This window comes from Diceros bicornis, chromosome 15, assembly GCF_020826845.1.
Source record: "Diceros bicornis minor isolate mBicDic1 chromosome 15, mDicBic1.mat.cur, whole genome shotgun sequence".
Classification (NCBI taxonomy): domain Eukaryota; kingdom Metazoa; phylum Chordata; class Mammalia; order Perissodactyla; family Rhinocerotidae; genus Diceros; species Diceros bicornis.
In genome coordinates, this window is record NC_080754.1 from 7,598,306 (window position 1) to 7,670,394 (window position 72,089).

Sequence of the window (72,089 nt, forward strand, 5' to 3'; positions counted from 1 at the left end):
CAGTGATTCAAATCATTCAATAATAAGTTATTCTCCAAATAGCCAGATGACTCCCAGAATAACATCTGTGTTGGTAGTGATGGCTGGCTAGCCTGTTACCATTATGACCCCCGATGAACCACACCTCTTGGTTAGTTCCCACTCACATTACCTCTGGGTTGGTCATGTGACTTGCTTTGGTCTTCTGGACGTGACAGTAGCAATCCATATGTAAACAATGGCCTATTACAAGGTTACAGGTTAGGCTTGATTTCTTGCAACACCTGCTTTTGAAGCCAGCGGCCATAAAGTAAGGAAATGTAAAGTAGCCTCTCAGAGAGTCCACACAAGAAGGAAGTAGGTTCCAGCCTTTGAGCATTCTTTACCACCATGCCAGACTGGAAGTAAAGCCATTTTGGTCCTCCCGGCCTTGACCCTTTCTGAGTGCAGCTGCATGAGAAATTCTGAGTCTAGGAGAACCTTTCAACGGAGCTCCTGTCAGATCATGACCTCATGAGAAATAATAAAACTGCCGCTGTTTTAGTGAGTCAATTTTGGGGTGTTTGTTACACAGTCATAGATAACCAAAAAAATGGCAGAAGACAGAAAAAGATCACTTCTGAATATGCAGGAATTAATGAGGGCAGTGCATCACCTGTTTAAAGTCTCAGAAGATTCCAGTCAACAACATGAGAGGGGCCCAAGAAATAAACCCATCCTGGTACCAAACAAAAGATTTGCATGAAACTCGAAAAAGTAAATCAACAAAGTAAATAAAATATAATAGTTAGGGAATATCTCTTTAATAAGTGAATGGAAATGTTGCACTTAAGACATTTTTAAATGGCACATTGAGGGAAAAATTTTTATGACTACATTTTAAAATGTCTAGTGGGCTTCCCATTGAAGTAATCTGAGAAAAATGCTTTGTCTTCTCTTTTTCTGAGAACTGCATTAAAATAATAATAGAAGACTAAAAATATATATCCATAAAAAAGAAATAGTACCAGTAAAAGTTATTTCATCCATTTCTGGCAGATGGAAGTTGGGAAGGAAAAGTGACAGATGAAGGAGAGTGGAGCAAGCAGCTTCTTAGAGGGCACTCCAAAATGGAATGGAGTGGATCTGCCTAGCAGACCCCTGATGAGCTGCCAGAGGCCACACACGTCATGCATGGCAGATATAAAGAAACGGTTGAAAACGAAAGGACGAATTTTGCTTCATGAATTATTAGAGTTCCCCACCTCCATTTACTCTTGAGTACAGAATGTTGTTGTTAGTGCTGTGGAGCAGATTCCGACTCCTAGCACCCCTGTGCACAGCAGAGGGAACCCTGCCCTGTCTTTTTGTGCCATCCTCTCCCCTTCCAGCACTCCATCAGACAGTGCTCCCCCGCTATTCACAGGGTTTTCCTGGCCAATGTTTTCCGAAATGGGTGGCCAGGTTCTTCTTCCTAGCCTGCCTTAGTCTGGAAGCTCCTCTGAAACCTGTCCACCACGGGTGACCCTGCTGGTATTTGAAATTCTGGTGGCACAGGTTTCAGCATCACAGCAACATGCAATGGCCACAGTATGACAAGTGACAGACAGGTGGTGTGGTTCCCTGACTGGGAACAAACCCGGGCCACAGTGGTGAGAGCACCCGATCTTAACCACTAGACCACCATGGCTGGCTAAGCACAGAATGACTTGTACTCAAGTCCTCAACATAGAAAGGAATTCCAAGGCTTCTTGAGTAAAGATATATAGTTAGATTTTGGAGGAGGCTCCCACAGCCTCAGGACCACCACATTCACTGTGCAGGCTGTGCCCTGCAGAAGATGCTTGGACAGTAAGGCAAAGGGAGCCTAAAGCATTGCTCGGACTGTACTTTCCAAGCCATGTGCCAGGGCTGCATCCACCCAGAGGAAGGGTTGTCTTTTTCTAATTTGCCCAAAGGCAACTTAGGGCCTATTTGCATCTTTGTTCTCAGTAACAACTGATTTATCTACTGTCCCTAAATGAATTGAATAGAGAGTCCAATGTCATTTCATTATCTTTTTCTTAAATATAAGATTATAGACAGAGGTAATTAGACACTTTAAGGAAAGTATAGAACGTAAAAGAGATAGAAAAATATAAAATAGAAAAAAATACATTCAAACACATTATTCAATTATTATATTTAGAAAGATTTGAAAAGATACTACACCCAAAAAGCAAGAAAATGCCATGATTAAGGAAAGAAAGACCAAGAAAGAGCTATTTGAAATTGAATGTACCAAAGAAAATCCTTGAAAATGCTCTGTTATGTTGTTGGATAACAGGCGAAATTATTGGTTTTATACTTTTCTACATTTTGCAATTTTTTTACAGCAATCATGTATTTATTTTATAATTATCAATTTTTAATGGCCATCGTAGTTACTGACATAAGGAACATTGTATAAGCTGATGATTTGTTGCATGTGTGTATGTTTGTATGCAGTGGGTACATTTCCTTGTGTACATCTGGGAGTAGTTACCAGGACTTCATGTTTTGATAAATGAAGCTTTTGTGTGTCTCCTAGACATACAAGTAAAGATGTGAAGTAGACAGTTAACTATATCGCACTGAATTTTTTAATACAGTTCTGTATTAGAGATAAAAACTTGGAAGTCATCTATTTATAGCTGGCAAGTGAAGTCATGGACTTGGATGACTTCAGGGAGAACAGGAAGTGAGGAGACATCTCTAGATTCTAAGATACATTCTGCAAAGTTTAAACATACACCACAGATTGGGCACCAAATACTCAAAGTTTCATATAAAATCAGAGTTTCATGTAAAAAAATACATAATCTTCAGATAAAGAATAAAACTTTTCTTTTGAAACACCAAGTAGAATGCTTGGAATAAAATTAAAAAAAAAAAGCTCGAATACTTAGAATGTGCACCAGATTTGAATTTGTTGGATTGATACATATGAAGATAGAGTGTCTTTATAAAAATTATAATTTTTTCTAGGACTACTGCATAATAAACTTTGGCTTTCATCTGCATGCTTAACATCTAAGTGTTCCTTAAAAATAATATGATGTTTACTTGTTGCCATTGTCTTGTATTTTGTATTTATATTAGCCACTTTTTTGAAGAACTCAGAATGCTGTTTAAGATGTACTCCAGACAATATAACGTTATGTGGTTGGGACAATTAATGAATACTAACTGGATTCCAGAACACGTATGCTTGCAGAAATTTCAGGACTCTGTCAGAATTGATATACACTGGAGCTTTTGTTTTGAGGAGCTAGAGAAGAAAATGGCTAAGACTTTGTACAAAGAAACATTGTAAGAGCGAAAAAGAAAAAAAACAGTTAATGGAAGCATTTGGGCTGCCCCCTCACACCATACTCCATATTTTTCTCAAAATATTCCAACTCTCCTCTAAAGAAGAAATTATCTGAAATTACTTTTCAAAAGCTTAAAAGAAAGTACTTGAAATCTAATTATAATAATTTTAAAACATTCATTTTTCTTTGTGATTATATTCTGCCGCAAATATTTTTGAAATAGAAAGGACAAAAACAAAGCTTTGCATCTCTATTGTGGATAATCCATAAGAACTGCAGGTTAAATTGATGCCATGCTGGGAACTCAACCTGGGAATCTCATGTTCCCCCTGAGAGAAATGCCAATAGGACCCAGGCAAGAATTATGCTCCAGAAAGCTGGACACTACTCCTCACCCAATATTCCCAAAACGTCTCCTCCATAATTCAGCAGCTCTTCCCCTGTGCTATTTATGAACAGAGCGCAAGCTTCTGTTCCTGCAAATTACAATACAGTGCCAGGTGCTGTGTATGTTTATAGTCGCCTCCCCTCTTTGATTATAAGCACCTTAAGAACAAATTTTGTCTTGTTCCTGGAATCTAGCAGATGAAATGATAATTAGAAGAATTATCAAAGAAACCAAAGAAACATTTGCTATATGAATGAATGAATCTGAATGGATGAGACATGGACATCATTGATAATTGTTCTGCTGCACTATGTGAAAGAGCAGAGATGTTTCAGATGATCTCCTCCTCTCTCCTTTACTTAGGGTCAGGGAAAGGAACTGGAATGTAAAAGGAATTATTAAGGGAATTGAAAAATGCCAGAACGTTAGAATTAAAAGAGATTTTTCAAGTTGACTTACCCTATTATGTAATTTTATGGAGGATCAGACATTTTAGGTGACCTTCCAAATCACTGTTATTTAGTAGCAGAAATAGAGTTATAACTTTAGTTTTTAGACTCCTATTTTTATATCAACAATTTTCAACTTGTTAAAGTGGCTTTTATTATTTTGCCCGCAGGTCTTAAGTTTTAAAATATCGTTTCTATCAAACAAGTGATTTTTAACTAACAAAAGGCTTTTCTTGCCTTTTAGTTAATAATTATAATAACAACCCAACAGTATTGCTTAATCAGACATTTTATCAGCAGAGAAAATTAGATAATAAAATCAATGATTTTCTGATTTAAAAAGAAAGTGTACCTCTAGAGCCAAAATACTTAAAAAAATGCAATTTATTTTAGTTGTACAAAAATATTAAGAATAGTTAAGGCTTTTATGACTAAATTTGCAAGGCTTAGAGGTTCAAGGACTCTGGGCTGGAACATTTTTACTACATTCTAATGCTTTGCAAATGTGTTTTCCATCACTCGCTTCCATCACTGCCAATATGCTGGTAAGCAAATTGCTTCCTCAGTGACCTTATGGTTCTGAAGAAGGATTTCTATGCCATTTGGTTTTTGAATAATCTGAAGTTTTAAAGTAATGATATTCGGTGAGAATGTCACTGAAGAATGCTCAGTGAGCATACCCAGTAAACATTCAAAGAAATTATTATAATGGTAACTATAATAATTTCCCATCACAGAACCTGCAGTTGATGCAAAACGTAAAAAATCATTGTCCTCCTATTCTATTTTTCCTAATAAATAAATACAAAATGTTGAGAATCTCCGAGAAGAAATCACATTTTAATTAAATCAAACACTCTGCATGTCACACGGCTGGACTGGTTAATGAAGTGAGTACAGAGGATGTTGTTGTGAGACATATGGAGAACATTGAACTTCCGTTCTGGCCCTGCCTCTCTTCACATATACCCTGCGATGAATGCCATTGCAATCAAACAAGCAGCGATAAATGTCTACACATTATGAAATCTTTCTGATTTAAAATTATAAGTCTCTACATCTCTTAGGGAATTACATTATCCTAGGTTCAGATGATATCAATTAATTAGACATTAGTATGCCAAATATTTGCCAATCCACAGACTCTCACTCTCTCTACCTATCTCATGCCTGGTTATCAAAGGAAAAGTGAAAGTATCCACTAGAGAGAATGATTTTTTTGTGTGTGTGAGGAAGATAGGAAGATCAACCCTGAGCTAACATCCGATGCCAATCCTCTTTTTTTTTTTTTTCGCTGACAAAGATTGGCCCTGAGCTAACATCTGTGCCCATCTTCCTCTACTTTATATGGGACGCCGCCACAGCATGGCTTGACAAGCGTTGCATCAGTGCGCACCCAGGATCTGAACCTGCGAATCCCGTGCTGCCACAGTGGAGCTCGTGCATTTAACCACTTGCACCACCAGGCTGGCCCCAGAGAATGATTTTTTTTTTTTAATTTGCTTGATTCTTTCTTGTCCACCCCTCCTCCCTTTACATTTTACTATACTGGGCTAAGAGTCATACAGGGCAAATGTATTGCTAATTAACATTATCTTAAAATCATTAGCTAAATAGAAATTAAATAAGAACTAGAAATATCACTATATCTGAGATAGCAGATGCTGCGGTATGCTGCCCCAAACTCCCTGCTTCAGGACCTAGACACTAATTTCCCCATCAGCTTGCTAATGTTGCCTACTAACAGCTCATAGCTGAATCCTTTTTTAGGAGTTGCCCTCAACCAAAAGTCACTGCCCACATTCAATGACTGGCTGACCTGGGGTAAACCCTGACTATTCTTTACCACAATTGGAGCCATCTTTGAAGGTAATCCAGCTTGATAGTTTCCCATGGGGTTGGCAGAGATCTATACTGCAACTGCAATGCAGTTCAACCTTTCTCCCAGCATTCTTTCCTCTCCCACTTACAAGTGTTGTTCCTGAGAATAATTCCCAATAAACAACTGCACACAAATCTGTAATTCAGAGGCTGTTTCCTGGGAAAGTGACCTATCACACCCAGATGTACCTTAGTAGTTACAATGATTTTCGTTACTAACTTAGGCTTTTCTTATCTGACTAAGGATGTCTTTACTCCAATGAGAAGACACGGTTTTAAACGTTTAACTGGAATTGCTAAATTATCTTCTAAGAGCTTATTCTTGAATAAACAATTCTGCATATATCTAACGTATGGGTAAGGATTCTTTTGCTTGCAAATAACAGAGACATGACTTGAAATAACTTAAAGAAATAGAAAAATGTATTGAAAAGAGAATTGGGATGGAGTTAAAGTCAGGAACAATGGCTATGAGGAGTTAAAAATCACCATGCCTTTCTCTCCCTCTTTACCAGTTCACTAAGTGAGATTCCTTCAATTTCCAATCACTGAGTTTTCGCTCAAACTATCTGGAAGCCATGGCTGTCGACCGCTCCCACGTGGAAATTTTACAGTCAATTCACTCAGAGAGAAAGATGGAATTATTTTTTTTTCAGATTCCGTTGACAAATATCACAGAAAAGGACTCTCATTTCCGTGCATGAGTTAGATTCTCTCCCCTGGAGAGCAGTCAGCTGTGGCCAGGTTTAGCAGACGTATTTGATTCACATGGTAACTCTCACAATTATGTGGATGGTGTGCGGGGCTAGAGATTTCAGATTAAGGCAGAGGCAGATAGGGCGATACACGAACTGAATAACAGATACTAAAGCACGGTGTGTGCCTTAAAGTGAAAAGAAAGAAAGACAGGGAGAGAGAATTTCCTTAGCTGATAGAATTCTTCAGGAAGAATCCATACCAACAGGCAGAAGATGGTAACTGATCACTTTGTCCTAATGAGCCAGATTCGGGCAAAGGGCAATCAGAGCCACTGCTGAATTTCTCAGTGACCTCGTCCACCATCCCCAAGAGAAGCTCTTAACATCACCACCATACTGCAAAAACTGTATCTCACTCTGCTAAGAATTCTAGGAGAACGATCTTACTAGTTGTCCTTTCCCCAAGTTGTGAAATAATGAGATAAAGCATCTTACCAGTTACCCTGAAGCCAGAAGGCCATGGACGTTTACGTCATTCTTAGCTGTGACAGATGGATGAAACAGCATCAGAGCAGTGGTTAGTGGAAAAATATTACGTTACAATAATAACTAGTGTTGGACAATCACAACCCTGTGACTGTCCCCATACTGCAGTCATGGGCAGAGATGGCTCTTCTCGCCCCTCTGCCACTCCTGAATGTTGTGGTTTGGTAGTCTCACTTCTAGAAGATGACTTTTTCTCTCTGTCTAAAAATTTGGGCCCTGTGAAGATCATCCTGCATTTTAAACTTCTCTTTGAAAACCATCTAAGTCATATTCAGCAAAAAACTAGTATAAAGGAATTATCAATCAGTTAAAGTACAAATAGTGATATGCACTGTAGGAATTTGATGTTATTAAATATATGGTATGTAAACTCATTAAACATATATCTGAATACTAACAAAATGAATGCTAATTTTAATATTGGCATAACTTCACATATGCTCCTAAAAGTCATATGAATGTATATATGAATTATATATACTCTACTAGAAAATACTATAATAAAAAGTGCATATACTCTACTATATATAGTGCATATAAAGTATATGCACTATATGCACATATATATATATATATATATGGGGATATATAGACATGAATAATGCTCAACACCAAGTCTTCTTAGACTAGGGAAACACTGTAATTTTTTTCTCTCAGAATTAGAAGAAGTTTGGTAGACTATTGGCATTTATCTCCCTTTTGTACAGCTTCACCAAGTGAAGCTTTCTCCACATGTATTTACTGGGATAGGCTGGAAGATTATATATTCAATTTCTTAGTAGAAAGAAGTATTTACAAAGAAATCAATAAGTTGCACATGGGGGAAAAATCAAATATTATGGCTGTAATTATAAAGAATAATAATAACACATTATCCCACCCTTGTCATCAATATGCATCTTCCTTTAAGAGGTACCCTGGTGGTAATTTTCACATTTCTAAATAGTATTTAAAACCTTTATACAGGTTCTATTAACCACGATGAAAGATGAGGATTTAACTCATGTGACTCTCTTCCACTCTTTTCTATTTCGTTCCAATTAAAAAAAATCTCTGCACCGTTGTTGTAAACAGGAAACATGCTCATTATAAGGAATTTAAGCAGAAAACAAACAACAACAAAAAAAGATTTCTAATTCACTCCAAACCTGATAATACATCCATCTGTATATCATTTTGAAAGAGGTGGATTGTGAGGGAGAGAAAGACACATAGACGTGCTGATAGAAAAATGATATCATAATACCATGCTACTTAAAACTTTTAAAAATTTTAAATTAAAAAAAGAAAAAAGAAACTGATGATCTTAAAGGAATTGCTCAACTAAAGTTAACTGTAACTTCATTTCAAAGGATAGATGTTACTTCCCAAAACATCTTAAGTTAAAACAAATTAATGATAGTAATTTAAAAAATAATGTGGAGTCAGTATTTTTCTAAATGACACATTCTAAAATTAGAAACAACCGATACTTAGAAATGATAAATAATTTACTTATAACTCTCCCATTTCCTCCCACTTCCTTTTAACTATTTCTCAATTTTGCCAATTTCTATCGTTTTTACATTTTAAATACTTATAACTCTTTACGTCGTGTCCTGTAATCATAAGTACAAAAGTTTAGTGTTGACTTTACATTAAAGAGAGTGGACGCCATTTATTCATAAGTCATTTTGTCAGAGACCTTTGCTCATATCTTTTTTCATTTAAACTTATGTCTAAATTGCTTTGATTTCAGTGTCTAGTCTTTTGATTTTGGAAGAGCTCATGGATGCCTTATTTCTTGTGTTCTTCTATGTTTTGGAAATCCTATGCATGAATGGGATTTTGGTTGGGTACTGTTGAATTACGCCTTCTTCAATCTCAGAACTTAGAAGAAGCTGATCGTAGGCTTTTTTTTTTGTTTCTGTGGTGAAGTCTGAGGGCAACTCAATGTTTTCTCATCTTTTAGACATTCTGCCTAGTTGTCTAAGCAATTCTTTACATTTGAAGTTTAGTAAGTGAGCTTGATGTTAACGCTTCTGTATAATATTTTCATAGAATGCAATATAAACTTTTTTATATTAACTATTTAATCCACTCATTCATATAACAAATATTTATTAGAGTCATCCATTCAGTAAATGTCTCTGTTACATGCTAGGAATGTACGGGTTAATGCACACACCAAGACAAGAGTTCTGCCTTTATTTAGCTTGCATTATATTGAGAGAGATAAATAATTTTAATAGTAAATGCTATGAAGGAAAATAAAACGAAATTTATTATCTTACAAAAGAGGTAAAAAAGGTCTTTTTGGAGAGTTGACATTTGAACAGAAATAAAATTAAGTGAGGAAGTAAACCCCACGAAGGAGAAGATGGTTTTGTGCTAGGAGAAGATGATTCTGGGCAGATGCAACAGCAAGTACAGTGCCTTATGACAGAAATAAGTTTGGTGTGTTTATCAATCATTATATACAGTTTACGCAGTGGCTCTATGAATAGGGGTTTATTTCTCATTCATATGCTATACATGCATCGCGAGTTAGGTGTATCTCTGCTCAATGCTCTTAGAACTTAGGCTAAGTTAGTAGCCTCTATGTGGAATGTCGTTGGTTAACACAGAAGGAAAAAAAGACAGGATTGAGGATGAAGCACATGTAGGCTCTTAAATCTCATAATCACATACGTTGGTTCCGATGACATGTCACGTGGCCACTCGATGTGTTGTAAGTTATTTTACAAGAAGGGACACAAAGTAATATAATTTATTCAGATGACACTGAGGAACAAACCATAAGGTCAGAGTGTACCAGGAGAAGAGTGGTATTTATAGGTGTTGTAGCTCATGGTAAGAGGTTTGGATATTATTCCAGAGTGTCATGGAGATCTGGAGGGTTTTGAGTAGAAGGTTAAAAAGGTTACTTAGTTACTGAGTTGACATGTACTCCAGGAAGGACTAATATGAAAGAAGGACAACTAGTCAGGGTGCTATTGTGATGGCCGGGGAAGGAGATGAGGGGGATTGGTCTAGGGTGATAGCAGCGCAGGGAGAGGAAAATGGAATTCAGAATCTATTTTAGAGATGGAGACTCTGGACTTGCTCTGAAATCTATCTGGGTGATCAGGACATAAGAAGGATAAATCTTAGATTTTTTAAAATCTAAGCTACTGGATTGTGTCATTTACTCAGATAGCGGAGACTGGAAGTAAGTGGGTTGGGAGGAGTTAAATGAGGTATCAATAATTTCTGTAAAAATCATATGTTAAGTGATTTTCAGTAGAGGGTATATCAGGACAGAAAGCAGAGCCCTGAGTTCTCCAATTTTTAAATGTCAAGAAGAGAAGGAGCCAGCAAAGGAGACTCGAAACAGCTCCAATGGGGCAGGAAGTAATTGAGAAGAACTTGGTTTCCTGGAATTAAGATGAAAAATGTGCACCTAGAAGAGATGATTGTTTCATATCACCTTGCGTCAGTCAGGGTTTTTTTTTGAAGTAAACAGAAAACACTTAGGCCAGTTTAAGCAATAGATTTAACATCGAAATAGGTGCATACAAATGATAGGAAAGAAAAATAAAATAATGATAACACTGAAAGCTAATTAGGAGGAGTCAGGATAGAGAAGGGAGAACAGGCTGCTGAAAACAAATGAAGAGATGGGAGCATATGCTCTCAGGCCCTCGGCCCTCACAAGGGCCATCTGTAGTTGGGGACAGGTCCCGGACGGGCTGATGGCTCCTGGCCTCAAGCCCTTGTGTCTCTGCCTGCCTGGGGCTTTCCTCAGCCGCGGAACATGTTCTGCCTGGGTTATGGCAGACCAGCGCCAGAGTGTTCACTCCTCGGGAGGTATCTTCAACCAAGGAGAGAGAAGGAAAGGTGGAAAAATACCTCAGGGTTTTCAACCCGCACTGGCTTGAATTGAGGTATATTCTACAGTCTCTCAGAAGATTCCTCGAAAGAGCAAGCCCCAGTTGCCTCAGGTTGAAACCCTCTCATTAGCGCCCTCTCTGTCTTTCCTTTCTTCCCTCTCTCACTTCCCTACTCACTCACTGTATTTCTGAGATCACTTCCCAAATGTACTACTTGCCCCTCAGTTTTTATCTCAAAGTTTCCTTTTGTGGAAATACAAACTAAAACAAGATGGAGATGATAAATAAGGCATTATAAATAAAAAGTAAAAATGTAGAAAGAAATTTTTTGTGCACAGAACATGGTCAGAGGAGATCTAATACATTCATAATTGGAGTCCCAAAAGGAAAAGTAATTCTAAGTACCTAAACTTTTCCAGATCATAGAATGATTTTAAACATTTCCAGATTCCAATATGGAGGACAAGCCATCAATATCCAAACCTCGGGAATATAACGCCCCCTTCCCCAACTCTACAGATGTCTCACTTATGGGTAATGAAGCTAAATCATGAATGGAATATTATTACACAGAAAAAATATATAGCAGAAAGTGGAAGGTAAGAATGGTTCAATAGAAGGAAATCTACAAACATAATTAATCGCGTTAATAGATATAAGAACTTATATGACTATTTGGTTCATATATTTTGAAAAAAATCAATAAAATTAAGGATCCATTCTTGATAAAAACTCTGAAAGAAACAGGAATTGGCTCCTTCTTTATTCATCAGCAAACTCTAGAGTCAACATGGATGTTCCCCTTTTCCATCACTGTTACCCTAGTCCACACAGCATAGGATTATTCCTTGATGAAATTTAATATAAGCTATAGCTTCAAACAGCATGCCTATCCTTATTCCAAAATTTGTGGTCAATTTAGGGACATACAGATTCCTGCTTTGGATTTGAATACCACATCTGGAAAATCATATCAACTTGGTTGGAATGCAATATTGATTTAGTATGTCTTATTTTCATGAAAATATTTAATAATAAATTTTACCAAAGCATGACAACATTTATTCTTCTAATTTTTTCATGACCATTTAAAAAATCCTCATGGATTATCATGTCACCAACCTTCAGTGTCAGTTTCCTTACTCAAAAGATCTAGAACAAATTTGATCTTTAATTCTTTAAATTCTTTAAATTACTGCACAAATATACAATATTTTCTTTCCACTTGCTATTTAATTTTTTAAAAAATTATCACTTATTTTTTGTAACTGCAAATTTATAAAAAAATAGTTGGAGATAAATAAAATTGCTTTCATGACCATTTGATAGAACTGATAGCAAGTTAAAATTCCACACTTTTATTTTACCTCTTTTCTTTTCATCTTAGGGATCTGGCACCTTTTATATAAAAATATTTGTTCAAATTGCTTTAAAAGTCCCCATTTGTTTTGGGTTTTTTTTTTTTTTTTTTAAGGGAAATTGGCCCTGAGCTAATATCTGTTGCCAGTCTTCCTCTTTTTTCTTTTTTCTCCCCAGAGCCCCAGTACATAGTTGTGTGTCATAGTTGTAGAGTTGCAGCTCTTCTATATGGGACGCTGCCTCAGCGTGGCTTGCTGAGCAGCGAGTAGGTCCTCGCCCAGGATCCGAACTGGAGAACCTTGGGCCACTGAAGCGGACCGCAAGAACTTAACCTCTATGCCACTGGGCCAGCCCCCCCATTTGTGTTTTAAGATTCTAAAACAAATGCCTTTGTTCTCTGTTTGCTAAACAGTCTCATTGGCATTTGCTTGTATTACTCATTTACCATTAGCATTTAAAGGAATTTAAAATCTTTCTAAACCAGTTTACATGATTATTTCTCCAATGTGTAAGTATATGACACAACAGCCAAGAATGGAATTTTCACAGGATAGAGAGAGGAAAACATTTTGCTCTGGGGAAACATGTGTGTGCGTATACCAGAGGGAAACTGAGAGGGGGAAAGATGAGATAATGGAAGGAAAAACGAGTCATAAAATTTATATTAACTGTTATTCCCACATGATAAAAAAAACATAGAAAACAGTTTGACAGCATGATACTTTCTAAACATCTTTAGACTTTACATGTTTACAAGTAAACACATAACTGTATTGTTAAAATTTCTTCATTATTTTACAGAACATTTACTCATAAATACATTCATGTTTCTTAATGACCTAACTATGCAGTGTCTACTTAATATTCTACGGTGATCTTTTCTAAAAGAGTTCATTCACTGGTTACAGTTTCACCTGGATGAGAACGATATTTCATCTATTTAATTATGAAAGTTAACTACTAAATTTCCTACATACAAACCATGCATCTCCATCAATGTTTCCACCGTCCATCCTTTATCATTTGCTTGTTGTTCCTAAGTTTCTAACCTTATCAACAACGCTCTGTTATTACAATACCCAAAAACTTTCTTCAGTCTATTATGTTTTCTCACCTCCATCTTTCCTTCTCTACCGATTTCTTTCCCCTCATTGTTTTTAGGTTTTTTTTTGAGATGAACTTTTTAATTTATTTTTTAGGAAGATTGGCGCTAACATCTGTTGCCAATCTTCCTCTTTCTCGTTTTTCTCCCCAAAGCCCCAGTACATAGTCATATATTCTAGTTGTAGGTCCTTCTGGTTCTTCTTTGTGAGCCGCCACCAGCATGGCAACTGACAGACAAGTAGTGTGGTTCCATGCCTGGGAACCAAGCCCAGGCCACTGAAGTGGAGTGCCCCAAACTTGAACCACTAGGCCATCAGGGCTGGCTCTATAATTTGTCTTTAATGCAAGTTTGCCATATCATTTCTTTACTTAAAACCAAGAAATGGTATCACAGTGATCATATAAAAATATATCAAATCATTAACACAATCGTAAGGATTTTCATCACAAGTATCCCCCCATTATCTCAGGCTATGCCATCCACCACTTCATATCGGCACACAGACCGCAGAGTTCTTTCCTGGAACTGGTGCTACTTCTTCTTGACTTAAGACCTTTGAAACTGTTCTTTTTTGATTGAAACATTCCCTTCTCTCAACCTGCTTTACCTAGCTAACTCTAACTCACACTTTGGGTTATTGTTTAAATATTATTCCCTAAGAGAAGCTCCCCTGACCCCCACTAAATTTAGAGCTCCCTGTTATACATTCTCAGATTCACTTTTGCTTCAAAACAATTGTCAAATTTTAAATAAATACTTAATCTATTTTTATGTTTAATGTTTGCATTCCTCCTCAGACTATTAGTGACTGTGTCTATCTTAGTGACAGATGGAGGCCTAGTGCTAGCACGTGGTAGACACTCAATTAATACTTGTTCAGGGGCCGGCCTGGTGGCGTAGTGGTTAAGTTCGCACGCTCTGCTTTGGCAGCCCGGGGTTCACCAGTTCGGATCCTGGGCGCAGACCTACTCACCACTCATCAAGCCATGCTGAGGCAGTGTCCCACATAGAAGAACTAGAAGGATCTACAACTAGGATATACAGCTATGTACTGGGGCTTTGGGGAGAAGAAAGAAAAAGAGGAAGATGGGCAACAAATGGTAGCTCAAGGCCAATCTTCCTCAAAAAAAACTTGTTCAGTGAAAGAGGAATGGGAGGACTTAATTGGTATAGAAAGTGAGTGACAGAGTAGAGAGGGAGTGTAGTAGTAAATAGCGGGAGAATGAGAAAGCACGTAAATGTTACATGAAAGGAACACAGAAGACATAATGTGAGAATCATAGGACAGTGTGGAAGCAGGAATGGTTTTATTATTTGAGATTTTTACAGGTTGTATGTACCGGAATATTATGATTACTAAAATGTCCATTTTCAAAGTAAATCATATAATTGTAATCATACAATTGCTAGCAGTGGACTAGACCAAAGAAATTTAGTATAAATCCATAACTTGATAAATAAGAATACTCAGTCCAGAGAAAGTAAATAATTCTCAATTTCTCAATGAATTTACCAATAAAATAAATATGCATGGATAATGCATCGCTTACATGACCCATTTTCTAAGCTGAAAATTTTACTTAGAATATATAATACTGAAATTGTGTTGAAATTTTCATAAAATGAACTAGTGATAACAGTGCTATCAATTTATTACAGTTTGGATTTCCAAAATAGGCATACTCTTAAGTGGGTCTGCTAAAAATAATCTGAGTATATTCTTGGTTCTTGAGAAGAATTAATATTTTAATATTCAGTGTTATTGGTTAACAATGAGTTTAATGTAACTAAATTCTTAATGTCTTTCACCGAGTTGATATACATATACACTTGTATTAATATATTTTTTGCTATTTTTCAGTTTGATAAATTTAATAAAAAATAATTCTATTTGTTTCTAATTCATGAATCTCTTATATGAACACACATGTGACTCATTTACCCTTACCATTTTGTTAATAACGAGGGTTAATTCAGATGTAATCTGAGGGGACTACAGAAATACTGTGTATAAGGCATCTTTACATCTTTGAAGAAAACCATCTGCGTAAAAGTAAAGTCCTTGTTACTTGGACACTTGTATATTGAAATGCATTGTTTAAACGTGGGCCTCAAGACTGTACTACGTCTACTGTTCTATTTTTCAGGGGCAGTAACTTTTTGTTTTTCATTATTGTTGCAATAATAGTAGGACTTTTTTGGTGTTTACAGACGGTAGACTTGTTTGTTTGTTTTTTTTGCAGTAATAAAACCTTATTTTATTGCCTATTCTGTTTCACAATAATAATTATTATGACTTTGAAACCCTCCTGGCATTTTATGAGTAACAGAACAAATAAAACCATGTCAACTTTTCTGTTTCTTGTAAAATTCTGGTACTTGAAAGTAGTTGATGAGAGACTGTAAAGCTCAGGGGCTTTATAATGGGGAAAATATAATCTAGGTCTTCAGCAGTGTTTCCAATATAACTCAGGACAGGATGATAAAAATTGCTCACTACCTCAATGATAGTTACCCATAAGAAAAACACATATGTAACTATGACTAAAGCTATATAAAGCCAATTTGTGTCTAATATTCCAGGGAATGTAACTAATTTCCTTCAGTGATGCTGCATTGGAAATATGTTCATAGATTGTAAGTAAAAATATTATCACAGTTATTTCTAAGTGAATTTGAATTGATAGTTATCATAAATGTAGTTTTTTAGTATAAGCCAACCATTTTCAAACTCACTATAGCTGAGTCCAAGCATATTCTAAAAGCTCTCCTGGTGGTCCTAATAGGCAGAGAGATGAGAGCCTCTGATTTAAATGCATATAATTTGTTTACATCATTATCTAGCATGTTGCCTCATGCATAGTAAGCAGATAGTAACTATCATTATTAATGGTGATGATTATAATTTTGGTTCTGTCACATCCTGGGCCACATTGCCTGGTGTGAGGATGTGCTCAGATTGGTCCTGTTTATCAACATGGTTTCAAAGTGTGAATTTGGTCCTCAAATCTTATTAGCCCCTCCTGAATGTGGCTATTGGAACAATAGGCAGTAGTCAAAATGGAATGACATATTCGTTATTAATTAACATCTGTGCAAGCCCTCCCTTGTGCCCTATACTGGGAGTTCTCTCATAAGTCTTGCCAGGCTCTTGATATAGGGTACTTCTCCTTCAACATGAGGTGACTGAGTGTATAGAGCAGACTCCGAGCTTCTTACTTAACTAGCTGCATGGATATGGATCCCTGAATGAACTGTCCCAAGAGAAAAATCCTGCTCTTAGAAACCAGGACCAATACATGAGAGAGAAAGGATGGAGTGTTTGCTCCTTTCTTTTAAGAGCAGTATTATGATTCACTCTTAAACCTGGCTCAGAGAGTGTGTTGGGCTTTGACTAATTAATTTATCAAGTCTTCCTCCCTAGAAAAGAAGTGAGAGTGAGATGTGGGCCCTGCATAGGAAGAAGAGATCGATGAATATTTGAGGCCAAAAGTGAGTTTATGTAGAATCTAATAGAAAAAGAAGAAATTATCTTACATTTTAATTCCACTTAAATGTTGTAGCTTTTGGTTTCTTTGGAGACAATGTAAGAAACAAAAATCACACATACAAGGCTTCAAATCCTACCTCTTCCACTTAGTAGAATTCACCTTGAATAGAGTGTAGAAATATCTATTACTCCCAGTTTCCATCCATAAATTGTTTGCAGTTTTAGTGATATTTCAGGAATTTGGTAAGAATCAAATATGATAAGTTGATTTCAAGAAGTAATCCATAAATTATTTACGTGCACTAACAATAAAAAGGTTCCATGGTCAAATATGTTTAAGATAAACTATGTTTATTTCAGTATTTATCAGATGCTTTAATATGCATTGTAAATCTCCAGAAGAGGATATGGCAGGATTTTTTTTCCCCAAATTATTTATCCATAGAATTTCTTTTCCAAAAAGCATCTCAGAGAACTAATAATTTAATAATTTGTTGAAAACCTTTGGGAAACACTGAGTTAGGCATCATAAGTAAAGTGACTAAGAGAGCACTTAGTGTAATGAAATTCTTGTAGTATGTATTTGTGAACAGTGCATGTTTTGTGTTAACTATATCCTTTCTATTATGTTATGTGGTTGAAGTGGGCACATTTGTGTGGGATATATAAATTACGTGAATTCTGGTGGGTACCAGAATTCCACCAGAAAAAAGCACTGGGTGTGAGACACAGGGATAAAAGGACTTTTAATTTGAAAGTTTCTTAATCTGAGCTTTGCTAAAACTTGTAGGGGGAAAAAAGGGCATGGCTCTTCATCAATCAAGAGTTTAGAAATAGAGTTTTAAGAAAGGGCTGGGTTAAAATTAGACTAAAAGCAGGCAAAAAGGAAAGAAGGGAGAAAGAGAAAGGAAAGGAGAGAAAGAGGGAAGGAGGGAGGGAGAGGGAGGGAGGGAGGGAGACAAGAAAGTAAGAAGGAAGGAAGGAAGGAAGAAAAAGAGGAAGGAGGGGGGAGGTAAGGAGGGAGGGAGGGAGAGAAGGAAGGAAGAAAGGATCATCCCTGAGATACAGGCAGAGAGATATTAGGTCAGTAATTATGCAACTGAGGAGAATCAACAAAATATTCCAGAGCCAATGAATCTCTCTGCAAAGTCTCAGTAAACTTTTTTTCTCTTAAATTGAATGCATCTAGACTCTTTTGTTCTGATTGTGCATACTATTTATTACTGGGACATTCTCCTCCACACAGTAAAGTAATAGCTAGGTCTAGAGAGGGTCGGGGAATCCTGAGTACAAGGTCAAAGATAAGAAAGAAGCCCTCCAGGTTCTTGAGCAGCAGCAGTCTTGGGTGTAAAAAACAGTACTAATACTGATAGTACAGAGAGCTCTCTCCATCAAAACGTCCAGATGTTTCTTCCTGATGTCTTCTCTCCCACCTTCACTGGGCAACACTTAATATCTTTGTTTCCTTACTTTTAATGATATCCCATAAACTAGGTCACGAAAGGCAGTACAATTCATTAGAAGTCACTCCTTTCTTAGTGCATCCATTCTTCCACTTTTATACTAGAATAATAACATTTAATCTCCAAAAACATATTCTAGAGTATTAGAAGTAAAAAAAAAAATTGCATGAACGTAAACTCTTATTGTAACCAAAATCTAGGTTACAGGAAAATAGATCATTGAGATTTGGCTTTGAAAACTCCTTCCCGTTGTTCCGCAGCCCTGTCTGCACCCTGTTCTGCTGCGCTGTGGAGAGATTTCACAACCCATTTCCCTCTCCACTCTGTGTGACTTCAATGAGCATAATTTCAGATCTATACCAACTAGAGTGTTTTGAGGAATAAAAAGATACTCTAAAGACAAAAGAAAACCTATGATCCACTTCAAGGAAAGTCTGCCAAATACTATTTAAAACGCTAGCATTTCTCATCCAGAAACTGATGTAAACTGAAATATAGATGACTTTTTTCATGTTCCATTTAATAAAGTTTCTTAATTTCACAAAGCAAGAAATCCTGGATTGAAATTTAGCTTTGCAGCAAGAAAGTGCAGTATTGTGCAGGAGCAGATAAAATACTGTTGCAGGGCACGACTCTATATTGTTCTTCTACAAGTCTGTGAGGTAAGTGTCACCACTAATTGTGCCGTTGGTCCCCAGGGGTCGGGGACTGGAGGTCCTGACGTGACAAGCTATGCGTATACCAAGATTAATCATAGCAAACACTAAATAGATCTGATTCTCCTAAACAAGAAGTAGAAATATCCATTGCTTGTGGGTTAGTGGATTTTAAAGATTGTCTATAAAAATTCAATTGTATGGATATTTCCTGCGTTAGCTCGATATTACCAATATCCCTATACTAGGCTGGTTGTCGGAGGAAAGGGGCAAGGACACTGTCTGTAGGATTTCCCAGTGCAGTAGTGTGGACACAGGGACTGGATGTCCAGCCGTGAATCTTGGGGTTATAGCCCTGTGGTCTCTTCAGCTCAAATGCTGCAGTGCCAGCTACTGCCTGTTGAGGAAAGTGAGGCACATAAGAGGAGCATTTTAAAGGGTGCTTTCCATCTGGGCTTAGTACCCTGGGACTGCCCCATTTCTGTCTCTTCAATTTCACTTCAATTTGCTTGCTTCTTTGAGAATGATCTCCCACTAATGGGATTCCTCTTTAGCTGCAATAAATCTAAAGCAGTTCCCTTTAGTGCTGAGAAGCTCTAAAGCTTCTGTGCTGAGAAGGAGTTCAAGGCCATGTCCTGACTCAGGATTGAAGAGTGAGTAGGAGAGAAATCTTTGCCACGCATTTTCTAACTCTGATAGACTCTTTACTTCTGAAATACAATTAGATCTTCCAGTTTAATCATCTTGGCTCTTTGTATCTGCCTGCAGCAATATTTGCAAATACAGATCTACTTGAAATGGCACTACTTGTAATTGGTGATGCTCTTTGATATTTTTCCCATAGACAGCTCTACCACGTATCATATGAACACGAGGGCAGAACTAAAAGACACACGTTTGCTGACCCAATTCCACTGTGGCCCGTTTTTAAATTTGCTTTGGTAGTTATAGGTCTTGTTGCACGGAGTAGCTTCCACAAGTCACCACACACAATGCTTGTGACTGTTTTTAATTGATTGCATCTCAGCTCCAAATCCGCTTATCATTGCAAAGAGGGATCTAAACCCTTTAATTGCTTTCCCTTTGTCAGCTGGCAAGGTATAAAGCTTTGTCAGTAGATGGCGATAGAGAGAAATACAAGAAGCAGAGACTGATTCGTGGTTCTGATGTTTTCTTGGCAGGATCCCACAGCATGTTAGGCTTTGTCAGAGTCCACTCCCACAGTGTGGACAGTGTCCTAGTGCCTGGCTCTGCAGCACCAGCAGTTTCTTCAGCCCCTGGCTCCTGCGCTGGAGAGCAGCTTCTCCCGCCCTTGGCTCCTGCGCTGGGAGAGCAGCTACTCCGGCCCCTGGCTTCTGCGCTGGGAGAGCAGTTTCTCCAGCGCTCAGCTCCTGCAGCACAGGGAGAGCTTCTGCAAAACCAGCTTTCAGGGTACACAGCAGTCAGCTGCATCCAGCGACCAGTAGCTTCCCCTGGCTCCCCAGTCCAGAAGTTTCATGGTGGAGTGCCTTTGATGTGACATGCCTTTCCAGGGCAACCTAGAAGACAAATTACAAGAAAGTTCCACTGGTGCAGCAACACTGCTACTTCTCTGCCATCCAGCGAGGAAGGGCCATTCACTTAGCAACAAGGCTTGGATTTGAGCCCTGGAGGCAGGGAAGCTGCTTCTTTAGCTGTTATATCTTAGCTCAAGGGGTACTGGCTATTCTTTGTAGCTGCTATTGCTATATTCTTTAGAGTTCTTGTTAATTTCTTCCTAATAATAATGGTTAATTTTGCGTGTCAACACGACCAGACTATGCTGACCAGTTGTTTGATCAAACACTGCTCTAGAAGTAGCTGTAAAAATATTTTTAGATGTAATTAACGTTTACAATTAGTTGTCTTTAAGTAAAGCAGACTGCTCTCCATAATGTGGGTGGGCCTCATCCAATCAGTTGAAGGCTTTAAGAGGCGAAGACTAAGGTTTCCTGAAGAAGGAATTCTGCCCCAGTTTTCAGTCTTTGGACTCAAAACTGAAACATCGGGCTGGCCCGGTGGCACAAGCGTTTGGGTGCACATGCTGCACTTTGGCAGCCCAGGGTTCGCAGGTTCAGATCCCGGGCACACACCGACGTAATTCTTGTCAAGCCATGCTGTGGCAACGTCCCATATAAAGTAGAGGAAGATGGGCACAGACGTTAGCTCAGGGCCAATCTTCCTCAAGAAAGAAGGGGAAGATTGGCATCGGATGTTAGCTCAGGGCTAGTCCTCCTCACAAAAAAAAAAAAAAAAAATCTGCAACATCAACTCCTACCTGAAACTCCAGCCTGCCGGCTTGCCCTACAGATTTCGGATTTGGCAGCCCCCTCAATTTGATGAGTCAATTTCTTAAAAGAAATTTTCCAGTGTCTTTCTCTCTCTATCTTATTGATTCCATTTCTCTGGAGAATCATGATTAATACACTAGTCAATCCCTCATTAACCGCATCCCTTATTAGTGTTAATAATTTCTTATATTAAACTTTCCCTGCACATATTGCTGTGCAGTTTCTGTCTCTTGATTGGATCCAACTAATCCAATGCTCTTACAAACATACTGGCAGCATACGGGTCTATGAGAGAAGTTTCTGGTGATAGAGTTGGGATCCTGAAAGACACCATCCAGTACCAGGAGGTGTTCCACAAGTGTCCTCGGTCTTCACCCTTGTTCGTGTTTTATTAGGTTTCTGGTCATCTTGTTTTGAGGTGAGGTGGGTGGGTACAGGCAACAGGAAACCAAAATCATTACCTAAAATAATCAGGGTTACATATTTACTTTAAAAATAGAATCGGAGTCATAGGGCTATTGTTTTTGGCATACGTCATTTTCCTGATTTGTATTGTGTATATATTTGGAACAAAAGAGAAAAGATAAAGAAGAGCAACTATTCACTAATTAAAGAAGACATCATATTCTAATAATGGAAATAAACAGAATCATCAAAAGTGGTAGAGTAATAGAAAAGCAGTTCATAATTAGAAACGAACATAGAAGAGCTCACAGTTGAAAACAAACATGGGGAATAGAAAATAAACTTTACATTTCTCAATTCTCAAGTAATTCTGTAGGAAAAGCAACATAAGAGTTGCCTCATTCTCTTCCATCTATATAAATATGCCTCCAGTAACCAGACACCTGGGAATCATTTTTTTGAAATCACGTCTCTTAAGTCACTATATCTAATAATTCACCAAGTTTGGTATCTGTTAGCACAAAAATTTATGTCACATCAATTCACTTCTCTTCAATTGTGCGTACACTATACTAACACTTAAATTATTAGCCTTAGCTAATTCATTATCATTTCTCCCCTGGATCACTGCATTGGCTTCCTAATATCCTCCAGATTTCATTAATGCCTTTTTAAGTTCAATCTTTATACTCAGTTCACACTATATTCGAAAAATGTCAATAGTATCATGCCACTTTCCAACTTTAAACTCACTGATGACTTTCCATACTTTTGAAAATGAAAACTAAATGCCTTAATATGGACTAAAACTACAACAATAACAGCAAGAACTAATATTTATTGTGCTTTTATCTTAAACCAGGAACTTTTCTAAGTACTCTGCATATCCTAAATGATTTATATTTCATAACCATCTTATGCCTAATACTATGTAGATGGTACTGTTATTATTATTATTATTTTATAAATGAGAAAAGTAGGCACAAGAAAATTAAATAATTTGCCCATACAACCAATGATTGGTATGATCAGAATTCAAACACAGGCTGTCTAAATCCAGAATTGACAATATTAACCTACACACTTTACCCAGATTGTTGCTCAGAGTAATTCTCCGCAGGTGTCTCATACAGCTCTCCCACTTGCTCACTGCGCTCTAACCACATGGATATTTTAAATGTTTCTACAATGTATCAAACTCTCTTCCTTTCTAGGCCTTCCCACATGCTGTTTCATCTTCCTGGTATGCTTTTCCTCCCACTGTCCACATGATTATTTTTACTCATCCTTCAGGACTAAATTTAAATGTCACTCCTCTGGAAAACTTACAGGCTCACTGCCCAATCTTAAAAAGGTCCTATATGTTACTCTCCCACAGGACTTGTATTTTTTATGTATTGCACTTATGATTAAATGTGTGTATTTTTTTCTCCATTTAATTAATATCTCTTTTCTCAAGTAAAGTATTAAGGACGAGGGCTGAGTCTGTTTTGTTCACCAAAGGGTTTCCAGTGCCAAGGAATAAATAGCTGATGGATGACTGAACAAGCTAGGTGTGGAGGCAGATCTCCGGATAGGAAGCTGAAGACGTTCCCATCTGGCAGCTTCCGTTGTCTCTGAATACAGGATCTTTTTCTCAGTGAGGAATGGAAAAGAGTTGGCTGTGTGAGAAAGTGAGAAGGTTTAATCCACTGTTGCATAAGGCAAAGAATGAATTTGTGGAGCTAGCAATCTGTCCCCTGGTATAGTTTATTTATTTATTTTCTTTATGCATCATTCATTTTTGGTGGTATAAGAAAAGGAAACAAGATGGCAAGTATTTGAGTTTATTCTTGTTTGGGGTTTGGGTACGTGTTTAAGATGAAAAGACGGAGGTCACGAAGCACCCCTGAGCTGAGCAGCGTTAGAATTGACGCTGTGTGTTAGGGGTGGAATGTGGGTGTGAAGACAAGTTGACCTAATGTTTCGGTCACGTTACGAAACAGTTGTAATCGGAGTGGTTGGGCAAACAAGCAGGAAAGAGGAATGTTCTGGTAAGAGTGGGATATTTGAGCTCGTGAAATCAGGGGCGCTCTATTAGAAGCAGGTGACGGTGTGTAATGCAGAGAGTCATTGGAGAGGAGGAGGTCAAGGAGCTGAGACGCCAGTGTGTGTGGCTGAGTGGTCCACATTGAAGTTGGACCTCCCAGGATGAAGAGAGAAGTTGAGGTGGTGATAAAAACCGTGAGGTAAAAGAGTCTTTCCAGTAATTTGATAAAACAGTGTAGCATCAGAGAGCAGTTAAGTCATCGGTCTCACCTCTGAGTCATGGAGATGGGAAAATAACTGCCCTGATTTTCATAAAGGTACATGAGAAATGGTCTTTGGGGTATATATAAAATTTATTTATGGCAAAGAGATGGAAGAACTCTCTGAGAGATGTCAAGGATATAAGTGGTTTTGCTAATTAGAGAGTAAGAGTTTTGGAGAGCAGAGTGATGGATTTGGGGAGAGAAGGGAGAAAATGCGAGGAAGGTCAGTATCATAAAAAGGCAGAGAATTGTGATGATAACACAGCAGAAAATGCTTAACAGTTCATGGAAGGGGTAGAGCTGTACACTTTGTTCATCTATCCAGGAAAACAGGTATGATAAGCAGAGTGAATTTCATCCTGATAGTCCCTCCTAGGATTATGAACCACTGAACCTAATATAACATAGTTCTAGTACAGAAGGTAAACAAATTCTTGTAGTTGTGGTGTCGGACCAGATATGGCTTTTCTTCACAAACACAGCTAACGGCAGCTGCCGTGTCTATGTGTGGGCCTGTACTTGGAATGCGGAGGAGGGAGCACAAAAACAGATGGTCCTAAATGCATCAGACTCATCCTCAGGGTGGTTTGGCTGCTCTTGTACCATGCCTGGAATGGTGGGACACTCTCTCTGCCCTTTCTCATTATCTGCCCAGCTTAAAGTCTGCTAGTTCTCTAAAATATTCAAGGTTTTTGAAAGTTAGTGATTTTTTAAAAATTTCCCACTTCAAAAGTCATACTACTTTTCTTGTCACAAATATTCCAGTTTTACCCTGTATCAACTATAAATTTCAGCTCTTATACAACATAAAAAAATCTGTACCTACAAAGCCATGGTTACTTTCTCACTCTCCTGTTCATTTTTTCTCTATAGCTAATCACTCGCCACCTGCAACATCATACCTTTCATAAGGAGTGAAGGTATGACTAATCCTTATAGTGAATCCACCTTTACTATCACTTAAACCCCAAGCCAAGTTCTCAAAATCCTTTTTTGGCATCTCAGAGAAAGAAGATGCAACCAAATACATCATGGTGAAATTGGTCTAAGACAATTGCTGCTACAGCCAGGTTTTTACTTCTTTGTTGTTGTTTTGTAGTTTGTATAGAACATTCTCTTTTATCTTCTGTCTAAATATTAAATAAGTTGTGTTTAATAGTCAATCCAATTAAATAGTCTTACAACTACTTCAAGACATATATGATGAGTGTGCACTGTTATTTGATGGAAATAGCACTGGATAAGAATTCTTTTAATGCCTTCTTGGAAGTGCTTTCAAGAAATCCAATATAATCAACACTTGTAAAGTATAATATGGAAGTGTTGAATATGTTTTACATTATCAGTAAATATTCTGAAATCTCACAGGCAGAAATTTAAAAATGTAAAACAATTAGCTGTATATTATTAATTAATCTTTCTCTATCTATATATTTAAAAGTAGAGATATATTTTATCATAAATATATTTTATAATTTATAAAAAATTATAAAATATTCTAAATATATTTAACATAAAACCTTATGTTAATTTTGAATATTTACATAGGAGAGAAATTTGAGCATAATCCATTTATGTTAAAGCTAATTTTTTAAGGAAATTTTGAAACCCACAAGAAAATAATCTATTTTAGCATATTTTCAGAAATCTATATGACATACATGAAGAAAATAAAGCTTATCATTTGTTTCCAAAAAAGACAGCTACCTGTAGAAAGAACATTAATGACTAATATTTCTTTGGAATTTAGAGCTATGAGTATAAGTAAGATTGCTTATTTTTCTGGACATAGAGAAGTGGTCAATAGGAGTAGCTACTGAATGTTGAAAGATATACTATATTCATATAAATGTTGGAAAACAAATATGTCTTATATTATATGTATATAAATTTAAATTACCTATCTCCTTTCTCTAAGGACTAATATTGAAAGTTCCTCAAAGCAATTTGAAAAAATGTCTTCAATTTCCTACTGTCCTTTTGACTTCTAGTTACTTTCAGACTCAAGTTCAGTAAGGTTCAGTGATTCCAAATACCAGAACGGTAGAAAATGAGGGCGTTATATGATCTTCCAATTGTAACATTAGAGAATTATTGCTGTTTTCAAGGTCACCATGTGAAAACTGCATTCCTAAGACCATATGATTCTATTTCTTTAAAACTTCACAGTAACTTATGATCCTACTCTGTGTTAGTAATTAACTTTAGATCACATGCCACTTGAATGATGTAGGAGGGACATTTGGTTAACACTTTGGTTTTAACACAATATGATATTTTTGCCAATTTATATAATCTTGAAATGTTTTGGTTTCCTCAGCTACAGAAAGAAATTAAAACATCTACCTCACAACCCTGTTGAGTGTATTGAAAAAAGGAAATGTGAGTGAAAACACAATTCAAATAGCTTTGGTTAGTAAATATCAGATCTTACTAACAATGACACAAGTATTGCAAATGCATTTGATTGAGAGAGAGGCTGTACCTTAAGTACAAATCTTACTTAGTGAAAAAGGAAGTAACCATATTTGTTCACCTACATCAACATTTCAAAAGAAAAATTTCAATGGCCTATAAAGAATAGCAAATGAAAAGTTTCTATTTAATTATGTGGTAATAAAGCTAAATTAAAGAATTTCAGCTTCCACTTAACGACATAGAAGACTAGAAAGAGCTTCGCTCCCATCCACATGACAAAAAACATGCCAGACAATCTGAAAATTCACAATTTTCTTGAACTCCACAGATAGCTGAGGACACAGGTCAAAAAAATAAGATAGATAAAACAATTCTGAAGAACAAAGTTGAAGGACTCACACTACAACATTTAAGGACTTACTATAAAGCTATAATGATGTATAGATCAGTGGAACAGAATAGAGAATTTATAAAAGTCCTCACACAAATGCAGTGAACTTATTTTTGACAAAGATTTGAAGGCAATTCAATGAGAAAATAGTCTTTTCAACAAATGCTTCTGGAAGAGTTGCATGTCCATATTGTTAAAAAGCAAGACAACAGGCCCAAAATGGAGTCGCTTATGCTAAACCCCACATCACCAAACCGAGACTTAACTTAATTACAGTTTCAGCTCTCCCAGAAATGGAATCTTAACCAGTCAATCAGTAATCAGAGGATCAGCACTAGGGAAGTAATCTGCTTGATAGAGTTCTGCCATCCCTTAAAGGAAAGCCACCTTGCAATAACCAGTCTGCTCTGTTGTCTACTATAACTTGCTTGTTCCTGCTCCCTTCTGGCTATAAAAGTCTTTCGTTTCGTACAGCTCCTCAGAGCTCTTTACTATCTGCTAGATCAGCTGCTGCCTGAGTCAAGTCGATTTTTGCTCAAGTAAAGTCTTAAAAATTTTAATATGCCTCAGTTTACCTTTTAACAATATGCAATAAACAAACAAGCAAACCTCAACACATACCTCACACATTACATAAAAATTAACTCAAATACATCAGAGGATTTACTGTAAAATGTAAAATTTAAATCTTCTAGTAGAAAATATATAAGAAAATCTGTGTGACTTCACATTGGCAATAAGTTTTTAGATGCAATACCAAAGGCATAATTTATGAAAGAAAAAAATTTATAAATTAATTTTATTATAATTAAAGTTTTTTTCTTCATGAAAGATATTGTTAAGAGAATAAAAAGACAAGCCATAGACTGGGAGAAAATTTGCACATTGCATATCTAATAAAGTACTTTTCCAGAGTACATAAAGAATACTTAAAAAGTAATAATAAGAAAATGAACAATCCAATTTTTATAAAGGCAAAAGATTGAAACAGACTCTTTACACAAGAAGGTCACTAGATTGCAAATAAACATATTAAAATACCCTCAATATCATTAGTCATTAGGGAAATGCAAATAAAAACCACAGTGAAATACTATTCCATATCTATTAAAATGGCTAAAATCAAAATAAGTTGATAACACCAAGTGCTGACAAAGATTCAGAGGAACTGGAACTTTCATACAGTGCAAAGTGGTACAACCACTTTGGAAAACAGTTTGGGAGTTTCTCATGAAGTTAAATAAACACTTACTTTAAGAACCAATGATCCCATTCATAGGCATTTAACCAAACAAAATGAAAATTTATGTTTTTCAAAAGCTGATATGCAAATGTTTATAGAGGCTTTATTCATAATTGTCCCAAATTAGAAGCAATCTAAATGTCCCTATTGAGGAACGATGAACAAGCTGTGGCACATCCATACAAAGAATTCTACTTGGCACTTAAAAAAAGTAGTAATCTATTAATTTGTGCAACAATATGAATGAAAATTAAATGAATTAAGTGTAAGAAGCCAAATTTAAATAGTTAGATACTGCAAGGTTTTGCTTATATGACATTTTGCAAAGGTGAAACTATAGAGATCAGTAGTTTTCAGGGCTGGGGATAGAATGAATGATTGTATACAGTGGCACACAGAATTTTGGAGTTGATGGAACTGTTGTATATCTTTATTACAGTAGTAATTGCAAACAATATATGTATGTCAATATTCCCAGAACTATACACTGAAAAGGGGTGAATTTTACTGTATGTAAAAATATGCCCTAATTTTTAAAAATGAAAAAAAACTTAATTAGGAAAAAATGTTTCTATATAAGTAGTTAGTAGACTACATGAAATATTCCATTTATTTATAAGGTAAATAAAACTAGATCTGCCTGAGATACAAGGAAAATATAGAAAGTGAATAATTTACTATTTTGGTATAATAAAAACAACAACCACAATCAAGACATAACTTTGTTTTGAAAAAACAATAAAGACAATGATATTTACTCAGGCACATACAATGTATCACCTAACTGAGGTCTGTCAAAAAAGCTCATTTAACCCTACTTCTAAATATGAGTTACCCATGGATGAAAGAATCAATTGTATTTGCCAAAATAAAGGAGGAGGCAAAAGCAGAAAAGGAGAAGAGGAATAAAGTAGAGGGGGAAGAAATGTAACCAAATATTCAGAGGAGGAGGAAGAAGTGGAAGGACTTGACTGTCCCTAAATAAATGGGCACATCTTCCAAATGTGATTAATAGAAAAAAGATAGGATTAAATAAGAGAAAGCAAGACTAAATACTGGCATGTTTCCAAAAGTAATGTGCCCAAATGTTTACAGTTACAAAAAGGAGGCGGTATAGTCTGAATTTCTATAAGAAAGACTGTGACAGAACCTATACAACAAGATGCAATTATAACTTCTCTTTAAGTCCAAGTTCTGGGTATGATTCCTATCCATTCAAAGTTTCAGAGTGTTCAGTAATAATTATTCTAGAATTATGACCAGTAAAAAGAAAAAAATTACTGCCCATAACATTCAGCAATATTTCCATCTTTGTGGTGGCTCAAGCCGTCCCAAAAGCTATTCATGTCTTATAAGTGGATAAATAAACCCTACCCCCAAGTGTGGAGAGGCAACAAACACACCCTGTACTATTACATGAAAGATTCCACCTTTTTGCATTTTATCTTTAAGAGTCTAACACCTGAAAGAGACAAAAGTCACTATGCTTGTTTCCTACCATCCTATGTATTACTGACATGAACCCACCCAGGATGCACCAGTCAATATTTGCCCTATGTATTTCTCTGCCAAATCATAAAGAGAATCTACCTTAATTCATTTTTAGTAAAAAAAATGGTGAGTCCTGAGTCCTTTCTGTATACTAACTAGCTTCATGGATTCTTGCCATGTCAGTTCTAAAATACCCTAAGAGGTCACCTTCTCTTGTCATTTCATTTGGGATATAGAGAAGTGAAATTAAGAAATTAAGTAATTTATTCAAAATCTGATAGATAATCTGCGCTAATGAGTAAAAGCTTACAAGAGAGATTTTCCTCTCCATCTGTCAAAATGTGTCCACTTTAACCTGTATATCTGGAGGCAATCCTATCTTGGTGCTCTAACTCAAAGGAATGAATCTACTATTGGAAACATGAGGCTGGATGGAAAGAGAAGGTGGTTATAACAAGATGGAGAAGATATAGTGTCAGTAATTTCTACATTACTTCTCAAATTCCAGGATGCCTGAGAGTGAACTGGTGTGGGTCGGTATAATATGATATATGCACTGAAGGTAATAGTACAGCGATTCTGTGGCAAGCTGGCTGGTGAATTAGATGAGGGGCAAATCTGTGTGTCTATCCTTCTTCTCTGTCATTGTTAAATCAGGTGGAAAGAGCCTTGAACTTTCACAGACAGCTACTGAGAGGCTGAAGGCACCTGGCATTAATTATTTCCTAGAAACTGGATTGACTTTTCGTGGACCACTGCAGGACAAGCTTGTTGAGACAGCATGTTGTTTAAGGGTACTAGTCCCACTAGTGGGCTGAAAAAAATTCTTGAAACATCCAAATTGACCTTTTCCTAGTGGCAAGTTTATACATGATATTGTCAAGGAGTTTAATTTTCATGGAATTTAATAATATTCTTGATTTATACTTTTAAATTCATAGCTGTACTCCCAGTAGATTTGCCTAGACCCTCTATTTCCTAACCTTTTCTGCCTTGGAATTACAGATTTTATTTCTGGACTCTACATTTTCTATCTTGGACTTTTCTTGGGAAACATCTTGGGAATGTTATTTAGCTTCCCTAAATCTTAAAGTTCTAATCTGGAATGTAAGTGCAATTATACCCACTACATACAGAATTGTTGTGAAGATATAATGAGTTTAATGAACTAAACGTATGGAGTTCTTAGCATAGTGGCTAGCACATGTTTGATACCTAATACATTGTATCTGTTGTGATCGTGTCTTTGTTGTTTCTGGCATTCAGCCCAACAGAGTGCCTAACATATGCTAGGCCCTGGTTTAGTGTGGTCTGAGTAAATGGATATATCTTTGAAATATTTCTGACAACAAGTAAGTCTTGTGTAATTTCTAAAAATAATTCTTTTATGTAGTAAACTCTTTTTGTGATGAATCCTAAGCAAAAGATATGTTGACAGTCTTCAAGAACAGGAACATTGTTTAAAAATTATTTCCATTATAACAGTGTAGTGGTTTGTTTGGACATCTCATTATGTAATTTCTTATTGTGAAAAGAATTCTGAAGGAACTGAATTCTTTACTCAAAAGATAATAAACTCCATAGGAAAATATACTATAAATATATGTGTCTGTGTGTGTGTGTGTGTATGTGTGTGTGTCTGCATGTGTGTGTTTTCCATTTGCACAAAATATTATGTGATCTGGCTTAAATATTATTATTATTATTTTAAGCAAATTTTTGTTTTGGAAGTCACTAAATGTTATCTTTATCATGTTACCTAAATGTTGATTTTTTAAAGCTAATTTTTGGGATCTTCTTATTGTATCTTTGCTTTGGCCAAATGCTCAGCTTTCTTTTTATTGCCTTTAAAAGCTTGTTTGGCATACGTCCATGCTCAGAGCATCAGATCTGTTGAAATATGCCTTCACAGTGCTATGTGTTTATTTGAATTTTACCATAAAATGAAAATCTATACCTTTATTCCTTTTAGATAAAGCATATTCCTTACTTTCTACAATCTATTAGGTTTTAGCCAATTTGTCTTTGTTTGAAATTGTAACTTCCAACTTAATTCATATTTTTTTGTTGTAGTTTTATTTGTTTTCTGATCTTGAAATAAGAAATGTGCATTGATGGAACTACAATTCAGAACATTCATCTTTCATTCTCTCATTTCTCTCTTCTCACTGATGTAATTATATAACTACTAAGATTCTAACAAAAAATACATAACATTTCAATTTTATGTTTTATTCAGCAATATTTAATTTCTAGCATGTATATTATTAATTATAATGTATACACTTACCTATGTAGTAATATGACTTTGTCGGGGAAGAGGGAGAATCCCCCTCTGCCCTTTCCCTTAAGGTTCTTATGGCTGGCCAAATAATTAAAAGACAGGTTAGCAGGAGAAAATAATGCGAAGTTTAATAACACGTATACAAGGGAGAAACCAGGGGAACTGAGTTTCTCAACAATATGTCAGAGATGCTCATCTTAAATACCATCTTCAGCTAAAGACAAAGGAGGATGTTGGGGGTGGGGAGAGAGACAGAAGGGAGACAGAAATTACAGTAATCAAGGGTATGCAGATTTCAGTCCTCTCCTTCCGTACTGATAAGTTTCGACAGATGAGGTCTTCCTTCCTCTTCCTAATACAGAGAGGGAAATACCTTACAAATGGAGATTTCCATTATAAATGTAAATGTTTGTCTGGCAACTCTTTGCAGGGCCACCTAGAGAATGTGGCCTGAGAGAGACAGAATTTTTGATAAGATGGGCTTGTGGTGCCTTTCCTATTGTAACATCTATTTTACATTATGTTACAGCCATCATATGATAGTAACTCCTTCCTGAAACAGGTATTCTATGTTAAATTCTTTAGGCAGTTTGGGGGAGGTCAAATGTCCATCAGAGAAAATAATCAAGGTAAAGAGATATATTTCAGGGTGGCCAATTTTGATCTCCCACAACTTTTAAAAAGGGACGTGAAATAAAATTATATTTAAACTGTGATAGACGTAACAATTTTAATCATCCACATTGACTGTGTAGGAGAGGAAGACAATTCCTCTACCCTCTAGGTCCTTATGGCTGGTCTAAGAATTAAATTGACATGAGACAGAATAACAGGAGAAAATCAAACAAAGCTTTGTAACGTATACATGGGAGAAACCCAGGAAAGCTGAGTAATTCGCCAGAATGGCCAAGGTAGTCACCTTATATACCATCTTCAGCTAAAGACAAAGGAGGATGTTGGGAGTGGGGGAGTCAATCATGGGAGATTACCAGAAAAGGACAGCAAACAAGAGTAAGGTTATTATGCAGATTTAAGTCTTACCTTCCGAATTGATAAGAGTTTCTAAAGATAAGGTCAGCCCCCTTTTCCTAGTACAGAGAGGGAGACACCTTCACAAGCGGAGATTTCCCTTACGAATGTAAATGTCTCTTACAAAGGGTAACTTCTACTAGGTTTTTCAGAGCTTTTCCCATGTCCGCAGTTTTTAAAAAATAACCAGCCCAAAATAATCCTCCTGCCAAAGAGACACATCTTGAAGTGGCAAATTCTGCTCCCCTACAACTATCTAGGTACTTTTTAAAATGCAATATTAAATTAAAAACCTATTTTAATTCAATGTATACCAAAAATCTAAATTCTATTTGTATGACTATAACAACTTTTTTTTTTACTATAGTAAAAGAATTCTTATTCCTTGCCTCCAATCCTATCCTACAAGAAAGTAAACAGGCAAAAGGTAAAAATCCTATTATTGCCATCTCGATTTGCTGCACTGGGTTCACTCATCTTGCATTAAGGGAGTCACACAAATTGAGCATGATTGTGGTATGTTAGTCTTATAATTAGTACTTGCTAAACCTATTCACAAGAGCCAACCACCTAGTGTTCTTAGTCACCTCTGATCTACAAAGCAAGAAATTTGCGTGTGGTAAGTGGTAGCACTTTCCACAAAGCAGTTAATCATTAAGGGGAAACGGCCTCCTGGCATTTATTGTTCTCAGCACAAGAGAAAGGTATTAATATGGCTGTAATTTTCAATTCCAAAAGAATTTCTTTACAGTTTAATATAGATTAATGCCCAAATGCCATTAAGTGTTTCTATACCTCTCTGGAAAAGACTGGACCTGTTATTATGCAAACCGATGACATTTTTGTGCTGAAAATACAGGTCAGCTAACGTTTTAGGTACAAAGACACAATCAGTGATTTAAAACTACTGCTTTGTTATGCTGCAGAAAAACAGGAGAACTTTTATGCTGTGGACTAGCTGGCTACCAATTGAAAAGTTCACTGACAGGTTGTCTGTAGTAGCTTTGCGTTTAGTTACCTAGAAAGAAATGGTCAACATGGATGACCTTAACCTTTGTGAGGAGAGAAAAGGCCATCTGAGCAGTCTAGGCAAGTAATCCTTGTGTCAACAGCAAGAATTGAAACACAGGGAGGACTGTCTTCAGCCTAGCTATTACCCATGAATAACACCAAGGGCATCAAACAATTTGCACTAAAGCAGCTAAGGCAATTGTTAACCCATTGGCTTGTAAAATTAAAGTGGTTCAAGACAAGAGCATGAATACACACTGTAATTGGAAGGAGAAGTAAGCCCCTCTATAACAATAAGTGATATCTTGAGACAAAAATCAAATCTGATTAATTCTCACTTTCCCAAAGTTCAGAGTTTGGGTCATTTTCAATTGTATTATTATCAAGTCCAATCTTTTTTATTTTTTTTCCTTTCCTCTTATTCGCCTTCACCATCTCCTTCCTTTCTAATTCTTTCATTATTCTCAATTCCTCTCCCCACTCAAATTTTCTACATTCTTTGCTAAGTAATATCAGTGGGTGATTTTTGAGATACACTACTCTGTGAATCTTATTTATGGGTAAAAATCTAAATAAAGGATATTTTGATAAATCTTGACCCCAAGTGAACAATATACATGTTAAGGATAGGATGGACACAAAGAAAGGACATGGTGGGACAGATTTCCAAACCCTATTACCATAGACACTAACTTGCCTTAAAAATAACTAACTTTTTAAATCAAGATGTCTTTCTTTCTCTAAAGGCTTTTTGTGAAATGCTTTAAAAGCTTATTCAAATGTAAGAAGTAATATAAATGCATTGTTTTGTTATTAATATTGTTATTAATATGTCCCCTGTTGCTAGCTAGACGTGTATTTTTTTCCTTTTAACTGCTCCATTTACACATTTTTCTACCTTATAATTTCAGCCAATTTGTAAATAAGGGCAACAGAAAGTAGTGTCTGTCTTCTTTTCTATTATCTTTGCAACTATTCAAAAAGATAAAGAAAGAAAAAATGCAAACTCAGAATCAAGGAGCATCCGAGCAAGCCCTGGGCTAGGACGCAGGAGGAAAACGCTTAATGAGCTTTGCGTTTTTGAATGAGATATTTGATCTTCACAACCTTTAATTTCATTTGTAAAATAAGTATAATACCTAACTCAAACTGCTATTGTGCAGATTGCATATGATGATTTCTACAGTATTCCAGACACATAGTAGGCACTGTATAAATATCAATATAATATGAACCAATCAATATTTATATTTTATAGATGCAATACAGACATATAGCTACTCAATACATTTTTAGACATTTGCCTAGGAAACTTTTGGTTACATTATTGGACAGATGGCACCCAACAATTTCAAGTGTATTTTCCAAGCACTGAACATACATTTTCTTTCAAAGTCAGTTAGTAAATATAGCTTTTTCAATATTGTAAAACACACACACACAATGCAAGTTTTGAAGAAAAGTATTACTCTATACATCTTAAAAAATGTTATGTTCAAGAGTAGTTAAGGATGTATAATAAAGGAACTCCAACCTGGTTAAGAAATTCAGAAATTTTTACATCATCAAACTACAAGTAATTTTGGATTTCTTTCTATAATATAAATATCATCTTGTTTACCTGTTGCTTTTCTTCATGCTACAGGCTGCTATGCCTGGCACACGTTGATTCTTTTTCTCTAGTGGCATCTGGTTTCACAATAAATAACTAATTTTCAAGAAGATATCTTTTTTCTATACTGTACTCAAATTATCTTTTTGAGTTTCTAAAATAAACTCAAATGGTTTACTGGATAAGATAGAGATTGAATGTAAGTGTTTAACATTTTAAAATCTGGATCTTATCAGAACTGAAAAATAAAAAAAGAAGAAGAAATTATATTAAAATAGTAGAAAAATCAGCATCTGTTCTTGAAACTAAGAAAGAATGGCAGTTATACGCTAGATACTGAAAAAAAAATAATACCAGTATATTACAACTAGTGTCAGATTAAAGAAAGGGCTAAGCAGAACTTGAACTTACTATGGTGAACAGAATGGCTATTATTTTGGAAGGTAAGTAACAAATGTTGTAGAACAGACTCGCTAACATTCTGAACCAGGGAAAGGCCAGGGGTTGCATATGAAGAAACACCGGTTTTACCCTCCATCTTACCCCAGAGCATCCGGGAACACATCAGGGGATACACGCGTCTCCAAGGGGTGAGCTTGATGCCAGCCTCACTTCAAACTCGGCACAAAGAGTTCAAGGCCTGTGCTGTCCAATTCAGTAGCTACAAGCCACTTGTGTTTATTGAGCACTTGAAATGTGACTAGTTAAAGTAAACACCAGATTTCAAAAACAGTACATAAAAAGAATTTAAAACATCTCATTAATAATTTTTATATGGATTACATTTTGAAATGATAACATTTTGGATATATTGGGTTAGAAAAAAATATATCATTAAAGTAATTTCACCTGTTTCTTCTTACTTGTTTAAAAGGAAGTACTGGACAGTTTAAAATTACATGTGTGGCTCTTTCTGAGTGTTCACATTATGTTTCTATTGCATGGTGCTTCTTCAAGAAAAAGAAAAAACCTAATGCCGTGACTGATTAGCCGTTGACAGTCTAGCAATGTCAGATTGAAAGCATGGAGTGAGTATTGTACCTAAGATGGTACCAGGAGGCCCTGGTGACGCGGAAAGTAAGCAAGCAGAGGGTGCTGCAGAGGAACGCTGGTATAATTTGAGCATTTCAAACCTCGTATGGATGTTAAAGATTCAGGACAGAAAACGACAGAGTTTTTGAGAGATTTAACCTCAATTCCTAACACCATATGAGTGTAGAATTCCCTTTCTAAGTATGAGAAAACAGAGTAGTCATGAAACACATGAAAAGATACAGTAATTCAAAAGAAGAGACCGTGGGGAAGAACCAAATCAGATATCTTCTTCTGAAACAAAATCTCTGGGTTCAGCAACAAGAAGATTCAACAGAACGTTGCATCTATATTGCTAGAAAATTCAGACACAAAGGAAAACAGAGACCAGGACAGATTGTGTCAAGACAGAAGTACTAAAAACTAGTATGCCAAGGATAAAGGAGGCAGGGAGGAATTCACCAAGGTGCTAATGAAGCTTAAGCTTCAGGGATCCCCCCTTGCCAAAGTCCTTTTGTAGACCCTGGAATACGCTTTGCAATTTTGTTTTGTGTCTTTATATTTTTTCGTATAGTTATTCTTTTTCTTAAAGAGGATCCCCCATTGTATAAACTTTAGGATCCGCAAAGCCTGTAGGAGCCCCTGGTACACTGAGGAGCTGAGAGAATATGCAGTTGTTCATTCCCATTTACCCACAAATATGGACAAGTTTTCAAATATTTTGCTCGGGAAAAGGTGGTGATTCTATATGTTGCTGACCTTGCCCTGACGAAGCATGCTCTCCACCACAGAAAACAGGTAACAGACATGTTATGATTGGTTAATTTAGACCTACAGACAGTGAAAAAAAAGTGTTATAAAGAATTTGTCCATCCAATATATAGGCTTATTTCTTTTTTCTAATTGCCTGCTGTTTAGAATATTCAATTTGACTGTCAAGATATAACACATAGATAATTCAGTCATTCAGTTTCTCAGAGTAGGCCAGATGCTAATCTGAAAAATGAATACTCTGAGCAATCTCCGTAGCGTATATATAAGTAAATACATATGTGTACACACACATACACCTACATATAAAGTATGCATATTATTACAGGGTTATGAATATTTTTTTGTTTTCGTCTTTGCATTTTACTATGTTTTCAATTTCTGGAATAAATAAGTATTAAATTTTAATCAAATAAAATAAATACTAGTAAAACCCTAAGTTTTCTTTATATAGCAAAAGTATTTTTTTCTCAAAATCTTCTACTACGAAAGTGTTGTGAATTTTTGAACATTGCTTGCATTTGTATTGGTACCTAGGCAGAATTTCATAGATCATATCACAGTTAAAAACTTGCCAGGATTCAACAGTGAGCTTCACATGACTAAGAACTTGGCTGACCAGTTGGGAACGATAGATGCTGAGGAGACAGGAGGATATTGCTTCTCATTTTTTGCTCCTCTAATTGACTGTATAAATGACTTCCTGCCACGCTTCTTGATCAAACCTTCTCTGTATTTACCTTAGGAAGGTGACTTTACTTACCTTAGGAAGGGGACTTTTACAGAAAGCAAGGGTGAAAAAACATAACTTCAAAAGTAGGTGAGATGATGCACAAAAGTAGATGAGCACACACTTTGAATATTTTCATTGTGTTGACTAAGTAGAATGAAAGGAAGAAAGAGATAAGACTACTGCAGACTGAGGAAGAATTGAACACGTGCTTAATTAACAGCTACCACGAAGCAAAGGACACATGCAAACAATGCTGTTGGAATTGTTTATATTCATTCTTTAGAATCAATGAATGAAGAAAACTAATAAGAAAGTAACAATCAATTGGAATTGTGTTTCCTTATTTCATTAAAATGATTTTGGCATGCTGACAGTAAACCCCATGTTCTCCGTTTTCTGTCTGATTTATGGCTACCACTAAAATCATTGCCATATCCAGAGTTCAGAATCAAATAATTTATGAATAGATACTACGTGCTTCCAGAGCTATTCTTTCTGGTTGGCGAGTCTCCACGTGGTCTGATTGAGGGTCACCAGGTAGCTTTCCACACTCAAAATCATCCCTCATTGTAGCTGCCAAATAATCTGATATTCTATTAGTGGAGAATCTTTCCTATGGAGTAAAGTATTCAAATGCTAATATAAGGAAGAGGGCAAATATAAAACTACTGTCCATATTTAATACCATATTCAAACATATCAGATATTCTCCAAATGGCAGATAGCCAAGAGCAAAAAGTGACTCAGAATAAGACTCACAGTAGATAAGCTTTGATAGACAACATGTGGAGAGGTTCAGAAGTGCCTCAACATGATGCCAATGGTGAAACGGAGGAAACATTCAGGGGATAGGATGGGGATCTAACTGTATCAATGAGGATAATGGAAAGGGAAGGAGGTTTTATAAATGGAAAATAAACTTTTTCACAGCTAGCAGTAACTGAGTTGCTTAGTCTAATAAAAGGTGACTAGAAGTGGATGACTGGGGAAGGGAGACTGTAAAGGGCAGTCTGCTAGAAAATGGAGTCAACTACTTGGGGATCCCACAAGTTGAATCTATAACAAATATGAACAGGCTATACTGAGACAAGTAAAGGTCAATATACATACGCAGCCTAGGATTTGGTGCTTACCGGCCCCCTTCTTTATCGTACGTCATTTCTCCTTTTTCCCTAGACTTCCACACACATAACTGCTCTGCCTGTGGGTAGAGAGGGAATGATTCTTCTCTCCTTTTCTTCATTCTGATTCAATGATGGTCATGAAAAATGGGATGTTAAGGCTGCCCATCTTTAGAGGAGAAAATACCTCAGAGCATCAACTCATGCCTGTCTCATGGTGGGTTCTAGAGAAGCAGATGCTGAGATGGAGGTTGGAATGCAAAATCTTTATTAGAGATCAACAGCTGTAAGGGAAAGGGGAGAAAGCAGACTGAGCAGAGGAAGAAGTCAAAGTGCATCACAGGCCTAATGAACCCTCAGAGATCTTGGGGAGGAGCTCTGCAGCAGTTTCGCCCATGAAATTGTCCCACATTAGGCTGAAACAGATGGGGCCTTCATGCCAGGGGTCAGCAAACCATGACCAGCCGGCCAGCTATTTATGCATGGCCTGTGAGCTAAGAATACTTTTTTACATTTTGAAATAGTTAAAAAAAAAAAAAATCAAAAGCAGGATAATATTTTGCGAAATGTAAGAATTATATGAAATTCAAATTTCAATGTCCATAAACGCAGTTTTATTGGAACACAGCCATGTTCATCCATTATGGGTTATCTTTGGCTGCTTTTGAGCTACAATGGCAAAGTTTAGTAGTTGTGACAGAGGCTCTATAGCCTATGTAACCTAAAACATTTACTGTCTGTCCCTTTACAGAACAAGTTTGTAAACCCCGCCTTTTTCCCCTGCCTTACTCAGTCACCAGGTGTGGGTTACCCTTGGGTGAGGCAGCTCTCTGCTGCTGAGGCAAAGCTTTACCTCACAACCAGAAACTCTCTTCTGACCTTACTCCAGAGCTGGGCAGCAAGGCTTTCATTTAAAAGGTTATGGTGGCACATCCCTGTGTCCACCACAATGCTCCTTTTGACAGATCATGTACTAAATGAAAGCTATTCAAACTAGAAATTGTCAAATTTAAAATCCTTTTTGCAGTTCTAAATATCATGTGAGTAGAGACGTTAGGATATTAGGAAAAAAAACATTTTATTTAGATATCTCCCATCAAAGGCATTTGGACCCACTGGCTATGGTTAACACCTCAAAGATATGAAAATCTATTTTACAACTGTACTGTTCTTAGAGAGCTTTATTGAATGAGTGTAAAAGCAGGCAAGATACAAAAAGTGACAGTTTTCACTATTCCTGCGGTTTCAGCAAATGCGTATAGGCTTCTTCATTAATTGTTTAGTTATTACACATGATCATGTTGAAAAAGAGGAATTCTGTAGGACTTTTCAAACATCCAGTATTGCCCTATTTTTATGTAAGAATTGGCCTTGTAAATTTTTCTTGACGCCTGGGAAATGTCCAGCTGTTTCATTTGTCCCTCCCTGATTGTTGCTCCCTCTTGTTCCCATAGATACTTTCATTGATTCCATTCTAATATTTTTTCCTATAATAGACTCTGCTTTTGTCACTATTTTATCAGAGAAATCAGATTCAATTCTCCCTTTTTTCCCCCTTAATTGGCACTTTTGGGTCTAATTGCAATACTTTTCATTAGTTCTTACAAAATATATGAGCATGAAAGAGAGTTTTCACTGTTTCTTTAATGGTAAATAATATGCATACATCTAATAAGCACTGTCCATTTTAAGAATATCTTTGTTCAAGTCCCCATTAACCCATTTGAAAATTGGCCATAAAGACCAATCAGATTCAAAGGAACCATTTGGATTTCAGATCCTAATATCTAAAGATGTTAATTATAACTTTCGTTCATAGACCTTATCATAATTATAGGTATATTTTATTTGTACAGTTTTATTCATTTAATGTGTTTCTTTCACTAAAGTATAAAGGCAACAGCCATACTGTCTTGCGTACCACTGTATACCTGGAAAATAGCAGCTATTCCATAAATATATGTTGAATTAAAAATAAACTAGAGATACAAAGTTGGGAGTCATTTGCTTATTGATAATATGTGAAACCTTGGAGTATATGAAGTGATCCAAGGAGGATACCAACAATATAAGCTTGGATGAAAGAATATAAGCCAACAGTAACAAGGACAAAAGATACAGAAGGAACTTCCAGAGCAGAAAGGAAGTAAGAGTCTATGTCGCAGAAAGGAAGGGAGTGTTTTCAGAAGTAAATGATTGTGCCGAATGCTACAGAGACTTACAGTTGTGTGGGAATTGATATACTCCTGAGACATGTCATGATGTGAAAGTCATTGGTATTTTTTGTGAGACCTGATTCAAGAAATGATAGAGACAGATCAGTTGGAGTGGGTTCAGGGTTGAGTAGAAGGTGAGGGAATTGTTGCAGAATTGATTACACTTTCAAGGTGTGTGGTTGTGAAGGAGAGGGGTTAGGTAAGGTAGCTACTGGAGGGGATGACTGGCTGGGATCCGCTTCCATTGCAATTTGCCTGTACTACTCACTTGATCTTTTACTATGAAAAAAATTTATTTCACACTATCCAGCTAGTATATTTGAGCTAGTTGCCAGTATCTGGTTTCAAGTGAACAGAACTTTGATTATGACTCCCAGAGCCACCTATCAATACTTAAGAAACTGAACGAATATTTAGAATGGAACTTCCCATAAAAATACGTTATCCTTCAAATTCCCTAGAAAGCATAAATAATTAAATAAAGTGAAAACATTTCATTCATAACTAGTAATTTCTACTTGGCCTGAAAAATGTTCTTTCTGTAAAGTTAACATCCATAGGGTATTTTAGAGCAGAATATCATTCAAAAACATTTTTTCCTATGATCTGAGAAGATGGAGAATCAATCAACTTTTCATTTTAATTAAAGATACATAAAATATCTGCAATCAAATTCTTATTTACAAGGATATTTTCTTACTTTGACTGTAGTACTGTCTTCTCAGAGGGAAAGGTAAAATCATCTGATTGCTTCCTCTTAATAAAATGTTTCAGATGAGCCTTTGAAGGGGAGTGTTATGTGACAGGCGTGCACACATACACACACAATCTCAGTAGCAGCGTTAAGAGTGGAAATTACTTCTAAATCAGCTAACACTAAATTAGAGAGCCCCAGGGTTCTCAGGTGTAGATCTAGAGTTGACATTCTGCGAGGACACAGCATAGTTCCTCAGATTCTGAGAGGATTCAAAAGGAATCTTTCTGAAGTCTTAAAGTCTGTTCTCACTGCAATATGTAACGATCCTCTTCTTGTACTCCATGGAATGTTAGTGATTCATAGCTTGACCGTATAAATTATTGTCTATGCTAGACATATTGACAATAAAAAGAAATAATATTAATTGTCATGGTAGGAAAGCAGGGGTAAACCGGGATTTTTCCAGGCAATCACCTTAAGTATGTTCACACAAATTATTCATGTACCCCTGTTATGTCCCTAGTACGTGAACTACGGCAAGTTACTTGAACCACTCCTATGCCTTAGTCTTACAGTTTGTAAAACATACATATCTCTAAGAGTCGTGTTGCTGATTAAATCTCTTAATTTTTGTAAATAACTTTAATCATAGTAAGAATTCTCTATACTCATTTATATTTGTATGCATGTATATATTTGTATATAATCTATATTACTTGCTATTATTATTTTATTAAGTTATAAATACTAAGAGGGCAATAATTTGTCTTACTCAGCATTGATACTCTGTAATATTATTCCTAAATTATTGGCAATTGGAAGAAAATCACTTTTCTTCTAAATTCTTCAAGGTGATTAGGTATAACTCTACCTATGGAGCAAAAACTAATTGATTTTTTTAAACGTGCGTTCTCAAAAATTTGTAGCCATTAAATAAAAGGCACATACATGGCAATAACAGGAAGAAAGAAGGCAGAAGGAATATGAAAAAAAAATGTCTTGGGAGAATCTTTGTCTATTACTCATTGTACAAATTACTAATTTTAGTTGAGATATTTGAGAAACATGTATTCATCCTTATATATTCATGCCACAAATGTGAAAGATGCTTGCTCTAGTCTGAATGTTTGTATTTCCCCAAAATACATATATTAAGAACTTAACGCCCAAGGTGATGGTATTAGGAGGCAGGGCCTCTCAGAGGTGACTAAGTCCTGAAGGTAGAGCCCTCATGCATAGGATTAGTGCTCTTATAAAAGACGCTCCCCAGAGAGCTAGCTCACCCCTTCAGCCATGTGAGGATACCCTGAGGGGTCTGCAACCTGGAAGAGGGCCCTCACTCTACCCTGCTGGTACCCTGATCTCCCACTTCCAGCCTCCAGAACTGTGAAAAACAAATTTCTGTTGTTTATAAGCCACCCTCTGTAGTATTTTCTTAGAGCAGCCTAAATGGACTAGGACAATATTACAAATACAAAGATAAAGAAGACACAATTTTGCTTCCAGATAGTGATTCAGGGCATAATTTTCCCACAAGATTTTTGGAGAGAACAATATGTCACATGATAAAAAGTGTTTCATTGTCAAGCAAATTTGGAAAATCTTAGCAAAACAAATGTAAAGAAGCTAAGGTTTATTTGTATATTTTTGTTTTGTTTGTCCCATATCATTTCTCAGAAACTTTAACATTTAATGTATGTTATAAATCTCCAGAGAGAGATGGAGCATGGGGCTTTTCTTCAGACTTAGTTGACCGCAGAATACATTTTGAAAACCCCTTGTTTAATGATTTGCTGTGTCCTAAGGACGCTCACCGTGGGTATACGGTCATTTGTCCAGACTGTGAAACTCCAGATGGGCTCAGGAAATCTGATCACTCAGATCCTGTTCCCTTCCTGGCTTTTGTAGACATGGAAAGTCTAACTCTTTCAATTCTTTACTCTAAATCTATTAAAATATTCAGTTTTAGCCTTCCTTACTCTTAAATTGTGACTGAAAACATGCAATCACAATCAAGATTTTTCCTCAATGATATATACACACTAGAAAGAGCACCCAATAAATTGGCTATATTGTGTCAGCTTCTAAAAAAGGCAGAAATATATGGTATTTTCTTTTGCAGAGCTTGTGAGTCATCAAAGGTCCAACCCTCAGAATGTGAAATGCCCAAATAAAGATTTTCTGAGGGACTGTTTGTTTATGTCTTAGATTTTTATTGCTTGTCATTTTCCTATTCTCCTATGCTTTCTCTCATCCTAGAAGAAGGGAAGGTATGACTGGATGAGATTATGTTTTAAGACTCTACAATATATCTGGTCCTGCTTTGCAAAGTTTCCTTAGTATTGAAAGAGGAAGGAATTGATCTTCACTGGTAATTATTCAGTAAATTAAGACTTCCGGCCCCACTATGGACTCTATTCATGCTGCTAAAATTGCTCTATTTGGACAATGAATCAGAATCCATAGAGTTGCTGAAGCATTAATATTAATTTCTGCCTATTCCAAGATGATTTTGATTATAAAGGAGTCTAGCATTCCACAAAGAGTTCTGCTTCCTGTGCTATAAGGCTGTACATCACTCCTCAAATTCTCAGCAGCATGGGCTGCAAGAATGGATCAAGTTCTGCCTAGGTAAAGTGTCTGTGAGCATGGCTTCACACAGGCAGTTTCAATTGTTAGTTATTTTGTGGAAATGTTCAAATCTTCCCTGCTGCCCCTGCATTGTTTTAGGGCCTCCTACCTGATTCTTTGGTGTAACTGGTCTTCCTGCCTCTGAACTTCCTCCCCGCAGAGCCAACCTCTATATGGCAGCAGTTATAAGTAAAGACCTGATCTGTAACCCTCCTACCTAATTAGGGTGGCTACCCATTACCTACGGGGCAACTATTTATCAAAGCTCTGCTTACCTCCCCAACTTCACCCACACTTTTATTTCTTTGCTGTTAGAAAACTCTTATTCCAAAACCAGCTCAGAAATCTGTGTGTTCTTTTATTCATTATTCATTCAGTCAAAATTTTTGAATTCAGATTTTTCACATTCACGCATTTATTCATTCAATGAATGTTCATTGAATACCTCTTTTGTGCCAGGCACTTTTTAAGACACTAGGAATATATCAGGGAACAAAAGAGACAAAATCCTCTGGCTTCAAAGAATTTAGATTCTACTGGGGATAGAAAGACAATAAGTGAACTGTATAAGTTAAGTACGTGATATATTAGAAGGTAATAAATAATGTAGATAAAAAGTGAGGAAAGGGACTAGAGAGCACCAGGAAATGTGTAAGAGTTGGTTTAATTTTAAATAAGGTGGTCAGCATAGGCATCCTGAGAAGCTAACATTTCAGCAAATGCTCGCAGGGGGCGGGGTGGGGTAGGGGTGAAACCAAATGAGTCTCTTTAGGGGAAGGCCTTCCAGGGTAGAGCCAATGCAAAGATTTTTGGGTGGGAGAAGACCTGGTATGTTTGAAGAACAATAAGAAGATCAGTGAAGGGGGCCGGCTCCATTTAACGTAGCGGTTAAACGCACGCGCTCTGCTGCTGGCAGCCTGGGTTCGGATCCCGATCCGGGCGCGCACCAATGCACCGCTTGTCCGACCATGCTGAGGCAGCGTCCCACATACAGCAACTAGAAGGATGTGCAACTATGACATACAACTATCTACTGGGGCTTTGGGGAAAAAAAAGGAGGAGGATTGGCAATAGATGTTAGCTCATAGCTGGTCTTCCTCAGCAAAAAGAGGAGGATTGGCATGGATGTTAGCTCAGGGCTGATCCTCCTCACATACAAAAAACAAAAAACAAAAGAAGATCAGTGAAGAAGGGTGTTGCTAGATGAGAATGAACTAGAGTATCTGAGCAGCAGTGAGAAGCTTTTCCCTATATATTTCCCCTTCCATTGGATACCCCTCATACTTTGGTGTGTGTTAGCTGCAGTTTTCTGTTACTCTAGATTGGGTTTCTTGAGGAAAGAGATCCAATGCTTGACACATAAGAGGGATTCCATAAAGAATTTACTGAATGACTCCATCAGTCAAAACATTTTTATTAAGGGCAATTTAATTTAAGATTTAATTACCAAAAAGCAAGAAGTAAAACTCTAATTGGACACCTAAAAATCAATTGGATGAGGACAAATTGTTTGAAACACTCTACTTAACCCATTTTATCTGCAGTATTTTCCCCCAGATAGCATACTCTGTGAGATTAATCATACAATGACTCCAAAGCGGTCTATACTGAATTAAATTCCTTAAAATGGTTTGTTATGAAATCCGAGTGATATTTTTGGTTCTAAATTATTTTAACCTAACAAATATGACCAAAATACATTATCTAATATTTTGACCTGTAAATATAAAATTGCCATTTTAGAAACACTCAGAGGAGTATTCACAGTTAAACTAATTTATTTTTCACGTCCTATTATAACTAATAGCATACAAGACTATTGCTTGACAGCAAAAAAGAAATCTATTTGCAAGTTTGAACATTTTTCATTTTTATGTTTTAGTTGAAAAATAAAAAGAAAATAAATAAGAAACATTCCTGCCTAGGGATTGAAAATAACGAAGTGTTTAAAATAACATTTAGTAATTAGCTTGTGGGTGACCAGTTCTGAAGACGTGTTCTAATCATTTTTCACTCACTGACATAGACGTCTGTGATATCTAACATTTGCACTTGGGTTTCCCTCTTGATGAAATCATATATTTAGCCACGGAGTTCATAACAAGAGAATATATGCTATGTGCTCATTGATCCTATCAAATTCACAGTCAACATATGAAAATGAAAATGGTTAATGACATTGAAAGTACAGCAGTAAACAAAACAGATCAAATTCTCTGGCTTCATAGAATTTATCTTCTAGCGGAGGGAGAAAGGCTAAAATAAATGAAATATATAAGTTAATTATATATGATGTTAGTTTGTTAGTATGTTGTTAATTACGGAATTTTAGTGATGGTTGATCCAGGAATTGTTTGCTCTCGTAGCTGTGGCTAAAGAGCTATAGCTTGGATTTGCAAAATGGCTCAGGGTCTTTCCTTAGCCTGGATTCCCCTGCAAATAGAGACTAAAGCAAAGGCTTAAGTGCACTAATCTATTAGAGGCTGTAATCCTTGGGAGCAGGAGCGAGAGAAACTCAGAGTGAATTAGGGGAGGCGAGAGAGACCTAATATGGGGATATATTGCTTAACTGGCTACTTCATGATATGAAGAGCAATTGATTTCTTCTTCTCATGAAATCATTTGTAAGAAGCTATTTAAATGCTTCTATATGGACAGTCCCTCCAAAAGAAGGAAGGGGGAAGAATGGATCTAGTGGCTTCCACATTCAGCTGGCCAAAGTTTTGCCCCAAGGTTGTTCATGACTTGGTGTTAACAGAGGCCCGGAACTGGAGACAAGAGGCTCATGGAAGGAGTGTGAGGCAAGCCTTTGTCAGGTGTGTCTGCATGAGGATAGTGGGAACTATGTCAAACTAGTCAGCAGGATAACTAAATCAAGAGACAGGTGATTTCAAGAGGGTCTGAGTTGATGCCTAAGAGGTGTCTTTAACTAGAGAATAAAAAGGTTTTATTGAGTGTACGTATCTGAGTTTCCTGTAAGTTGTGCCAAACAAAGAAAATTTAAAACTACTGATCTGCCTCAAGGCCAATTACTTGCAGATTAAGAAATTGAGATCTGGAAAAGTAAATTGACTTGCCATCAGCTAGGTCAACGAATGTCAGTACTGAGTTCTCCTGAGGATTATACAGCTTGGTGTTTACTCACAATGTATGTGACAATGTAAGGTTGAATAGGTTGCATATCTCCAGTAAGATCCACAGATTGTATATAAAAAAAGGATTATTCACATGTAGCTGATGCCTCAAAAATATCTGAAGTCTAAGATGCCATTTTGATTCATATGATTCATAGTGTAGTCACTGGGCACATAGGCGTGCTAGTGTTAGCTGTAATTAAAATTTCTAAATTGACAGCTTTTATTAATTGTGTAGGAATAACAACATTGATCCTTTTCACCAAAATGAAGTATTTTTGCTACTGCCAACTAGATATGACCTCTCTTCATTATGCTTTGTTTGCACGTCTATTTTGGCCTTTATTACTAAAAAATAGCAATTTTGAAGTTGTTTTAGCTCTCCTACTAACTTGTAAGCACTTGATGCTTCTGTAGTAAAACAGCTCTAGATTTGGCAATATGTGATACGAGCTTAAGTCTCTACACAACTGTTCATACTATCTGCTTGAGTAAAATAAATCACCTGGTTTCTCTAAAGCTCATTCTCTTTATCTGTAAAATTATATAATACCCTCAACAGAGGATCCTTATGCAGATCCCATTAATTGAACTATGGAAAGCATTTGTAATGTGCTATTCAAATATTAAGATTCAATGATTACTTGCCTGAATAATACTCTATATAATGAATGACTTTTTTTTATTTCATTAAATTGAGACACAATATTTAAACAAAAAAAATAGTGAGATTAGACATTGTTTTCTTGATCAGTTGTTGATTGAGATTTGATTTGGCCAAAATAGAATAAAGTCGAAATTTAAAATTTCAGAACAATCTGCAAATATCCTCTACGGTTTTGACTTTATAGCCTCAATTATAATTTAGTTGTAAGGTTTGATTTTTTGGTAAACTTTCCAGAACTATTGGGCAGAATTAAATATTTTTAAGTTAATATATAATGCTTCATGCATAACTTTGAAAAACCAATCCAGAAAATTTGAGCTAAATGTTAAAATTAAGGTGTTTTCCAAATTTAAACTAAGTCTTGAATCATTTTGTCATTCAGGCCATTTCCAGTGGATTTTGCAAGCCACTATATGTTCTTTTTAAAAATAAGTTAATTATATCTATTCATAAAGTATCTGTAAATTGTTCAACCTGAAAATAAATATTATGCTGACAATTTAAAAATAGATCACTTTTTGCCAAATAAATTGTATCCCAGATCTGATTTTTATGCAAAATAATGTTTTGCACATATCTACTTCTTCATTACCCAATTCATTACCCAATTACTTGAATTATTTTTGGTCATATACAATACACACCAATACTTTCATAATTTCTGATTATAGATGGGAAGAACTAATACAAATTTGAGTATCAATATGTAAATAGAGATTAGATGATACATGGAGATGACCAAAACATTTTTGATATTAAAACAGGAATGTTCATACAAAAATTTTTGGAAGCCATTACTGTTCTGAAAGGAACCATGAAACTGAAGGATGGAAGACATTGTCCAACACAGAATCACAATTTAATAGCTGTTTGTCCTTGCATGATATTGCTTAGATTACTTAACGTCTGAGCTACACTCTCCTCGTTTGTCATATTAAATGAATCAGTAAATGTGAATAAGCTTCATAAACTGGGATATACTATGCAAATCTTAGAAGTATATTCAATAAAATTCACACTTCCAGCATACAAAGGAATATACGTGTGTGATCAAAAGGAGGACTAGGTTCCAAAAACAAAAATCTAAAAGAAAATATGCATATAGAAAAGCAGTAAAAAGAGTTATCACAAGGAGAAAAAATAGCTATTAAATTATTATAATCTTACAGCATTTGTTTTAAATAGCACTGGATTTTCTTGATAATTTTTTAAATGGTATATTCTCATATACTAAGTGAATATTTCTTTGCTAACAGTTAATCTGTACTTAAAGGCAAACAAAAAGTCAATTGTATTATACTGTTTTCTTTCTGCCTTTTTATAGATTTTGTCATTGGCAGGCTACAGATTTTCAGCTGTCATCTGTCAATGAACTAGAGATACCAGAAGAAAGTGATGGTCTTAAATCTAAACTCTTGACAGATTGACCAGACGTCAAAACTCATATCTGGTTGGTAGGACAGTGTCTAAAGAATTACTAGGGTAGTAAGTTTCAGAGAAATGGTATTTTGGCAATTTGGAAAAAGTTGCACAGTGGGTTTAAAACCTAATATATCTTTGAAGTATTGTCATTTATTTGCCTATATATTATTAATTAAATTGTAAGCATTTATTGAACACGCACTATCTGAAAAATATTGTTAGATATTAGAAACAAAGGTAAATATGATCAGATACTCAGCCTGATGAAATTTCTAGTCTGGTACCAAAAACAGAAAAATAGACCCATGACCACAATATTGGATGAGAAATGCTACAAAAGACTTTCAATATGGGTTCATAAAACAAATCATAAAAGAAGATCTCATAAATAAATCATAAATTTGTATTCATTATGTTTAAACTTTTTAGAATGGCCTTAAATATGCATATAAATAGTGCCTATAAGAGTATTGGTTGCCAAGACTAGCTATTGATGATCCTGCTACTTGGCTACCTGGGAAAGTTTGATGAGTAGTTGTACAGATAGCTGTAATAATGTCAAGAACATTTGGGAAGAGTGGGTTCAAGGAAAATAAACTAAGGAGGCATAACGCTAATTGTTCTCATTCCCATTTCCCTCTCACCCCATAACAAAGATGGACGTGTTTTGTGTGTGTGTGTGTGTGTGTGTGTGCTTACTACATAGTATTTGAATAAGGACCATTTTCCCACTACTAAATCCATACATACATCCATCTCAGCCCACTCTTTTTCCTCCTCCTTATTTTGAGTGAGGAGGGTTCCTCCGTAGTCTTATCACTCCACATGTGTTTTGCAGCCACCATTTTCTTATAGGATTTGCTCTTTTGGGTATCTCCTCTGCTTCTTAAATAAAGTGTTCACAAACATTTTTTTGTAAAGGGCCAGATAGTAAATATTTTAGGCTTTGTGGGCCATAGGACCTCTGTTGCAGCTATTCAACTGCAACAAGGTGGCGTGAAAGCCGCCATAGGCTATATGTAAATGAATTAGTTTGACTGAGTTACAATAAAACTTTATTTACAAAAACAGATGGTGGTCTGGATTTGGCCCATGGGTAGTAGTTGTTTGACCCTTAACTTAAATGATAGATCTCTCGTTCTACTGGGTTATTTTTAACTGCACACAAATGTATTCTAACATCACCCATCATAAAGGGCAATTTTACAAAAAGATGCCCATATAGCATTTGTCTAATATTTAAAAATTATAAATCACGCTAAAACAAAAGACAAATGTTAAATAAATTCCTTCTCATCTTGATAAACATAACTTTGTAAACACTTTGAAGGCCAAATCTGAATTTAGAATTTTTGGCCTTCTTGAAGTTTCCTATTAGAAATGATGGTAGAGAGAGGAAATGCCATTCCCATGCTCTTTCATTCTCACTTCCTCCATTTCTTCCTGAAGGACATGGATTCTCCACTCCCCATGCCTAACAAGTTGTAGTTTGCTCTCAGGAGGATCAAACTTGGAGATGAGTCTCCTGAAAGTTCTGGAGCAGGTCTGGGGCCATATGACTAGAGAAATGCAGAGTTACAGGTACCCAGAGCATGGGTGAGAAAGATGGAATGATACTTATGTGAACACATCCTTTTGGCTACATGGTTTCCTTATACTGTAGGGGAAGATAAGGCCAGGGAAGGGCCAGAGTTAGACCCACTAAAGCTCAAAGTCCAGGACAGAGACCTCTCTTGCTGGGGTATAGGTGCACCAATGAGTCCAGGAGTACCTCTGTTTTAATTAGAAGGACTCTGATTAACTTTTGTCTTTGTTATTGTGGTTCCCCCTCCCCACAAATTCATGTGTTGAAGTCCTAACCCCCAGTACCTCAGAATGTGACCTTATTTGGAAATACGGTCATTGCAGATGTAACTGGCTAAGGGGAAGTCACACTAGAGTAGCATGGGCCCCTAATCCAATGTAGCTGATGTTGTGATAACAAGGGGAAATTTAGACACAGATATGCACATGGGGAGAAAGCCATGTGAAGATGAAGGTAGAGTTTGGGGTGATGTTTTCAAAGGCCAAGGAATCACAAAGATTGCCAGAAAACCACCAGAAGCTAAGTGAGATGCATGGAACAGATACTCTCTCATAGCCATCAGAAGGAACCAAACCTGCTGACACCTTGATCTTGGACTTCTAGCCTCCAGAACTGTGACATAATAAATTTATGTTATTTAAGCCACTCAGTTTGTGGTACTTTGTCACAGTGGCCCTAGTAAACTAATACATCTTCTCAAAAAGCTTTTCTAAATAGTTACCTTCCATTTAGTTTCAATCATTGTCCTCTATTTTTTCCATTGAGAATATCACAAATCATAATTATATCTTATATATTCATTTGTTAATATATTGCTCTATCACTGTATTGCACTTGTACAGGCTACACATTTGTACATTGTAGTAGCATTTGGGCAGAGTCTATGTCTGTTTGATCACCACTGCCATTACAGCACACAGCACAATGATGGGCATAGCACAGACTGCACTCAATAAATACTTTGTGAAGAAATAAAAGGAAGGAATAAAAGAAGGAAGGAGAAAAATATAAGAAATCTAGTAATTCTATGTTCTGTGGCAACATTTATGTATCACCATCCATTGTTCCTTAGCATTTAATATATCATCCTATACCTCTGAAAGCAATGGAAATATCAATGAATACTAATACTTCATTAATTGAAGTACTGCATAAACACCTATTCCAGAGACTTGGATAGAACTGGATTAAATAATTCATCATTAAGAGACCAGTTAGAGAGCTTGAATATGTCTACATTAGCCACATTGCTAAAATTTTACATCATGTTGAATTATACAAATATTGCATATAAATAACACAAATGTCACTACAGTAACACTCATTCATTCATTCCTTTATTCATTTGTTTCTTCATTCATTTGAGAAATATTTTTGAGGGCTTGAAATTGTTTTGGAATTGGGATACTCCAGTGGAAAAATGAAACAAAGGTCTGTGGAATTTGCATTCTATGCGGGTTAGGGGAAAGAGACAGGCATTAAAAAAGATAGACATCATATATAAGTAAATATAGTAATTTCAGAGTTGATGAGCATTATGAAAAATGGAAAAAGTAGAGCAGGATAGAGAGAATAGTGTTGTTTGGTTTACAACTTGAAATGCAGTGTTAGCAGAGCTGTCTTTCTAAGGAACTAACATTTAAACAAAGATTTGAAGGAGCTAACTTAGTTATCAATTTTTCTGAGGAAAAAGAATTCCAGAAACATAGGACGACCAAAGTGAAGATCCTACGGTGGGAATATGCAGGCATGTTTAAAAAAAAGCAAAGAATCTAGTGGGTTGAACAGAATGAATGAATATGAACAGGAGAGTGTAAGAGGTGTGTTCAGGGAGGTAATAGGATTGGTGGAGAGGAGGCTGATCATAGAGGGTCTTACAGCTCTTCAAGTGCCTATATTTGACAATATAAAAAAAATTTAGTCAGAACATATTTGTGTTGGAGTGACCTTAATGATAACTTAACTCAACTTTTTTTACTTCATAAAGAAAATTAAAGCCAGAGATGTTACAATGCTCAAAGTCATATGGATAATTTGACCCGTCAGTGGAACCTATCCGATAGAACCGTATACTCTCCACCATACCAGTCACATATGGTGCCTCTTGAGCAGTGGTTCAAGAATGTAGTGTGAGTCAGAATCACCCATAGGGCTTGTTAAAACAGATTGCTCAGCTCCAGCCCTAGCACATCTGATTCTTAAAGTCTTGATTTGGGTCCTGAGAATTTGCATTTCTAACAAGTTTCCTGGTGATGCTGATGCTGATGGTCTGAAGGCTACATGTTGAGAACCACCGTACTAGACTCATGCTGTAGACACACTACGGCAGCAGTATAACAAGAATTATATATTTCAATTTCTAACCAAACTGCATCTAGTCATTTAAATCAATCACAATTTCTTGGAAATGCTAAGAACTTCCCTGCGTGTTCTATGGCAATACTCTATATCTTCCTTTCAGAATTGTTTTTCTAGAACTTGCAGCATCTGTTCCTATTTTTCCTTCTCCTGGCCTCTTCTCTATTCTTCCATTTTCCCAACTGCCTGTCTGTAGTGTCCTTTTATAAAAATTTTTTGGAATATACTTTGGATCTGAGACTTAGAGATACAATGAAAAGGAATATATGATTTGTGGGATATTTGGTTGGCCTCCAGATAAGTTTATTGTCTCCAAAGTAAGTCAGTATTTTTTTTCTGTTTTATAATTTTAAATTATCTTGAAAATACCTCAGAATGGGAATGTCCAACTATTTTTTATACAATAGAGTACATAACACCCCTCTCTCTCAAGATTGGAGAATCTTCAGCTCTGTATGGATTTTTATATCATTATGTAAAGCCACAGGAGACAAACATCAATAGACAAGATAAGAAAAATCAACCCTGAGAATTACACCAGTGTCAAGAGAGAAAACAATTTCAAATCAATCTGGCAAAATTGTTTTCTCAGGCTCTTAGGTGGTTTTCAATTTTCTTGGCCAGACTCTTGGGGGACTCTTGTGACTTTCTTCCATGTTGAAATCTAGAAAGCCAGAAAAGTAAAATAATCTGAGTAAATTAAATTTAGAAACTATTTGTCTAATGGATAGCCAATAAATTATTAAGTCCTGTTATTTATACTTCCTAACCATTTTTGGAATCTGCATCTTTCTCTTCTACACACCCCTGCTTCCTTTATCTTTTCCTCAGATATTTGCCAAGTCTCCCCTATGGCTTCCCTAAGTACCTCTTTCAGAAGTCCAATGTTCATACTGCTTTCAATTTATTTTTCAAAACTGAATATGATGGCAATCCAGTTGTTTAGTAGAAATCCTTCAGTAGTTCCTTAACATACATCAGATAAAGTCCAAAGATCAGGCTTTGTGCCTCATGTGCTTGAAATTTGTCCACCTCTTCAGTTTCAGTCTTGCCTCTCCCTCCTTCAAAGGAAACTATTCAGTCAATCCGAACTGGTGTTATGTTCCCGAATGTACCATACTGTTTAGTACCTCAGGCCTTTTGCATAGTTTACTCTTCCTGGAGCACCCTCCCTCTTCTCGTCTTCACAGTAAACCGTTACACATCCTTCACTTAATACTGACACATGGTGAAAGGCCCCTTGTGCCGCATTCTATGGAACAAAGCTAGTCACAATGTCTACTAAGACTCCAGGGGGTTCAAGAAATAGATCTCAAAACTTTGGATGTAAGGAGTGTTGTGATTATGAAGAGGATTCTAATTCTGTATTCTAAATAGAATGTTTTAATATTCTAAGGGGTCATTAACTTTAATACAATTTCTTTGACACAAATACATGAATAATGGGGGTGGTGTCGGCAGAGAAATCATTGATGTTCAAAAGGTCATTTCAAAAATGTTACATATTTTCTTCCATAATCAATTCATTGTTATAACAAATAAAATTCTTATTATAAATCATGTGTCCTTTTAAACTATTATATTTGTGGAATGCTCAACAGCGATTTTTGATGCCAAAAAAAGAGCGTGGAAGCATCTTTTGTATAAAATCTGCTTTCACTTCAGCTACTTCAGGAATAGATATTATAATTTTATAGGTAGAATGACTCCTGATGAACTGTATTATGATACTGAATCCTGAGCAGAGAAGATATTTTAGCTTCTTAGGTAATATTCATTTCATAGAAAGTGGTACAATTATTTAAATGGATTCTTAACATTCTCTTCCTAATATTCAAAAAGTTCAATACCATCCATACTCCCCATCTTTGAGGTCTAGGCTGAAACTTTCCATTTTGGTTGCAATAGTTGAAATGAGCTGTCTCAACTTTTTAATTTGGTGTGTGAATTATTCATCTTCCAAAATGTGCAGACCTTCTTTTCTTCAGTTACTCATATCAATAGTACAAGAGTTTCCCATGGGAGTATATTTTGATCTAAACTAAATCAAGTAAACTAAATGCTGGAGTGTTTCTGTGTGCTGTATACCCAATTTGCTTAGATAGATTTTGATTCTACTTCCAAAATCAAAATCATAAATAGCTCCTAATGGAAAAATTCAGGTGATTAAGCCTTGTCAAATATTTAGCCAATAGAATGTTGATGAACTGCATGCCTCTAAGGAGTTGTTCTAAACCAAAGATTAAAATTTGATTTTGCTGTGATAAGTAGAAATCCTACAGAATTCAATATTGAGACTACATCATCAATGTGAGCAATATTTAGCAGAAGTGATTTTGCATCTCATTTTGAAAATAGATTAGAGCAGAGATATGCAGTCTGTCTTTGCCTTTGCCACTATTCAGCATTTCCTGAACACCCACTGTGGGCTAAGAGAGGTACTGAAATGTATAAGAAAATGAGCATCCACAATTTTGCTACATATAAACAGAGTATTCAGTGAGATATATAAAGTTTAAAGAAATATTCTTTATGATAGTTTTTAAATATAACACTATTGCATTTCATTTCTCCACTGATAATTTTTTTTTTTTACATTTTATGTCCTCTGTTCAACACTTGAATATATGAATCTGGAACTCAGGAAAAGGTAAGATATAGAATTTAAGATGAGGATAAAGATAAAAGATCTGTATTTAAGTATAAGCCAAGACATAGAATTAAGAATAGATATAAATATAGATTTTTGATGCATGAAATATTAATAATAGTTAAATGCATGGGAGTAAATGTAATTAACATGAAAGAGGATGGACAGTAAGAGAAGAAGTCCAACAAATGCGTCTGGTCAACCAACTCATAAGAGACTGTGAGAGAAATAGAATCACACAAAGGAGACTAAGATGGAGAACAGCCAGAGAAGGACAGAGAGCAAGAGGACATGGTGTCAATGAAGGAAGGGAAAGACACAGCTTCGAGGTGGATGAAAGAGTCAACAGTGGGTCTCACCAGGTCATTTTAAATAAAAAGCATTTCCTTTAACAGTAGAGAGTTAGGTGATAAATTGATATGGTTTCAGTGGAATCTTTGGCCATAGCATATTCTTAACAAGAGGTGTGAGAGAGTGAGTGATGGTATGTGAGAATGTCTGAACTGAGAAAGCAGACCCTTCCTTCAAGAGTTTTGAGATAAGGTGGTAGCTAAAGCCCAGTGTGAAGTAAAGAGAAGTTTTTGTTTTGATAGCAGAAAATGAGCTTACTTCAAATCTGAGGGAAAGATTCAGTAGTGAAAGATGCTTGAAGAGAGTGTGTACCGAAAAATCAAAGACCTTGAAGGACGAGAGGGACTGGAGACTGACTGATGGAGAAGAATGATGCCAGAAAAGGTGTGGATAAAGGAAATCTGTTAGCTGCTTCTGACATGAGTATCAATAGCCCAGCTTGGATGCCTTATACTGTTTTCATAAAATCAAGAGCAAGAGGAAAACTGGAGGGGTGAAGGTCATTGTCAAGAATGAAAGACAACTGAAGAGAAAAGAAAGATTATCTGATAGTGATAAAGGATAAGCTGAGAATGGAGACCATGAAATATTTTGGTGATAATTTACATATCTATGTGATTTTTTTTGCCAGCACCATGGTCATCATTCCATTCACTTTTATCCATAGTTTTTTGACTACAGAACTGTGGTGAATAATACACTTTGACTCCTGTTTTCCAGCTGTCTTCCTATACACATGTCCACTGTGTCCTAGGTCCTGTGTCCTAGGTCCTATGTCCTCGAGGCTCTTTATGCCCTATCACCACAGACTACCTAAGTCTACATGTAGTGAAAAGCACTTGCTGAATTCTTCACAGGCTTGTTAGCTAATTATCTATTGATACGTTCACCACCAAGGCTGATTTTGACTGAAATTCTTCCTTCTTTTGCTATAATCTACACCAGTAATATATATATAAATATATACATTTTTATTATTATAATATAGTATTACTATAAATTAATATATGGTAATTATATATATTACTTATGCTATATATATTATATATTGTAATATAATATATTGTGTAATGTCAGCAGACTAATTTACTTTTGGTAGGTTTTGGTAGGTTCTTGGGTAATACAGAGCAATCTTTATAACAGTCATCAAAGTGTGTATTTGTGTATATGTGTGTTTACAAGTGAGATGGAAAAACAGAGAGATGTGCCTATATGCTTTAATACACAGTGAATTGTTTAATATAATTTTATTCAGTTAAACTTTTTGATACAGTGAGAAATCTTTTCATATTTTTTGAGCAATAATTAAACTAGTTTGAATTTAAGCATTGATTACATGCTGGTTTTTTAGTGGCTAGGCAGAAATCAGGTTAAAATATCAGGCCTCCTGACATCAAAATGGTATTCAATCATGCTTGGAATTTTTCGGGTAACTCAGTTGTTCATTCCATTTCAAAGATGACGAACCAATATACTTGTTTACCGCTGAGTTTTATCCCTTGGGAAAAATGATTTATATGTAATACATTTCACACTACACATGGTACCAATAAATAGACCTAACGGCTCAGACTTAAAATCTTGAAATTATCTTTGACTCTTTTTATTTTCTTGAATCTCGTGTCTAATTTGTCTCTAAACTCTACTGTAACTTGAACAGTTTCACACACTGCTGCCATTCTAATTTGAATTTGAATAATCTCATACTTAAACTATTGTAAAAGCTTCCTGATTTTCCTAGAAGCAGTTCATCTACCTACCACTCATTCTCTCTCTTACACAGAACCATCTGATTAATCTGCTCCAAATGTTAGTTCAAACATAGCACTCTCCTGTTTAGAAGCCGACCTTGACTACCCATCAGAATATCAGAATTTGAAATCTTGAAGGCCCCTTACGAATTGGACTCTGATATGTAGATGAGGTAAAAGAGGCCTACAGAGAGGAAGTTACATTACTACTATGTACAAAACTCTTAAGTAGTGTGTATAAGCATTGAAGAAAAGAGATAAAACCCTTGACCTCACAGAGCTCACACAAAAGGGTGTGATAAACACATTAAAATATATAATTAGATGATGTAATGACAAGTTTTAATTATTGCTATGAAGGAAATTAAATCTGGGCAATGAGAGAGGGCATGGGGTGTGTGTGTGTGTGTGTGTGTGTGTCTGCGGAGCATGCTATTTTAGAATCTATGGTCGGGGTGGCCTTTCAGAAGAGGGACTTGAGCGGACATGGATGAAGTAAAGGAGAGACCCTGCAGATATCTGTGGATATTTGGGGAACAGCATTTCTGGCAGAAGAAAATAAACCACAAGGTCCTGGAGCAGGGGCACGATTTGCCTTTTGAAGAACAGCAAAATGGCCGGTGTGTCTAGAGTGGCTAAAACTGGGGGCGAGGGGTTGGAAGGAAAGAAATTATGTCAGAGAAGTACTTGGGGGCGAGTGTACAGGTAAGCCATGGTAAGGATTTACTTTTATTCTACCTTTGATGGAATGCCATTGGATGATTTTAAGCAGGGAGGAGGACACAATTAGATTTACTTTTTGTTTTTTCTTCGGCTGAGGAAGATTCACCCTGAGCTAACATTTGTGCCAGTCTTCCTCTATTTTGTTTGTGGGTTGCTGCCACAGCATGGCCACTGCTGAGTGGTGTAGGTCCATGCCTGGGAACTGAACCTGGGCTGTCAATGTGGAGTGTGCTGAACTTAACCACTATGTCACGGGGCCGGCCCCAGATTTGCCTTTTTAGTAGTATACTAGCCTCTGGCAGGCAAGAATAGAAGTCTAGATGCGAGGTCATTGTGGTAGCAGTGATGGTGCTGAGAAGTGGTTAGATTCAGATATTATTTGAAAGGTAGAACAGATTTGCTATTAGATTGTATGTAGAGAATGACAGAAAGAGAAGAGTCAAGAGGGAATCCAAGGTTCAGAGCCAAGAAATTGGGCAAACAGACATGGGGGAACCACAGAAGGAATAGGTCTGTGGGTGTAACTTAAGATTTTAATTTTGGCCAAGCTTAGGTAAAACCCCGTTAGCCATCTGAGTGAAGTTATTCAGTAGGTAGTTGGGTGATCTGAGAGGAATTAAATTTTAGAGCCCTCAGCATATAAGATGTTACAGCAAAGCTGCCAGTTGCCTATGATTTCTAATTCTGCCTTACTAATAGAATCCCCTCATCCCTAGGAAGAACAGTAGTCATTTCTAACCTTTTTGGCAGAGCAGGGTGTTCAATGAGATGTTCCCGTAAGTTGTTGGGTGAGGCTTCTAGGAAGACCCATTAAGGGGCTAATTTAGCCGGGAAGCTTACTTCTGGTGTTTTCTCTCCTATCTGTCTTCTCCCCAACTGAACATGAGGAGATCCAGCAGCCCGGTTGTGACTGTGAGGACGGAAGAAACACTGCGATTAGAGGCTGGGTGGCAGAGGGGCGTGGAGCTACCTCATCCACGCCAAACGGGCTGCTTCCGGACTTCTTCTTTTTTAATGTGAGAGAAAAATAGTTATCTTGCTTAAGCCACTTTTTGTCGTGAACTTTTGTTTGTAAGAAGTCAAATCTAATTTAAACTAGGCACCATGAATTAAAGTGACAAGATTGCATACGATCACCGAGAAAGTGAGTGTAAATAAGAATGAATCGAGCTGAGGATGAACCCTGACGCCATCAACATAGAGACTGAGAGGTGAGGACATTCTGGCTCTGGACACTGAGAGGAAGCTGACTCAAAGTTCAAGCTAAAGAAGTCTGAGCATCGACCACTGGATTTAGAATTAGTGATATGGATAATTGGGGACTCAGTGGAGTGGTAGGGAAGCAGAGTTGTCTGAAGATCAACTACAATAGTATGTATACACAACAATATGTAACTATCTGTTTTAAGGTCATTTTTTAAATTGACAGATCTCATAAATAGTAAGTAGCCCGAATGGAGACTTCTTCTGAGGGACTTATTGACCACTACACTGCCCTCTCTGCTGTCTTAATCTTATTATACCCCATTGTATATAATAGTTCACAATTTCTGATCTGAGTCTTGTTTGGTTTTGTTTTCGTAAGTGTCAAAGAAGAGATATGACAGCTAAAAAAAAAAGAAAAGGAAAAAAACAGGAAAAGGCAAAGTTGAGATCCTACTATATGTACCATTATCATTCTTCTTAAACTTCAAAATCAGAGAGTAGACATTTTCCATGACATTAAATGTTTTACTAAAACATACTTTTAATGGATACACAGATTTTTAAAATGTCATCATATGGATATTATCATAAATTACCATTTGTTTAAAATTAGAATATTTGTGAGAAAAGCGAAGTGAAAGAGTGGCGATGAAAAAGATTTGAAATATTAGCCATTCTGAGATCAAGGTGTTGTATAATTCTCTGTCTAGAATTCCACATCTTATAACACAGCTTATTGAGTTTAGAAAAACTCTAAAACTTTGAAGTTTTGCTAAATGATTTCAGAATTTAGAGTAATTTTCCTTAGGTCCATATGGATATTTTTTTTTTCTAGTTTAATGGAATTTAGTACGATGCAAATGCTCTTGGAAAAGTCAAGTTAACTTTACCTCTTGTTCTGCCAAGTAATTTCAATTCAGTAGCTTTAGAATCTTGTTCCTCATCTACAATATACTTATCAGGGAAGGCAGAAAACTCATCATTTAGAGAATAAAAATGCACAGAGAGTCCTGTGCAAGAGAAGATGATGTTATATAGTCTGTGTTTGAGAATTCTTTCCTACTCACATAGGTCAACTCTGAAAATTAATTCCCATGGCCTTATCTTCCTCAAATCCTCTGTTCTACAAGTTCCAACACAAACCTCATGTCCTTCCTTATACGTTCTTCATTAACTACAGTCAACATTTATCTCTATTTTCTGAGCTGCTATCTTGGCACGTGTTATCACACATTTTGGTATTATATTTTATTCTTCTCTTCTTTATCTTTAGACTGTTACTCTGTGCAAATCATGTTACTACACCAAAGTTCACTTGTTAAAGTATGGCAGGGCCTCATCATTATTCATGGATATAAAAATGGTGTGTTATTGTTCATATTAGTCTTTTTATTTAATTTTTTATATTTCTTTTTCAAGTGTTGGTAGAAAAATATCTCCATGTAATAACTCATGAAATAATAATATTTTATTAAGAATCTATAAATTACTCTTTTCAAGTTAAAAAAAGAATCAACTATTCCTCAAGGATTTTCTTTTTCAAACCTTCAATCACTATAAGAGAAAACAGTATGAGGTTGACTCCGTATTTTGCTAAATTTTTCCCCATGAAAAATCTGTGATCATCATCATTATATGATTGTTTATGCATGCTACCCCTAGTCATGCCCAAATATGCCAGCCTGTTGTTGGGAATGCTAAACATTAAATCTCCTTGTCACTTTCACTTAATAGTTAATAGCCAGTGATACTGTTTCAAAGTACAGGAGTATCTGAACTCCATTTATCTATCATCAATTATATTAGTAGAATAATATTCATTATTGCTTCTTTTTGATAGTTGACATTATTTTTTCTGGGTTCCAGCTCCTCCCTATTGAGAATAACCTACTGGAATCACAGCTATATTTTGGACAAATACTTATTTAAAATAAGTGAGTCTCATTTCCTATGGTTTGTTTTGCTTAAGGTAACAGAAGCTGGTTAACACAGGGGTTTGGTAAAATAATGTATAACACATCCATGTGATAAAATTTTGATATTTCTATGTATCCCTTAAAAGTAACTTTCAGTAAACCATTTAACGTCATGGGAATCTATTATCTTTTTTTACGACATGATAAAAGGTTGTACAAAGTGGTGTATTAATAGGATTCCAAGTTTGTAAATAAAATGTATATTGAAAATACCTAGAAGGAAATAGTGTTTGCTTTTAGATGTTTTTCAAAATTTCTAAAGATTGTACAGTGTATAAGCACTAGCTTGGTATTTCAAAAAAATTCTTATTAAAATGATATAGAAAATTAAATTAAAACAAAATAATTCAAAGGACTGAACAATTCTGGATCATTTGATTTTGGAAATAACAATCCATATTATCTCTGAATCTGATCATCTGTGTTTGATTTTTAAGTACAGAACAGAATATTGATTTCTCAGACACCGAGGTTGGAATGCGTGTGCAGATGGCACACCCCCAGAGACATTTGTTTCCTCAGGCACCCCTGTATCTGCTGCCAAGATAGTGCCAACCCTTCAATTTTGGAGTAAAGTCTATACATTGCTTTCAAATGGTGATGTCACATGTGTACTTGGTCTCACTAATACTGACTGTGACTAATTATAGAAACTTCAGTGAACAGTGGAAATGTTATACACGTGTGCTCACAGATGCACACACAGAGATGCACATCGACCTAACATTAGCAGTTGACAAACAAAGCCCCAGTCTCAGGGCACCATGTGGAGTTGTGAGATGTTACTTGGGATTTGGTAGAAGCAAAGGCTGCATTAGGCATTCCATGAAGCATGACTAATTTACCCATGTAGAGACTAATCTTATTTCAATCCTATATTTTACTTTTCTCCGAGTGTCTGAAAATCAGAGAGTGTGAAAAAATGCTCTTGAGAACTGAAATTCAATGTAGAAAATGGTACAATAAATAAAGCCCCATGCAACCTATGGACAATTTTGATCATCCAGAGCACTCTTGCTAATGGTTCCAAGATTTAAGACCCAAACCATGAAAAGCATTTTCTAGAAAGGGCTCTTGGCTTTGATATTCCCTTTCCATCCCCAGCTGACACAGTCCTAATTTACTGATGGTCAGGGATTCATGATATATAGTTCTACCTCATGTATCAGTCACTAATTGGCAGGTGGAATTTTCCAGGATAAAGAGTCCTGTAAGCCTGAAGTTTTCTTTTTTCTCTTTCTAGACAGAAAACCTAAAATATGTGTTTATTGTAAGCTTTATGAAAAAAAATTAGCTTAATAAATATTTTGGAAAATCTGTTTTCAAGGTGAGTTTATTTCATCATTATAATAGAAATCAAAAAATGATGAGTAATTTTATAAGTTTCTGTTCATTTTATTTTGAATTAAGTAATACTCTAATCTACTTGAATGAGGTTCTAAAATGTCATCTTTCTTTATAAAGAACATTTCCAGAAATAAAATACCTTTATTCAAAAATTTATCATGTTTAGCCTGCCAAGCATCTTGCAATAATGCAGGCATTCACCCACAACAGTACCCAATTGGGGAACAAATAACTGCCTCTTATTATATTGAGCATTTTCCTTCAAAAAGTTTATCTCTGGTATATTCAGGATATTCAGAAAATTGACAAAGATCCTAAATAGTGTCATCACATGAAAAGGATCCATTTTGGTCTGAATGCTTCATCCACATGTTACAAAATGTGGATCCCACGATAATCACCAAAACCGTGACTTATTGAGCATTGAACTGTCCTACACCGAGCAGGCACTTTAAATATATTATTTCTGTTAACGCAACTCTACCAAGGGAGGTAGCTTTTTGTTTGTGTGCTTGGGGGTTTTGCTAGTGTTTATTGAGTATTTAAGAGTTTTACAACCATTATTAACTTCAAATTACAACAAAGTAGTACTTTACAGATAAGAAAAGTGAGAATCAGAGTGTTTAAATAGGTTTTCCAAAGTCACACAATTAGTAAGTGGTAAAGATGTAAGTCAATCAAAATTTTCTATTCATGTTTCTAATTCATGTTTTTCCAGCAACGATGTGTCCCTTTTTTGGATTTCCTTCTTCAATATTATTGACCAACATCCTAGCAGTGTGTATGGACTTGTGAAGAAAAGACCATGCTCCATTCATGTTTATGTTGATACAATACCTAGAAGAGTATCTTACACATGATAAGCCTTCAGTGGAAGTTAATTAAATCTAAATTATGAATCAGGAGCTTAATATGATTAGTCATCTCCAAACATACTGAGCATTAATCACTTAGTAGAAACCCATAGTTCGTTTCATTGCCAAAGGTCATTTAGTTGGGCCCACGCAGTCTCTGTGTGTGAGGGCTTGTGTGTGTGTGTTCAACTTGAGTGAATTCTAAAGCAATTTTGCACAAACACATGAAAACCCTCTGGACTTCCAGCTTCTCTTTGATAACACTCAGCCCATCTTTCCCCATGACAACAATTGGCTGTAGATAAGCAGCTCACCCATTTGCGGGGAGGACGAGCTCTCCAGTCCACCATCGTCCCCACTACTCGTTGTGTCCCAGAGCCAACTTCCTCCCGTTGTGGAATTTAGGTTACCTTTCTGGTCCCATAGGTAACTGCACTGGTGATCTCCTGTTGTGCAATTGCATTGAACCAAGTATTTCCCACGTAGACAATATTCAGCAGAGATTTAAAAAAAACAAAACCCACAATCATGCTGCTTCAGTATGACGCTGTGACATTTAATGTTTGTATTTAAGGGGCCCAATTTCACATTATGTTTGACATTATCAAAGAATATTAAGAAACTAATATTAAAGCTGATATCTGTAATAGGGTACCGTGCCCAGATTTTCACAAGTGCTAGACAAAAGAACAGTGCCAGTAAAAAGTCACTTAAAAATAGTGAATAAATTATGACTTAGCTTTTACATGAGGTTGTGATGAAACAGCAGATGAAATCGGCTGTAGGGGAGGGTTTTCTCCATAAATAGAACACTCAGGATGGCAATGGATACCATCAGGAGAATGGATATATAGTCACTAAATGGCCTTAGCTGCTCTACGCTTCCCCAAACCACTGAGCAGACCAGAGTTTTCTGCAATATATTTTGATAATGATGGACCTCTGCAAATTCAGACTCTTGAATGCCCCTTTGTTATTTGAATAAAGATAACTTGTTTTCTGGAACAGAAATTTAACATTGCATGACCTTGTTCCAACTTTCACTTGAAGAGATGACTGAAACACTGTTTTAGTTTCAAATGAACTTTACTGTCTAAACATTCCAGACATAGGAGATTATTCAAATGTTAACTTAGATATATATAAAGTTTGAGTGACAAATTTTAATAACTAAAATGTTCTAAAATCTCAAATCTTGGAAAAAGATTAGAAGGGATTAAAAAGGATTTTTTTTCTTTGCACTGTCATCACCCAGATAAAGCACTAAGATATTGTGCATGTAAAAACCCAAGAAAGCTTAATATGAAAGAGAGGAATGTTTTATGAGGCTCTGTGAAGCTGCTATATAGGAAAATAGTTATTTAGGTTTGTTAAACAACTTGCATTGCAGAATGTGGGTTTAGGTTTTACGTGATGTTCTTTTCTCCAGTGTTGATCTGTCTTCCTTAGAACCAGTGGGGTGCTTAATCAATTGGAATTGATAAAAGTAGTGATGATGATATGATGTAGGAATTAATACTTCTTTAAAAAAACTGAAAAACAAAACTCTCATGTTCGCTATTAAGTAGCAAAGAAATTTAATCAAATCTGGTACTGTTCTAAGAAAAGTCACACATTTAAGTATTGTACACCTTTTTCTTTCCTTTGGAACAACTCCTACTGTGATTGAAAAAGCTATGTTAATGCACTAGCCATGATATTTTAGCTTTCTGGGCTTCATGTGCCTCAGAAATAAATGGGAATAAACACACATTCCTGGGTTAAAGCAGAGGGCTGGATTCATAGAGCTGGCAAGATCCCTCAGAAGCATAGGCTTATCCCAACTGTATTTTCAGTAATCAGTGCACGTAGTCAGTTTCCAGACTGTCTTCATTCTGAACCTAGTGATGGTGTCACACACATTTAAGACCACAGTATGAGCTGGTCTAAATATTATAATGTGCTTTTTTCTCAGTAACCACCTTTGCCTTTTTCTACTAGTACCCAGTCCACTAGAACCCAATCCTCTGCTAGAACCCAGTCTACTAGGACCCAGCAAACACAATTATGCAGATCTCAGATCCTCCTTACATTGTTTATTATTTTTTTTTATAGCAATTAGAAGCCTAGAGTAAATGCAATGTGCAAAAAAAAAAAAAAAAATAACGTGCAGGAAAAAAACAGTATTCATAACAAAGAACCAAAAGTAATAGATAAATCAAACTACTTGAGTTCTAAAATTCTTATTGATTAACTTAGGACCATAAGGTAGGATAGACTGAAAAATTATTCCTAAGTCTCCCATACTCTAGCATCTTACAACTTGTGTCAACATACAGTATACTTTTAAAATACCTTAAATAGTCCCAAAAGAATATAATGTTTGATTTCCCCTGTATAAACTGCATAGCATAAAGAATAGTGAAAATAATTGATTAAGGCAGATGTTATCACAATAGAAAAGTTAAAAAAGTCAATCCACTTAACAAGAACAAAATTAATTTTCAAAGTCACACTCATCCTTATAAAACAGAGCAAGAAATCAATATTTTACATGAATAATTCTTTTTCCAATCTAGTATTCATATGATTATCAACTTCATCTGAACAAAATTAACAATATTAAAATAATAAAAAAACATGATTTTAAGTGCACGATATGTGCCATTTTACTAGATAATTTACATATCAATCTACTCTATCTTCACCATGAAGACATTTTACTATGATAATTTTGAAGATGAAGAAACTGAAACTCAGCAAGTTTTGAGCTCAACAGTAATTTTGCCAGTTACCAGCTGTAAAATTGTACAACTAGAATTCAAACCCAGTTGTATCTGATTCCACGGTTCATGCCGTCTACATCAACCTCAAAAGAGAAAGAATAATCCATTATGGAAGGGAAGTTATCTCCAAAAACAGAAATTTCAAAATAGTAAAAGAGGTAGAAAAATGAGATATTGTAGTGCCATATATGTGTGAATGCATATGCACATGTAGACCTATGTTAGCACAAACAGCAGCAGTGGAATGACAATTTGAATTTTGTAATGCTTTCCAAATCTTTTTTTAATGGTTGCATTTTAACCTTGTAATTAAGCTGCAGCTAGAATTAATTAGTTTCCTCAATTATGGAAAACATCCTAATGTGATGGATTCATTTCTCCTAAAGTGAATTTGTCATTGACTCAACTCTTTATGTTTTGGAAATAAACATATGTTTATGTTTTAGAAAACAAAAATATTGCTTATCTCACAAATGCTACCAAGCATTCTTATGTGATGATTGCTTTGTTAATTCTATTAAACGGTGTTTGTATCTATGTTTATTTAGTTTCCCAATAAACGTCCAGTACAAACTTAGATAGTTATCTATGGAAAAGTCAACATATTGAAAGGAAAATCCAAGTTTTTTAGAAACCAAATCTCTTTTTTGGTAGACTGAATATAGAAATTAATATGCTCAATACTCACTTTAGTTTCATCCTTTGATCTGTGGAATAGTAGCTACTGAATACGCTAACGATGCAATCCTTGTGAGCCTGGCCTACGTGGAGCAGGTAAAGGGGATGGCTGCCCATTGTCCTGAAACATGGAGGGTAGAATTAGTGCCATTTTAGTGTTTGTATACCCAGTATCTTGTACCCAGTAGGTACTCAGTAAATATTGATGGAATGAGTGAACAAATAAATGAAAGAAAGCACAGCTTTTTATTTCTCCATAGTTGGAATGACACCACAGAGCAGGTTTCACAGATTTTAAAACAACGAACATCTTCAGCACTCTGTTTTGCTCTGGGGGAAAAATAATGTATCAAATGTGGTCCTTGCCCTCAAAATCTTACATAGAGAGAAATGACATAAACACTTGCAAATTTGAATAGTCCCCCAAAAATGATCCATCATGTTGCTTTGTTCCTTCCTCCTTTCCTTGTTATTTTATAAAATAGTCTGTGCTCAATTTTCTTCCAAAAGCAGACCCAGTAGCAGAGTATTAGCATTGTATATTTAGGAAGAATAAGAAGATTCCACATGGATAAGAATTGAGGTCTATAAGAAATATGCTACACACATGTGAAAATGGCCCTACCAAAATATAATTCGCTAACAGAAGCTCAACATATGTAAGACAACAATATTAATACTGCTAAGGTCATAAAAAAAAATTGAAAAGAAGAGAAAGTAAGAAAAAAAATCCCATTTGAGATTATGTTAAATTGCAATTTGGAGGACAAAATGAACCTTTTAAAATTAAATAACTATGAGCATATCAGTTTTATAAGCATTGTTTTAACTGTCAGTAATAAATCTGACAAAAAAATGGAAAACTGATGATAGCATATCAACAAGGGACTGAATGTCTAGGGTATTTCGCTTGTAAATAACTAGCTAATATAATTCAGTCACCTTGGGCAAATTCATTAATATTCCTAGCTATCCCAAAAGGAAATGTCATGTACAACAATTTGTTCTCGTGTCCTTTCCCTTACACAGCAGTAATAAAATAGATCATCAGAAATTTTTCTGATTGCTCTTTCTTTTTGAGCATTATGTCTAACATTTGCTTGCACATCAGGAAAGATTTAAAATATTTTCCAACATTGATGTTCTTCTATTTCTATGAAAACGGCTGCTAGAAAATTCTAGTAGCTTTGAACCTTTGTCATGAATCATTGAAAAATGTCTAGCAAATAGCTGATAGCCAATTATAAAGAATTTCAGTCTTTGTATATATATTGCCATCATAAAAAATACATAGAATGTCAACTCTCTTGTATAGATGCATACACACGCACGCAGATCAATTGGTTGATTGTTTAAAATCTTTAGTTAGAATTTAGCCTGAACAAAATTATGATGTAGGCCTAGATGATGTTGGCATCTGGATTATCATGTCTTTCCCTGTTATTCCTAGTTCGAGATTCTTCTACTCTGACATCAATCTTGAGCCTGGGCTCTTATTCTAACCCTTGTACTAACTCTTACTTCTCATCAACATGTCCCTGTCAACAAGTTATTCCCTCTACTGGAACTGATCTTTCCTTCTATTGTTTCATAGCACTTTGATTAAACCTCTTTAAATTCCCATATGTATTGTCTTACATCATGTTCAAAGACTTCTATACCATATGACCTTATGTTAGGGTTGCTTGTGTAAGATTTTCTGTCCAAAATCAAATTGTGAAATCTCCTTGAGAGAAGAAACCAGAATTTTTTTGTTTTCTAAATTTCCAACTATGTGTATGAAAAAAAATGACAAAATATTGTTTTTTAAATTTTTCTTTAAATCCTTAGCTAATCAATTAATATCTTCCCTATTACTAAGGGCAGCATTGCAGCAAAGACAATTTGCAACTACTTTAACTCTTTGTATATTTTTCTGAATGTCTCCCCCATCTATTAGAATATAGGCTACCTGAGGTCAGAGACCCTTTCACCCTTCTTTATCTTTTTACCTATAAATCTCGTAAAGCATACCTTTTTTTCTGACTCAGGACCTCCTATACTGTTGATTGAATTCAATTTAATGAATAAATATAAAGAACAGAGACAGACTCAAGTTTCTGAGGAGGAAGGCAGATTAATAAATAACCAGATGATCGTGCAAGTGTTATAGTAGAGGTACCAATAGCTGGCACAGCATCACTCTGGCACACAGTCCCCTCATTAATTGTGCACTAGAAGGAAGGAAGGAAAGAAGGAATGAAGGGAGGGAGGGAGGAGGGAAGGGAGGAGGACTTTCCTTATCTTGGCATTCACATACCACAAAAATTTAAATTTACCAATTATGTCTTAGTAAGTTACCTGTCATTCTTGTACAAAATTTTGCCCCAGAAATACGACATATACATATAAACATTAAAGTTTGCATAACATTTCAGGAATTCTGGAATTACTAGCATGACTCTCTCAAGTCCACAATCTCCAAGTCAAGTCAACTTTTCTTAGTATTATTACAATTAATGTTTTCTCCTATGCCACAGACAGTAGCACCCTTTTTTTTGAAACTATTTCAGGGTAGTTTTCAACTCAAATGAACTTGAAAAAAATATATCCTTTGTTTTCATTTCTTCTCTGTAAAATCCTCGGAGGGATGAAAAACTAGTGATAACATCAGTAATTCCTTTGTCACGCTGTGAACTGAGGTTAGTTTAACAAGCCTGCAGTGCTCTGTACCTGGCCCTGCCAGAGGTCACCCAGAATCAAACAAATGAGGACCCGAGAGACCCATTCTCAAGGCTCTCAGTCTACTTAGGTTGCTGTTATGTGGCTGTGGTTGCAGATTTCTTTGCTCCCTCTTTCGCCTTCTTCTCTTTCCCCTTCTTCCCCGTCCTGTTCCTCACCCACCACCTTCTCCTGCTTTCTTCTCCCCGCTGTAGGTTTGGGTAAATATAACAGCTGGTAAAGTGAAAACTAGATTGCTCTACCAAATATCAGTAGTTTAAGTCTGATAGTCTCCTTTGCAGTGAAAATTCTGTAGCGTTATCACACATGGCAAATTATTGTACCCAAGAATTTAAAGCTTTAGCTATCTAAAAGTTTTCAAGTGCTACACATCCTAAAATAATAACGTATTTAAATTATAAGTGACCTAAGAGAGGCCCTGTTTGCCATCATTTTGAAATGTGATCTTAGGGAAATCTCAAGAGTAAGTTTACATATTTCCTCATCATCTTGATGTGTTCAGATTTGTATGTAAGGTTCTGATTAGCATTAATGGAAGTTATATATGTATGTAAATGTTTATTCTCTTCTATTTACTTGGTGCCACCTACTTCTGTGCTTCCAGTGCTTTCAATCATTACTAACGTTCAGTAAAGGCTTTTAAGCTGTGTCTCCTCAGCAAAGGAATATGGAAAGTTTACTCCATCCAAAGCATTCAGATATATTCATCACATACAACTATCCAAGTCAGTGTCTACTATGTTTAATTCTCTCATTTGCCTCAAATTTTTTTCCCTAGGCTAGTTTTCTTCTTTTTTCTTTCAAATCCTATATTATTTGTTTTGATATCTGAATTTAGATGTTAATGGCAGCTCAGCTTGTTGTTTGTATGGCCATGGGAAAACAGTATGAGTTTTCCATTCCCCAGATTCTTAAGGTTTCATTGCTCTTCTTTCCTGAAACTTGTAGTTAATACAAAGAAGGGCCCTGCTATGGATGGTCTGAATGTTCGTGTCCCCAAAATTCATATATTGAAATCTCAGCCTCCACAGATGAAGGTA